Here is a 65,511-nt window from a genome sequence, read left to right as displayed (position 1 = left end):
ACATCGTGGGCTGAAGGGCCTGTTCTGTGCTGTACTGTTCTATGTTCTATGTTCTAAAGAGTTGGATAGAGCTCTCAAGGATAGTGGAATCAAGGGTTATGGAGATAAGGCAGGAACAGGATACTGATTAAGGATGATCAGCCATGATCATATTGAATGGTGGTGCAGGCTCGAAGGGCAGAATGGCCTACTCCTACACCTATTGTCTATTGTCTATTGTCTCAGACAGGAGTTGTGAAGTACAGAAAGGGAGCAATTGTTCCACAGAAACACATATGTGGAAACTGTTTAAGGAGCAGTTGTTGTGAGTGATGCATAAATTTGTTCCTCTGAGAGAGGCAAGAAGGGGTAAGATTAAGAAACCTTGGACGATGGGAACAGAGGAGGTTCTTGTCAAAAAGAAGAGACAGCTTATGTAAGATGGAGGAAGTAAGGATCTAGTACAGCTTTAGAGGATTACAGGCTGACTAGAAAGGAGCTCAAAAATGGACTCAGGAGAGCCAGGAGGAGGCACGAGAAAGGCTTGGCGGAAAGGTCTACGGAGAACCCAAAGGCATTTTACTCATACGTGAGGAATAAGAGAATGATCAGGGAGAAGGTAGGGTCAGTCAGGGATAGCATAGGGAACTTGTGCGTGGAGTCTGAGCAGATAGGGGAAGCCCTAAATGAGTTTTTTGCTTTGGTTTTCACTGTGGAAAGGGACCTTGTTGTGAATGAGAACTTAGAGGAGCCGAGAAACAGGCTTGAACAGATCAAGATTGATGAAGTTGATGTGCTGGAAATTTTGGCAAACATTAAGATTGATAATTCCCAGGGCCAGGCCAGATTTATCCTCGGTTGCTCAGGGAAGTGAGAAAGGAGGTTGCTAAGCCATTGGCGAAGATCTTTGTTTCCTCACTCTCTACAGGAGACGTACCGGAGGATTGGAGGGAGGTGATTGTTGTTCCTCTTTTTAAGAAGGGTAAAAGGGAAATCCCTGGCAATTACAGACCAGTCAGTCTTATGTCTGTGGTCAGCAAGGTTTTGGAAAGAATTCTGAAGGATGGGATTTATGACTATTTTGAAAAGCAGAGCATGATTAAAAGCAGTCAGCATGGCTTTGTGATGAGCAGGTCATGCCTCACAAATCTTATTGAGTGATTTGAGGAGGTGACAAGACAGGTTGACAAAGGTTGAGCAGTGGATGTGGTGTATATGGACTTCAGCAAGGCATTTGATACGGTTCCCCATTGTAGGCTCATTCATAAAGTCAGGAGGTATGGGAAACAGGGAGATTTGGTTCTCTGGATTCAGAATTGGCTGGTTGACAGAAGGCAGAGAGTGGTTATAGATGGAAGGTATTCTGCCTGGATGTCAGTGGTGAGTGGTGTCCCGCAGGGCTTGTTGTGGAAGAATCACTCAATATTCTGTAAAAAATTACCAGAGGATGCAGAAAATCCTTCACAAAATTAAACTTTAATCTTGCAAACTCAAAGCTGTAACAGCCAGAAAATGTCTTCGCTGTCAGCCCATGAGACCTTTGTTTCTCTGCAGTTTATACAGTCTTAGGTTCCCGTGCTTATCTGATAACATTAGCATACCCAATCATATTGGCTTGCTTTGTCTTCCTACCCTAATCATCTTCTGCCCCACTGGTTCACTACATTATATTACACTTATCCTATTACATTACAACACCATCATCTTCAGTATTAGCTCATCTATCAGTGATTTAACTAGCCTATCACAGTGCACTACCATTATCTGTGACTGGAGCTCTGTAATATGATCCTGTGCATGCATTACAACACTAAGTTAGCCACATAACTGCCAAATTAACATGCATAGGCTCTGTTTTTGGGCCTCTGTTTTTTGTAGTTTTTATAAATGACTTGGATGAGAAGGTTGAGAGTGGGTGAGTAAATTTGCCAATGATACAAAAATTGGAGGTGCCGTTGATAGTATTGAGGGCTGTTGCAGGCTGCAGCGTGACATTGACAGGATGCAAAGTTGGGCTGAGAAATGGCAGATGAAGTTCAACTTGGATAAATACAAAGTGATGCATTTTGGAAGGTCGAACTTGAATGCTGAATATAGGATTAAAGACAGGATTCTTGGCAGTGTGGAGGAATGGTGGGATCTTGGTGTTCAAGTGCATAGATCCCTCAAAGTTGCCACTCAAGTGGATAGGGTTGTTAAGAAAGCAGATGGTGTTTTGACTTCCATTAACAGGGGGATCGAGTTGAAGAGCTGTGAGGTTTTGCTGCAGCTCTACAAAACCCTGGTGAGACCACACTTGGAATATTGTGTCCAGTTCTGGTCGCCTTCTTATAGGAAAGATGCGGAGGCTTTGGAGAGGGTGCAAAGAAGGTTTGCCAGGATGCTGCCTGGACTGGAGGGCTTGTCTTATGAAGAGAGGATGACTAAGCTCGGACTTTTCTTTCTGGAGAGAAGGAGGAGAGAGGTGACCTGATCAAGGTATACAAGGTAATGAGATTAAAAATCACACAACACCAGGTTATAGTCCAACAGGTTTAATTGGAAGCACACTAGCTCCACCAACCACCGAAGAGAGAGAAAAAAAAACAAAACCGCAATTCAATAAATAACTAAGGAAAAAAAAATAAATCAAGTTATACCAGAGTAAGGAGAAAGTGAGGTCTGCAGATGCTGGAGATCAGAGATGGAAATGTGTTGCTGGAAAAGCGCAGCAGGTCAGGCAGCATCCAGGGAACAGGAGAATCGACGTTTCGGGCATAAGCCCTTTCCTGAAGAAGGGCTTATGCCCGAAACGTCGATTCTCCTGTTCCCTGGATGCTGCCTGACCTGCTGCGCTTTTCCAGCAACACATTTCCAGCTTATACCAGAGTAACTTAAGTTATATTCAACTAAATTACTACACTCAGCACAATCCCACTGAAGCTCCCCACCACCGGGAGCATTAGTAAGCAAACCCGTATTTGTTCAGGACTTTTACCCCCAGGGCCCCCGGACCACCAGACATAGTCCTCATGACTACACAAAGACCCTGATCAATATAGCCGACAAGTCTGCATCTATATAATTCAGAAAGGGCCGCCATATTCCATAAAACAGTTCTGTTTTCTGGTGCACCATACTCGTAAGGAGGTCCAGGTGCTCCATAACTAATCCACACCAGCCCGAAAGTCCCGGAGGATTCTCCGACACCCAACTCATTTGAATGTTCTTCCTCGCACAGCATGAAAGAATATTAAACAATTTCTTCACATGCACATTCAAAGAGGGGAAATATGGAAGACCCAAGAGGAGGACACCAAATCCAACTTAATCTCAGTTCCCAAAACCTCTTCCAAAACACTTGCAATGATTAAGAGTGCCAACATCTGTTTTACATTTGGGGCACATTGGGGACACTCCTGTCTTAAATTTCGTAAGCATTTCTGGTGTCAAATGAGCCCTGTGGAATACATTCAGTTGTATAGCCTGTGTCCTGTTACAGATCAAAATCTTCCTTATGTTCTCCCAAATATCCTTCCACACCTCTGACAAGATTTCCACCACCAGTTCCCAAGTCCAGGTTCCGTATAGCCGCTCAATGTCCTTCAAAACATTACTTCCTAACCAATGATAGAGAATGCTGACCAAGAGGGCACCCGTAGACCAGAGCACTCTCCTCTCCATCTCCAACTTACAGAACTAACCATCGTTTGTAGACTTTTTTTGTATATAGTTCCTAACCTGAAAGTAATGCAAGAGGTCCTTCCTAGATAGCTCATATTTCTGACTCAGCTTGAAAGACATCATGACCTCCCTTAAATAAATCTCCCAAAGGAGACTCCTGTAGACTCCCAGAACTTAAAGCCAGAGTCCATCAACCCTGGCCGGAATCTTAACATTCCCACTATGGCAGTGAAAGGGGAAGTTTTTTGTAAGTTGCCCTCACCATGCCGCATCATTCTCCATGCTTTAACTGTGCTAAGGACAATCGGGTTTCTGCAATGGTCCATAACATCCTCATCTTGTCCATACGCAACAAATTGATGAGGGGGCATTTTGCCTGGGAGGCCTCGATGTCCAACGAAATTGATCGCAGGTCCAGGTAGGCCTAGTCAGCCACATAGGATAGTAAGGAACTCAATTGATATTTCTTAAAGTCCGAGAATTCCAAGCCTCCCATCCCCTGCAGAAGCTGCAATTTGTCCAGCTTAATAAGAGGCCGCCTATGATGCCAGATGAAAGATCCAAGCCAACTGTAAAGCCTCAGTAGTGCTTGCCTTGGCAGCATCAAAGGGAGCATTCACATGGGTAATAATAAGTGAGGAAGAACATTCATTTTGACCAGAGCTATTCTACCCAACCAAGATATCGGAAGATCCTCCCAGCACTGAATGTCCTGCCTTATTTTCTCGAACAGTCGCACAGAATTAGCTTTATATAATTGATCGAAGGCTGAGGTGATAAAAATGTCTAAATACAAGAAATCTCCCTGTGACCACCTGGAAGGGAAATGAGATCCATCCCCAAAATCGGATATTCTAGTACGGCTCCCCACAGGCATGGCCTCCAACTTCATAAAATTAATTTTGTACCCTGAGAACAAACCAAATAAAATAATCACTTGTATTAAACGGGGCACAGATGTCATCAGATCAGTTATAAAGAGAAGAATGTCATCCACATCGAGGATGATCTTATGCCTGCCTGACCCTACCTCTGGGGCAATTATGTTGGGATCCCTCCAATGGTCTCTACCAGCAGCTCGATCACCAATATTAAATAATACCGGCGAGAGAGGGCACCCTTTTCGGCTGCCTCTGCCGATACTAAAATTATCCGACTGTATACCACTAGTGAGAACCGCTGCTTTTGGATCACTGTATAACTCTGCCAACCAGCTGGCAAAAACCCCTCCAAGACCAAACCATTCCAGAACATAAAAGAGGTACGGCCACTCCACCTGGTTAAATGCTTTCTCTGCATCCAGGGTGACTCCAAGCCCGGAATCGACCCTTGCTAGCATACCCGGACCTTGTTCAATACTCTTCTAATATTATTGGTCAACCTACGACCCTTAATAAAACCTGTCTGGTCCTCCTTTACAATGAAAGGCAAAACCCTCTCCAACCTTAACACCAGCATTTTCGACAGAATTGTAAAATCTACGTTCAGTAATGATATGGGCTTGTGCGAAGTACAATCCTCGGGGGCTTTTCTTTTCTTAAGAATAAAAGCAATATTTGCTTCTCTCAAAGAGGATAGGAGGCAGTCCTGACTGTATGAGTAGTTGTACATATCCAAGAGTGGCCTGGCCAGCATGTCTATAAACTCCTGTAAAACTCACTTTGAAATCTGTCTGGGCCAGGCACTTTACCACTCTGGAGTAGCCTCACTGCCTCCTGTATTTCCTGCATTGTCAGGAGGGCATTCAGAAAGGACGCCTGCTCTGAAGTTACACCCGGAAGGTCTTAAAAAAGATTCCTTCACCAGTCTGTCCTCACAGCTCTCCGACTGGTACAGCTCAGAGCAAAACTTCCTAAATGCTGCATTAATCTTTTTCGTATTGCAAGTAAGAGTACCAGCACTCTCTCTGATGGATGTGATAGATTGAGGGGCATTCTTTTTTCTTGCCAGGTATGCTAGATACTTACCCGATTTATCACTGTACTCAAGTAACCTCGTTTTCGCAAATGAGATTTCCCTCTTTGCTGTCTGGGTAAGTGCAGTATTCAAAGTAGCCCTGAGGGCTGTAATCCACTGCAATTTGGTTACAGACGGTCTGCCAAAGTATGCTGTCTCAGCTGCCGTCAGGCGAGCCTTGAGCAAACGCTGCTGCTGTCCCCTCTGTCGCTTCCGGGTCGCAGAGTAAGAAATAATCAAACTACGTGCATAGCCCTTGGCAGTCTCCCAGATAGATTATTGGCCGTACCCAAATTCATGTCCCAAAAGCTTAAATTTCTGTGAAAAATACTCTACAAACTTGCTATCTTTCAAGAGGAAAGAGTCCATGCGCCAGTGCTGGGAGCCTATCCCGTTACCACCAGCCTTGAATTCCATGTGCACTGCTGTTCCCTATTCTGCAAGACAGCACCAAATTCACAAAGGTCGATGGGACAAAAAATTTGTCATTTATGTGGATTAGAGAAAAAGGTGAAATCCCTATCTTTGGGGTGAAGACATCTGCACACGTTCACCAAGTCCAGCTCCCTGTTCAGGTCCACCAAATGCCTGGATTGCAGGGACATACTTACAAGACCCCTAGGCATCCTGTCCACTTTGGGGTCAATAAGATGATTAAAGTCTCCCCCTATAATTGTATGATGGGGGGCCATCAATCTGGAAAGTGCATCTGTTAAAAGTTTAAGGGGGTTTGCTGGGGTACAATAATATCTTCAAAATCATACTCTTCTTCATATATTAAAGCTTCAAAAATTATGAATCACCCATATTATTCCTTAATTTGGTCGAACATTTGAAATGGGAGATTCTTCCGGATGAGAATAGCAACTCATGTACTTTTCGAATTAAAGGATGAGAAAAACACCAGTCCAAACCCTCCCTGCTGCAACTTCAAATGCTCCTTGTCGGTTAAATGTGTTTCTTGCAGCAAGGCTGTATCGACCCTCTCTTTTCTAAAGCTTGACAGTATCTTTTTTCTCTTAATTGGCGAATGACTCCATTTAACATTTAAACGAATGGCTAGCCATAACCGTCCGAAACAGTCCATGACCACCCCCCCCCCCCCACCTCCTGGGAGGAAGAACCCCACTCATAGTGAGCTGAGTGAAAACAATAAACAGTTCGTATAAATTTAAAAATACAACTTCCAAAACTACCAAATCAAAACTTCCAACAGCTACTTCTGCAACATACCAACATAAAACACAAATGAAAGGAGACTTTCCCCCTTACCTACAGGGGGCGATCATAATACCCAGTAACCCCTCCATGGTTCCTTCTAGCTAAAGCAACGCCCTCGCCCCAGACAACACAAAGTGAGAAAAAAATACATACATCTTATAACAAGGAAGTTAAAAGTGGGCACTGAACCCGTTCCCTCCATATTATAATCCTAGGAATTCCTGGTAGAACAAAAATATATAAGCTCTCCCCGCTTCCCCAAACCACGCCCAGCCCCTCCATCCATTCCAGAAAAGACGAACAAAAGGAAATGATAAGAAAAAAAGGAACAAAGGGTGAAGGGAGGGAAGATAGAAGGGAGAAGAGAGAGAAGAAAATAAACAATCATGACCCTGACATAGATTTTTTAAAAATGCCCCCCTAATAACCAGGTAAACCAGGCAAATAACAGAGAAAAACAAAGTAAACATTATTGTCCATATTATTTAGGCCAGCCAGACTATTTCAAAGCATCCAGGAAGGCTTTTCTGAACACAGATCCTCCATGGCTGAAACATAATATCATCGGGTACTTACGGAATACTGGATATTCAAGTCGCTCAGCCGCCTTTTTACCTCATGAAAGGCCTTCCTCTTGCGAATCACAGCCGGAGAAAAGTCTTGGAAAAGCATAATTTTGTGATCCTTTGTATATCAGAGCCAGTGGATCTTGCCCCACTGTCTAGAGGCTTCCAATTTTGCTTATCTCTATAATGCAGGAGTCACACTAGGACCGGGCGGGGGCACTAGTCCAATCCCGGCCTGTGCATTGCAACCCAGTGGGCCCACTCGACCCACATCCGACCTACCTCGACTTCCAGCTTCAAAAACTGCAGGAGCCATTGCTCCAAGAAGCTGATGAGCCGGCTTTCTTCCTCCCATTCAGGAAGCCCCACCAGACGGATGTTCTTCCAACGACCTTGATTTACGAGGTTGTCAACCTGCTCCTCCAAGGCCTGTACCCGCCATTCCAAGGCCTGGATCAGACCCACCGAGGATTCTGCCGCAGTTTCGGAGACTGCAGCCCATTGCTCCACCTCCTCGATATGCTGCCCAAGGCGCTGGATCTTCTGGGCATGCTTCTGCAGCATGACCGAGAACATTTCAAGCCTGGCCTGGATTCCTCTATCGATGAATCAATCATCTCTCAGAGTTTCCCAAACTCTGAGATCAGGCTCTGTTCCATAGGTAAGTCCCCTGAGGCAATCGTGGAGGCAGATGCTGCGACCACAGATGTGTCTGTTGTTGAACGTGGAGGGTCCCTGCTTGTTGAGATCCTCTTGGTCCCTTCGCTTTGGTCATTTTCCTAATGATTTTAAACTGGCACTGAATAATTCTAGGGTTAAAAAATAACTATTTCTACCACATTGTGTAATAAAGGTGGGGGGAGGGGGGGGAAACCACATTGTCTGGGTTCAGATGCAGAGCTCAGCCAGGCAGACCTACTAGGTCGCCGCCATCTTGAATCCCCCAGTTCATAGTTTTAAGGTGTTAGGAGGAAGGTATAGAGGAGATGTCAGAGGTAGGTTCTTTATGCAGAGAGTTGTGAACACATGGAATGCATTGCCAGTGGTGGTGGTGGAGACAGAGTCATTAGGGATATTTGAGCGATTGCTGGACATGCACATGGACAGCAGTGAATTGAGGGGTACGTAGGCTAGGTTATTTTATTTTAGAGTAGGATTAATCCTTGGTACAGCATGGTGGGTCAAAGGGCCTGTTGTAATGGACTTCTCTATGTTCAATGTTCCAGTCATCTGGCACCTCATCCATTGTTATAGTTGATACAAATGTTTCTGAAAGGAGCCCTGAAATTTCCTCCCTAACATCCCACAGTGTTCTGGGATACACCAGAGCAAGTCCCGGAGATTTATCCACCTATTTTCTAAGACCTCCAGCACATCCTCTTCCGTACTGTGAACTGTTTTCAAAACATCAATATTTGTTTGCTGGAAAAACTCAGCAAGTCTGGCAGCATCTATGAAGAGAAATCAGAGTTAATGTTTCGGGTCCAGTGACCCTTCCTCAGAACAGGAGAAGGGTTGAAGAAGGGTCACCTGAGCTAAAACGGTAACTCTGGTTTCTCTTCACAGATGCTGCCAGACCTGCTGAGTTTTTCCGGCAACTTCTCTTTTTGTTTCTGATTTACAGCATCTGTAGTTCTTTTGGTTTTTAATCAATGTTTATTTCACTGTGGTCTCTAGCCTCCCTTTCTTTCTCCAAGTAAAATCTGATGTGAAATATTAATTTGATATCACTCCTACCTCATGATGTTCAACACCTCTTTGATATTTAAGGGGCACTACTCTCTCTGTAGTTGCTCTCTTAATATCAAGAACAAAGAGCAAAGAACATTACAGCGCAGGAACAGGCCCTTCAGCCCTCCAAGCCTGTGCCAATCCATATCCTCTATTTAAATCTGCTGCCTATTTTCTAAGGATCTATATCCCTTTGCTCCCTGCCCATTCATATATCTGTCTAGATACATCTTAAATGACATTATTGTTCCAGCCCCTACCACCTCCGCTGGCAACATATTCCAGGCATCCACCGCCCTCTGTGTGAAGAATTTTCCCCTTATTCTCCCCTAAACTTTTCCCCTCTCACTTTGAATTCATAGCTCTTAGTAATTGAGTCCTCCATTCTGAGATAAAGTTTCTTGCTATCCACCCTGTCTACACCTCTCATGATTTTGTAGGCTTCAATCAGGTCCCCCCTCAGCCTCCTTCTTTCCAATGAAAATAATCCTAACCTACTCAATCTTTCCTCATAGCTAGCACCCTCCATACCTGGCAAACCTCCTCTGCACCGTCTACAAAGTATCGACATCTTTTTGTAATGTGACGACCAGAACTGTACACAGTATTCCAAATGTGGCCGAACCAAAGTATTATGCAACTGTAACATGACCTGCCAACTCTTGTACTCAATACCCTGTTACATTGATAGACAAGACTATATAAATTGGGATTAATTGCCAAAAAAAAATTATATCCCAAATACTTTAATTGGTATTTGACGCAGTCATTTACGGCAGTTGTTTGTGAACCTAAGACAAATGCCAGTATTTTGGTATTTCAAAGTGACCTGATTGAATGGAATCTCTCATTGTTTCAGAGTTGAACAATGGGCTAATCTTAGCAGTGCACTCAGGTTTTTCCAGAATGTGAGGCGGGAACACAGAGTCATCTGTATCCTGAAGCAAGTTTTCCTGTTCTGAATGCAGCCCTTTGACTATCTTTGCAACGCACATCAACATTAATATTATATCCCACAGAGAAACGGATAAAAATAAATACAATTATAGTTAGTGCTAGGTGATACTCATGCTGAGAAAAGCAGTCCTATCATGTCGTAGCCACAGGCCAAGTGAAGCGTTCAGTGATGAAATTGCACAAGTTCATTACAACTGTAATTCATTTCTAGTCTATGTGCACTGGGAAAGTAAAATAGAGGTGAACGATGATCACTAGCAAGAAATAAAATAAGCTCTGTCTATTTGCAGCATGAGTGGATTGGACCAGTTCTCTGCAATGTGTAATTTGATCCAGTCACTGACAGGCAGGCTTCAGAGTTTAGACATGGCATCCTGTTAACACTATTGCTTTCAGAGAGGAGACAGTGCTCACACCACCACATGTTTAGTGAGTGCTCAGCACTAACGCAACCAATTTCAGGGAACACACAACACTCACAAAGCTAAGGATAAGGTTAAGGGTCATGCAAAGAGATTCTACAAGGGAATAGTGGGAGTAGTGATCACAGTTCCATAAGTTTTAGAATACTCATGTACAAAGATGAAAGTGGTCCTAAAGGAAGAGTGCTAAATTAGGGGAAGGCCAACCATATCAAAATTCAGCACGAGCTGGGAAATGTAGTTTGGGAGCAGCTGTTTGATGGGAAATCCACATTCAATATGTGGTAGGCTTTTAAAGGGAGGTTGATTAGGGTTCAGGAGAGGTATGTTCTTGTGAAAATAAGAGACAGAAATAGCAAAATTGGGGAACCATGGATGACATGTGAAATTGTGTCACAAGCGAAGAGGAAAAAGGATGCGTACATAAGGTCTAGGTGACTGAAGACAGACAAAGCTCTGGAAGAATATTGGAAATGCAGGACCAATCTGAACCCAGGAGTTAAGAGGGCTAAAAGGGGTCATGAGATATCCTTAGCAAACAGGGTTAGGGACTCCATTTGGTGGCACAGGAGCTAAGTGGTTAGCGTTGATGCTTAACAGCACCAGCGACCCAGGTTCAATTCCAGCTTCAGGCATCTGTCTGTGTGAAGTTTGCACATTCTCCCCGTGTCTGAGTGCGTTTCCTCCAGGTGCTCCGATTCGTTCCCACAGTCCAAAAATGTGCAGGTCAGGTAAATTGGCCATGCTAAATTGCCCATAGTGTTAGGTACATTAGTCAATGGGGAGTGGGTCTGGGTGGATTGCGCTTCAGAGGGTTGGTGTGGACTTGTTGGGTCGAAGGGCATGTTTCCACACTGTAGGGAATTTAATCTTAATCTGTCAAAATACTGTTTGGAATCCATCAGATTACATTCACATGGAAAAACAGTATTTACCCGAATGCCAGTATATTGTGTCAATGTGATATATGATTTTTCTATCAGCTATAGCAACAAAAATACATTTCTAAAACATATAATCATTATTATTTTGATAGGACCATATTTCAATTGCACATCAATGCTAGTATATTGGAATAAAAACAGAAAGTGTTGTAGATTAGATTACTTACAGTGTGGAAACAAGCCCTTCGGCCCATCAAGTCCACAGCGACCCTTAACCCACCCTGACCCATTCACCTAACACTACAGGCAATTTAGCATGGCCAATTCACCTAACCAGCACATTTTTTTGGACTGTGGGAAGAAACCAGAGTACCCAGAGGAAACCCACGCAGACACAGGGAGAATGAGCAAACTCCACACAGTCAGTCACCTGAGATGGGAATTGAACCCGGGTCTCTGGCGCTGTGAGGCAGCAGTGCTAACCATTGTGCCACCATGCCGCCCTTGTAACTCTTGTAATTCTGAATGCCCAGCAAAGCATTATGTTTGCATCTATATGGACTTCAGTAAAGCGTTCAACAAGGTTCTTTGTGGTAGATTAGTTAACAAGGTTAGATCACATGGAATACAGGGAGAAATAGCCATTTGGATATAGAACTGGCTCGAAGGTAGAAGACAGAGAGTCGTGGTTGAGGGTTGCTTTTCAGACTGGAGGTCTGTGACCAATTGTGTGCCACAAGAATTTGTGCTGGGTCCACTGTTTTTTGTCATTTATGTAAGCCATTTGGATGTGAACATCGGAGTTTTGGTTAGTACGTTTACAGATGACACCAAAATTGGAAGTGTAATGGACAGTGAAGAAGGTGACCTCAAAGTACAATGGAACCTTGATCTGATGGGCCAATGGTCCAAGGAGTGGCAGATGGAGTTTAATTTCGATAAATATGAGGTGCTACACTTTGGAAAAGCAAATCAGGGCAGGAAATCTACATTTCATGATAAGGTCCTGGGGAGTGTTGCAGAATAGAGACCTTGAAGAGCAAGTTCATAATTCCTTGCAAGTGGAATTGCAGGTAGATAGGATAGTGAAGAAGATGTTTGGTATGTTTATCTTTATTGGTCAGTACATTGAGTATAGGAGTTAGGAGGTCATTTTGTGGCTGTACAGGACATTGGTTAGGCCAGTTTGGAATACTGCATGTAATTCTGGTCTCCCTGCTATAGGACAGGTATTGTGAAACTTGAAAGGGTTCAGAAAAGATTTACAAGGTTGTTGCCAAGGTTGGAGAGTTTTAGTTATGTGGAGAGGCTGAATAGACTGGGGCAGTTTTCCCTGGAGAATCAGATGCTAAGGGGTGACCTTATCGAAGTTTATAAAATCATGAGGGCATGGACTGGGTGAATAGCCAAGGTCTTTTCCCTGGGGAGGCAGTCCAAAACTAGATGTTACAGGTTTAAAGTGAGAGGGGAAAGATTTAAAAGAGATCTAAGGGGCAACTTTTTCATACAGAGGGTGGTATGTGTATGGAATGAGCTACTGGAGAAAGTGATGGAAGCTGGTACAATTACAACATTTAAAAGGCATATGGATGGGTATATGAATAGGAAGGGTTTAGAGGGATATGGGCCAAATGCTGCCAAATGGGACTAGATAAAGTTAGGATATCTGGTTGCCATGAACGAGTTGGACCAAAAAGTCTATTTCCATGCTACGCAGCTCTATGACTCCACGTTTTTCTGACAGTCTTTCTGCTTGCTGGAGGCATGTGGACTACACCTAATAATGTAATTGCACCCTTTTTGTTTCTTAGCTCTAGCTAAATTGATAATGTTTTTGAACTCATTGAGGTTTTTTTTCTGCACTGCAAATAACTCCTTAACCAATACTGCTACCCTCCATTCTTTATTTTCCATCTTTTGTGAACACCTTGTATCCAGGACTACTTAATACCCAGTATTGGCCTTTTTTGATCCAGGTCCTTGTTATCCCCATTACATCATATTTGCCTATGGAAATCTGGGCCTGTAACTCTCAACCTTGTTTACTGTACTCTGCATTCATGTGCAGTAACCTTAATTTGCTATCTTCACTATGAACATGCTGCTCTCTCTCTCAGACAGTCAAATATACCTGCATGAATTTTATGAACCCTGGTATTCTGCTCCGCTATTCTCTCTTGGTTCCCACACACCTGTCAAATTAGTTTAAAGCCTTCCCAACAGCACTAGCAAAAGATCCCATAAGAAATTAAGCTGCAGCTCTGTACAAGTGCAATCATTCACTTTACACAAGTGGCATCTTCCTCAGAGGCAGTCCCAGTTTCTCAGGAAACTATATCCCGGCTGCACTGTCTTTCCAGCCACTTGTTCATCTGCCTTTTCTTCATATTTCTGTACTGGGAGCAATCTGAAGATTACTACATTTGAGGTACTGCAATCTGAATTTCTACCCAACTCCCTAAATTCTGACAATGCTTAGCAAAATCAGGCCAGAATTATAGAGACAAATACCATAGGGCTGGAGAAGACAGTTAATGAAGCAGGTTTGGTGAGATATGGTGTGAAAACTTACTAGACTGTGCCGCAAAATACCTAAAAAGACACAATTCAAAAGAAAAAAACACTCAAGGTTCCGCTTGTTGAGTTATTTTTGTTGGATTGTCAGTGTTTTTCAGATGTCTACTTCTGGTCTGCAAGTGTGATTATCTGTGTTTGATCCTCTTCTTAAAAAGTATAGTGTTCAAGATGACCTTATTGGGAGAATATTCAATATTGATGGCAAATTTTCTTAATCCTGAAAAACGTTGGGGTGAAACTGCAGTAATTTGATCTGTTTCTTCCACAAGAATGGAAATCTGGTGAGAATGCCAACCCATTTTGTCATCGTGCTCCACTTACAATCCAATCACAACTGCTTTATTTTGAGCTTCGGAACAATTACTGCCACCTTCACACTGGGATACTGTCTGGTAGATCTCAAGCTGTGACTCAGAAAAATTCCAAATAATAAACCCTGCACCTGTGGCTAACAGAGATATTATAAAGCTAGTACAAAATTGAAAAGAGAAATAAAGCATAACTGTACAGATACAGGCAACAAGTCAGAAGATTAGACAGATTAGAAATAACAGCAAAGGATTCCCAAAAAACTAGTAAAAAGAGCAGTATGAGAAAAACTAGTCAGAACCACTAAAACAGGTAGAGTTTCTATAAATATTTAAAGAAGAGTTAACAAAGTCTGCATCAATTAGTTGAAGGACTGTTTGAAGAATTAATAATAGAAAATAAGGAAATAGCAGATAAATTTAACAGTATATTCACCATTGATGATACAAGTAATGTCCGAAAAGCAGCAATAAATCAGGAAATGGAAGGTAGCGAAGAACTCAAGATAGATTTCATCCTAGGGTCTTAAAAGTGCAAGTGAGTTCATTCATGCATTGGTTTAAATTTCTTAAACTCCTTGATTTAGGGATGTTCACCTTAGATTAGAAGAAAGCAATATGTCCTTTATATAAAAAGAGACAAAAAGCATGAAACTACAGGCCAATTAATTTAGCAGCTGCTTTAAGGTAAATATCAGAAGATATTCATTAAGACATTGTGGCAGGAAGAATGAAAATGAAGCATATTATCTAAATGGTGACAGATTGCATACCTGAGATGAAGAAGAATCTGCATGTTCTCATACATGAATCATAAGTGGTTACTATGCAGATACAGCAAGTGATGAGGAAAGCTCAGAAAAGATTATTATTTATTGTGAGGTGAATTTAATTCAAAAGCAGCAAGATAATGCTTCAGTAATACAGGGCACTGATAAGATTGCATCTGAAATACCATGCATAGTATTGGTCACCATATTTAAGGAAGAATCTAAATGTATTGAAGGTTTACTAGAGTAACAGAGCAAACTGCCTTACAAGGAAGGCTCGTATCTGCTGGTTTAGCAAAGTAAGAAATGACTTGATAGAAACATATAAAATCCAGAGAGGTCTAGATCAGTTAATGTGGGAAGAATGTGTCCTCTTATGAGAGAATCTAGAACTAGAGTGTATTGTTTAAAAATCACCAATGTAAAACAGAAATTCAGCGAAATTCCATTTCTAATAATGAATCTTTGGAACTCTCTTCGTGAAAAGCTGGTGGATGCAGAATCCTTGAAAATGGTTAAAGCAGTGGGAGCTAGATTCTTGTTAAGGGGTCAAAATGTTATCAGGCATTTGTCTAATTTCATTTTTCTCAATTTCTTCAGGGGTCTTGTCTTGCCTTCGCACCTTTTACTCAGCTGCACATTTTAAATCTTCTGAGGTCCTGTCCTATCTTTGGAGTATTCCCTTTTCCTTTATCTCTCAAAGTCTGTTTCAGGTCCTGGCTCTGGAGGTTTCTTCCCTAGCTATCACCATGCTTTATCTTGCACTTATGTGAAAACTGCTGCCTGCACATTGAGGTACTGGTCTGGAGAAGCTCAGGCTGTGAATAATTGCACAGACAATGTCCCTTAAACTGCTTGCTCCTTTTTGCTTAGCAAAGCTTTTTAGTTGTTGACATGTGTGTGGTGGGTTAGGAAATAGAGCTCTCTAGTGTCAGACGACCTTCTTCACATAGTCATTCAGAATTGTATCTCATAACTTTGACATCAATAAGAGAGTTGTCCAGATACATCATTGTGATTTATGTGGATCTCATTATTTCACAACAATGAGCTTTACTTCTCTGAAGTTTTAAGTAACAATTAGAAACCATCATTCAGCTTATAGGTTTTAGTGACTTTGGCATGAATTCATTTTTCAATCTTAACATTGTAGTCTTTATAAAAATAAAGATGCTTTTTGTCAAAAATTCTGAAAACAGCAATCTTATTAAAATTGTCAGACTTTAGATAGGTTCTGCTGCTTATCAGTAAATGTCTATAAAATTAAAGCATCACAAGCTATTTTTGATCCAGTTCCTTTATTGCCAACATGGAATAGGAAAACAACAAAATGCTTAAAATATGTGGCAAAGATTTTGATTTGAAGACCTGAACAACATTTTATATTCAATAAAAACATACAAGACAGAATTTTGCCAGCTCTATAGAAGCAGTTTCAGAGGCTTGGGAATGTCAAAATTCTGTTAGTAAACAGCAGGGTGGTAATGCAACATGCCCTACTTCCTCCTTACTTATTCCTTTGGTCACAGTCATCTCACCCGTACTGCCAGCAATGCAATCGAGCTTATTAAGAAGATATTTAATTGAACTTATTATAAGCTTAGCAGCATGAGGCTTCCTCCTCTGTTTGTACCCTGACAAGTGAGAGCAGGCAGCAATACACCAGCAGTTCCAGTGTACAGCTTAAAGAGATCTAAACACTTCCAGCAGAAAATTGCAAAGCTGCTGTGTTTTATTCACAGCCTTGTTTTCAGTGACGAAGGGCTGGAGATGGATGTTTCTAAATTATCATAATACTTGAGCCTCAGCAGTCATTCGTAAGGGCTGTTGGCTTCCTTTGGAATGGGGTGAGCTGGTTGCAGCTTCCTCTGCCAGAACCAACTCACCATTCCTAATTAGATGGCATTGAGGTGACTTCTAATTGGCCACTTTGCATCCAATTGTGCCTGAAACTGTACAGCCACCTTGAGTGGGTTCCCAATGCACATGGCAAAATTCCTCCCTACAGACTGGTCTCTCAGAATATTGGAAATGGGGACAACTGCCTTTATAAGAATTTGTTTGTAAAATTGAATGGGTAAAAATTCAAATATTTCAAAACACTTAGATTTGTCCCAATTTAAAATCTACCTCATAATATTAATATCTCTAGATTGTAGTTTTACGGCAAAGCACATAGACCAGCAATAAAATTTATGTAAGTACCTTAAAAACTCAAGTAATTTAATTCTTCATAGTTCCAATAGTTTCTACTCTGATAATTTATTCTTTATATACAATAATATTATAATAATAATAAAATCTAGACATGAAAATGCTGCAGTAATGTAAAGCAATTTAACATCCCGATATAAATAGATAGTAATGACTATTTCAGGTTATTGTTTATAATTGAATTGGTTTGATTATTTAAGGTTATATAACTTGAAGAGTTTTGGTTTTCTCCAACAATCTGGGAAAAGTAAAACATTGTTCAAGACATGCATAAAGTTTCTAGGAATTATACTTTGCCAGCAGCACAATCAGAAAATAAATAATAAAACAATGATCATTGGTGTGCTGCTTGGAACAATTGCTGAGTACAACAGGTCAGAGGTTAGCACTGCTGCCTCACAGCATCAGGGTTCCAGATTCAATTTCAGCCTCGGGCGACTGTGTGGAGTTTGCACATTTTCCCTGTGTCTACGTGGTTTTCCTCTGGGTGCTCCGGTTTCCTCCCACAGTCCAAAGACGTGCAGGTCAGATGAATTGGCCATGCTAAATTGCCCATAGTGTTAGGTGCATTAGTCAGAGGGAAATGGGTCTGGTTCGGAGGGTCGGTGTAGACTGGTTGGACTGAAGGGCCTGTTTCCACACTGTAGGGAATCTAATCTAATCTAATCGAAAAACTATTCTCTTTAATTATACATAGTTCAGTTATAGGTGATATTAAGTTGTTACTCTTAGTAAGATTCAGATAGTTGTTTTGGAACACGGTAATATGACATTAGTGCTTCTCTCAGATTGAAAAAAACAGCATTGCTGGGAGTATGAAGGAAACTTAACATGTGTGATATCAAACTTAAGAGGCTAGATACTGAAAGTAAGGTGGAATAAGGAAGAAAACATTGCAGCACCCAGCACTTACATTACGAAATTACACACCAGAAATAAGCCATTCAGCCCAACTGATTCATCTGCTCTTTATGTTCCCCTGCACAATTTGCCTCGTATTCTGTTCCATCTCCCCAAATAAACATAACTTTCTTTTTCAGACATGCACGTACATAGATTTCCTTTAAATGCATCTAATATTTGCCTCAACTACAGCATGTGACAGCAAACTTCTACGTCCTAAACTGGATGAATTTATTTTTTAGTAGCAACAATCTTATTTGTGACCCTCATTTTGGAATACCCTGAAAGCAGACAGCAAGCAAAACAAACTATACCCTAAATATTGTAGTAAATTGGGAATAAATTCAATTTTGAAGCTTGATTGGCTTGCACAATCATGACAGCTTCATGCATGAAGTTTATCGCTATTACAAAAAAGAATTGCCAGCCATTGACCAACCTTGCGCAGTACTATAAATATTTATTAATAATCTAATAAAGCACTCTTATTTTAGACAATATCCCACACATAGTAGATAGGATAAGAGCTCCTGAGAATTGTACAGAAATTTGGCTGATATTTGTCACTTGAATTTGATATTCCATTTTAATCTCAAAAGGAATATGGACAATTTTTAAATCTAGTATAAGCATCTATAATTGTGTCAAAACTGAATAGTGCAATATAACCTTGAAAAAAGGCACTAGTAAAAATTACAGTAAAATATATAGATGAAGATACACCACTTAGTGATTTATACTTTGTAAAGTCTGTGGATCATCACTTTTGCTGATCATTAATTGGTCTTCATTTAATAGTTCATTCCAAGTGGCTTGTTCTGGTACAGTATATTCTATTCTCTCCTGTGCCAGATGCTTCAGGATCAGGGTAGATAAAAAATGTGAGTCCATTTGTCCTTCCTCTAAGTCATCTGCAATGTAAAATATATAGATATGCGATTTGAAATACATATAAAATGCAATGTTATAAATATCAAAGAACTGTTGATTCAGGGACAATAATAGGAATTGTTTCTTCAATGGAAAACCACCTTCTGTTTAGTGCATTTTACATTGTTGATATCTACTGGTTGCTTCCAAGAGGTTTGCATCCTCACCGTCAAGTCTGTTGTTATCCATTGTGAATGAATTTATTGGCACTCAGTGGTATTATTCACTCCCGAATTAACATTAATATTAACAGTAACATTAATAGTTCCATCAACTATTCCACCCATATTGTCACAGCACTGTTAGACCATTTATTGCCAAATCCTAAACAGGCCCTACTTTTATTTTTGTTCAAATACCTCAAGTTTTTCTGTTCCCCTCAGATAACGGTGGCACAGTGGTTAGCACTGCTGCCTCACAGCGCCAGAGACCCAGGTTCAATTCCCGCCTCAGGCGACTGACTGTGTGGAGTTTGCACATTCTCCCCGTGTCTGCGTGGGTTTCCTCCGGATGCTCCGGTTTCCTCCCACAGTCCAAAGATGTGCAGGTCAGGTGAATTGGCCATGCTAAATTGTCCATAGTGTTAGGTAAGGGGTAAATGTAGGGGTATGGGTGGGTTACGCTTCGGCGGGCCGGTGTGGACTTGTTGGGCCGAAGGGCCTGTTTCCACACTGTAATGTAATCTAATCTAATGTAATCTAATCTAATGTAAGATACAAATGTATGGGATACAGCACAAGTGAGCCAACTGGCCATTTAGCTCACTGCACCATTTAATACAATCATGGCTGATTTAATTGTAACATCAACTCCACATGCCTGCCTACCCTCAAAGCATCTTCCACTTCACTTGCCAAATCTCTACCCATCTCTGCCTTAAAAAAATGAAAGACTGTGCCTCCAACACCTTTCAGGAAGACTGCTGATGCTCTGTGAGAAATAGGTCTTCTCAGCTTTACCTTAAATAGCAAAGCTTTTAATTTAAAACAGACCACTAGTTTAGATTCTCCCACAAGCAGAAGCATCCTTTTCATATCAAGTCACACAATGCCCCTCAAAACCTTTTATGTTTCAACCAATTGCTTCTTCCTAATCTGACTTATCAAACCTTTCCTCAAATGACAACATACCAATACAGGTGTTAGGCTAGTAAACTCTTTCTGAATTCATTCCAATGCATCTACTTTCTTCCTTCAAGAAAGAGAGCAGTAACACTCTACTTTTGTATGCATTTCCCTTTGCAGTAACAATAACATTTGATTAGCTTTCCTATACTTTCCGTTTGCAATTCACTCTCTCCGAAAAACGTTCCTCTCCAGTCTTGAGCAGATGTCCTAAACCCTGGCATCTGGTATGCATTACAGCCTTCTGGACTCTTGTTCTTTGCTGGAGAGAACATTGTCAGTTCCCCTCACTGTATTGTCCCCTACTTCCACTTTGCTGCCCCACTTGCTCATCGACCCTGCAACCCCAACTGTCAGCAAAACAAGCTGAACCTCAAACCTGTTGGACAATTGCAAAGGCTGAGGTTTCTAGTGCATGCATCCTGGATCCCCTTACCTGCCTCACTTGCAGTCATACTCATCTGTCCAAATCAGAAGATCTTATTCTAAAGGGTATGACTGCCTCTTGGTCCAAAGCATCCAGGAAATTCTCTCCCACCCTGATATGTTACAGTGTCTTAAGATCACCTCCAACTCAAACTCTGAGCCCACACTCCTACAAATGCAAGTGCTTCCTATTGGCGTTTTGCCCTGGGTCAGACTGGCATCCATGAGGTCCATATGCTGCAGCTGTGGCACATTGACAGTCCTGCCACCTGTAAGTTTATTTTAATTAACTGCTTAATCATTTTATTCACTTAGGTGTATTTTCTCAAAATAAATTTTATTAACCTTACCACCAATTCCCATACTATCCAGGTCTTAGGAATAGAACAGACTTTAACCAGTCACCAGATATTCAATAAACAGCTAGTTCCTTCCTCAGTACTAGAGTAAGAACCAACCTGTAGAAGGTGAAAAAGGTGCTTTCCATAAGTATGTCATTTCAACTGCTCCTCAGCGGAGAATATGTAAAATCTTAAGCTTTAGAATTTGAGAACTAAAATAGGAGATTTTAGTTAACTGCATACAAAATTAGATTTCTACAAAGAAATTAAAGCTCTTTTACTCACAATTGCCAGCATCTACGGCTGCTCATTTCAAAATCCTACTTGTATCCTATCCTTAAAGATGCAATCTTAAATTTTCACAAAATCTCTCCTTTATTCTCTAATTCCTAATCAGTTGATGATTTCTATTTACACTGAACACTCCTAGTTCTCCTGTTATCCAAGCCACCTATTCTATTAGATTCTATGAGCACTGCCCCACAAGAAATCATCCAGCACCTGAAGACGACCCTGGAGCACCCACCGAACAGCATCCCAGTGCTCCCATCACTGCATCCCATTTCCTGCATCCTCAAAGTCAGGTTTCCACCTGCTCTGCAATACCCTCAACGATGCCTTTTGGGACCATTTCTCTCTCATTCCTGCATGGAATTAAGACCTTCATCCATCTTGAGGTGGACCATGCACATGATGACATTAAATCTCTTTCCTCTGCCAATACATGCTGCCTTCCTTTACATAGGACAGCCTTCTCCAGGCACCCTGCTTCACTTGGCCAGACTCTGTATCACCTTCAACTGGTGCCACCCAATCCCAATAATACCTGTTTTGAAAACACTTCCCTAAGAGTACAAATCAATGGCTACTCACTTTAAATCCAATTGATACACACTTGCTGCCTGTCACTTATATCCAGTCATGAATCTGAAGGCACGCATTTCATATGCACAGAAAATTTAATTGGGAAGGGAAATAATTCTGGTGACATGGCCTTTCATGAGAATACATGACATGCAAATGCATGCAAGAGGGCTTCATGATGTCTGTCATTTTAAAAATTGAAATGCTGATACCAGGAAGCTAATTTTGGGATTCCTACACAATTAAATTCCCTGACCCATCGTGCTACATTTTTCTGGTGGGATCACAAGATTTTACCCTGGATGTATGGCAAGGGACATAGATAGGGTAAGTGAATGAGTAAACATTTAGAATATGGAGTATAATGTGACAAGCTCTGAAGTTGTCCACTTTGGCAGACAAAAAGACAGAAATGCAGAGCGTAGTGATTGTAACAAGGTCAGCTAGGTGGACATCATGGAACATGGTTTCCCGATTGCTGTTAACCTAATCCAAGCAGGGAGCCCTGGCTGACAGATAAGGAGTGTCAGGTAGCTTGTTCACACTAAGAGCTGGCTGTGAGAGCTGGATCAAGGTCAAAGACTCTCCACGTGGGTGACTTGGTGAGAGGATATTGGCCTCTGTGGACGTATTTCACAGAGTATTATTTAAACTGAGTGAGATTGCAGAATGCTGCTGTACAGAATGATTTGGGTGTTCTTTTGCATGAATCACAAAATGTTAGCATCCAGGTACAGCAAGTAATTAGAAGGAAAAATGAACATTGATTTTTCACTGCAAGGGGATGAAAAATGTAAATAAGGAAGTCTTGCTGCAGCTTCCCAGGGCATTGGTGAGGCAATAACCTAGACTACTGTGTACAATGTCATGATAGCAATAAAATACAAGGCCATAAGATTTTGGAGCAGAATCAGGTATTTCGGCCCATCAATTCTGTTTCATCATTCAATGAAATCATGGCTGATCTGCTAATCCTCAACTCCACTTTCCTGCTTTATCCCCATAATCCTTGATTCCTTTACTGGTTAAAAATCTATCTTAGCATTAAAAATACGCAGCCACTCAGCCTCTACAGTAAAGCATTCCACAGATTGATTGAGAGATGGAATTCCTCCTCATCTGTGTTTTAATATGCAATCCCTTCATCTGAAATTATGCCTTCTGCTCCTGTATTCTCCCATAAGGGAAATCAACCTCTCTGCATCAAAATATGGAACATTAGTTTTGAATTCCATCATCAGATTTTAATCTCTCTGACTTTAACGAACTGAGATGGTACAAGATCAGTTGACCACGTCACACATATTAGTTACAAGCTGCAAGAAACTAACATGAAATAACTAAAATCATCTAAACTTGAACTAACATTTTATCAAAAGACTCAAACTAGTCCACCCACTCAGGTATGAAAAGGTCCTCACTTATCTATATTTTACATGTTAGAGATGAAAGGCATCATCAAGTTTGAAACAATGGACTCTGGCATTGAAGTACAGAAACCAGCTTGTATTTCAGGAAACTGCACTATGCAGAACAGGGGAGATGGATTTCTAACATCAGTATTTGAGAAATTTCTCTCACTTGGCATCTCAAGATTGATAAAACCTTATGGCTCAAGCTATCCAATAAACATTCAACTCCATATTCCATTCATCTTCCTTTTGTACCAGGGTCGATTAATAACTGTTTGATTAATAACTGATTAATCACTGATTAATAACTGATAAAGGGAGTGAAGAGATTAGGGTGGTCAGGTAGAAATTGAATTTAAGGCCACATAGTCGAGTCAAACATGATTTTATTGTATCGCAGAGCCAGACTGAGGAACTAAAGCAGCTACTCCTGCTCATTTTCTTACGTTTACATGATTTTTATTTGGACAATATTAGGAGACAGTAAGTAGATCAAACCATCTTATACTGAATATAAAGGAACATAGGAACAGGAGTAGGCCATGCTGCCCCTCAAGCCTGTTCTGCCATTCAATGAGATCATGACTGGAACCTTTGGCCCATATCCCTTCAAAAGTTTACTTAGCAAAAAATTATCTATCTCAGATTGAAGATTAACAAATGATCCAGCATCCACTGCCATTTGTAAAAGACCATTGCAAACCTACCACCCTTCATGTGTAGGAGTACTTCCTCACATCTCTCCTGAACAGTCTAGACCTAATTCTCATACTATGCCCCTTGTTCTAGAATCCCAAACACTACAGACAAATTCTTTTTATCTGCTTTTTATCTATCCTATCTGAATGGCTGTGTTTTATTAATGCTTATACGAGTTAGTAAGAGTGCATCAAATGTTCAGCATTTAATACGAATGTGAAAATTGAACTACAGGATCTCTTACATACTGTAATATCTGATTCTCCATATCGAATGCAGAACCCAGACAATTTTAATACACTGAATAACTTTCATGCTTACACAGTGTTAGTCAATTTAATGGTCTCCGACCTTTAACGGAGAGAACCCCATAATCATTCACAGTATTTATGACATTTCACTTTATATGATAGTTGTAATTAGCAACTGGGATTATACTTACCTTTGAAAAGGTTCCCAAATCTTTGGAGCTCTACCCCAAACACCATGAATTAACTTAGCTGGTGGTGTGCTTCCTACAGTTTTCGGGAATACACCCAGCTTGGTGAATGTAACAACTTAAAGGAAGGTTGTATTTGAACAAGCACTTAAAAGCAACCCTAAAAAAGACTTTAAGTGTATGACTGTTATCTTCCTTACTTTATTTCTACACCATTTTGCAGTGAAAACCAAAATTAAATCTGCCTTCTTAATTACTTGCTGTAACTGCAAGCTGACTTTTTGTGATTCATGTAAAAGAACATTCATATTGTTCTGTACTGCAACATTCTGCACTCTTTCTCTCTGCTAATAATACTCAGCTAAGGATCCAAAAGATTTTCCCAGGTTTGGAAGGTTGTCTGAATAATATTGGAATATTGCATGCAATTCTGATTAACCTGCTACAGGAAGGATATTGTGAAACTTGAAAGGGTTCAGAAAAGATTTACAAGGATGTTGCCACAGTTAGAGGATTTGAGCTACACGGAGAGCCTGAATAGACTGGGGATATTTTCCCTGGAGTGCTGGAAGCTGAGGGGTAACCATCTAGAGGTTTATAATATCATGACGGGCATGGATAGGGGGAATAGCTAATGTTGTTGTTCCAGGGTAAGGGAGTTCAAAACTAGAGGACATAGGTTTAAAGTGAGAGGGGAAAGATTTAAAAGGGACCTAAGGGGTAACTTTTTCATGCAGAGGGTGGTGCGTGTATGGAATGAGCTGCCAGAGATGGTGGTGGAGACTGGTAAAATTACAACATTAAAAAGGTATCTGGATGGGTATATGAATAGGAAGGTTTAGAGGGGTATGGGGCAAATTCTGGAAAATGGGACTGAGTTAATTTGGGACATCTGGTTGGCATGGACAAGTTGGCTTGAAGGGTTGTTTCTCTGCTGTATATCTTTATGACTTTACTTAGTAAACTGCAGCCCCCCCATGCCTCTCATTTGGCTCTCCTGGTGTGTGTTTGCGCAGTGTCAGGAAGAAAAATCCAGCCCAGACTTCACAGGGAAATTATCTGTCAGGTATGATTCAGAATCTGTGCCCTTTGATGGCTTTATTTTGATGTTAAAGGGTATGTCAGAGGTTGACAAATGCATGAATCAGAAATGGAGTGAACACATGAGCATTCTTAAAAAAAGACAACAGAAGAATAGCAATTTATTTGAATCATGAAACTCTGCATACATTATATAGTGAATTTAGAGTAATGTCTCTTTGCCACCTATGGAAATACATTTTGCTCATATGAAGACTGATGAAAAATTGAGTTTTGCATCAATTTACATACTTCAATAGGAATTTGACGTAAATCATTTGATGATTGCTTCGATGGACTAAACTTGAGATTCTGTAAATCATATGAATTAGGACTAAACAAGTGCAGAAATAAATATTCATACATACCGTCATATGGAATTAGTCTAAAGTAACCTGCACATTCTTGAGAGTTGTTCAGGATATTCACTAAGGTGATATAGAACAACTTGGCCTGCTCTAGGCGCTGTTCTTTGCTAAAGGCTGCAGTGGCATCATTCGACATTTCAAACAGTGACCCCAGTGGTGTGGCATATTCAAGGATACAATGATGAGGCTATGACAAGGAGGAAGGCACAATATTAGTGTTATGGTTAATAGCAAATTGAAGAAGCGAGTTAATGAACTTATCTATTTTCATATCAATAGGTCAATATTTATTTATCTGAAGTATAATTTTTAGAATGAATGTCACCAAAAATTTTCAGTTTGTAAACAGCTCTTATGCATTCATATAAAATGTAGACCTTAAATATTCCACAGAATTCAACTCTAGAAGGTATAAGATAATCTTTAATTATTTGTAATGCATTCTGTACCCTGTTATTTTGATCATAAATGGTATAAATACTATTCTTGTAACTTCTTGCTTTTATTCCAGCTCTGTCAATACAGATCTCTGGCAGGTTTTGACAGAATTCAATCTTGCTGTCCATCTTCTCTAATTTGCCATAAATCTTACAGCTGAATGGGATTAGGATGTATAACTTCCAATTTTCTTTGCAATCTAGTACATTTTTAACATAGCATTTCTTTATTCTTTCTTCCAGATCTGATAAATAAAACAAAACATTGTTAACTTAAGCAGCAATACAAAATAAATAATGTGAAGTAATATTTTTAATTTCAAAGCATACAGGGAGGTGAGGTTTCAATTTGACTATTTTACTTCAGTTTTACAACTACTGTTAATAGTTTGAATGTTAATGCTTTCTATGTGATGTAAAATGTTACTGTAGTATTTTAATTAATACATCAATTCATTATTGTTAAAGGTAAAGCAAATTATTTTAATTTTAGAGTAACTCTTAATAAAACAAAATGTAAATGGTCTGAGTGAGTAAACGTACAGTACTCTGTACTGTGAAAGTTAATAAAGTCAGTCCTTATGTAGCTCTGAAGTTAACCGACCTCCAAGTCAGAATTGAATTTGGTGAGGTTTCCTGTATATGATTACTGTGCAGTGCTTTCCAAAAGCATTTTGTGTGGAATTTGGATTAGATATAATGATGGTGACTGTTGTATGTGCTGGAATGTCATGAACATTTCCAGCTAGATTCATAGACTGATACAGTGCAGAAAAGGTTCTTCAGCCCATCAAATCTATACCAATACAATCACCACTAAAAGTGCACTAATGCTAATTTCCTGCAATTGTTCAATATTCTTGAATGTTATGCTATTTGAAATAGTAAAACATTTTTAAAGGTTGTAAGGTTTCCAGTCTTCACTATCTTCCCAGGGATTGCATTTCAGATTCATACCACCTGCTGCGTGAAATGAATCTTCTGCCCCTTACCCTCAAATTATGCCCTCTCATTATTGACCCCTCAACCAAGGGGAACAACTGCTCTCAATTCACTCTGTCCAAGCTCCTTATGTCTCCTCTGCTCTAAAGAAAACAATCCAAGCCTATCTAGTCTCTCCTTATAGCTCAATTTTCTCCAACCTAGGCAACATTGTGATGAACCTTCTCTGTACCCCCTCTAGTCCTATCACATCCTTACTGTAGTGAGGTGACCAATATTCCAGTTGTGGCCTGACCAATGCTCTGTACAACTTCAACATTACCTCCATGCTCTTATGCTCTGTGCCACAACTGATGAAAGCAAGTATCACATATTCCTTCCCAACTATCTTATTCTCGTGCTCTGCCGACGTCAGGGATCTGTGATTAATTACATCAAGATCTTTCTGTTCCTTTAAGCTACCCAGTTTATTGCCATTCATTAAATATTTCCCTCATTTTTTTTCTTCCTCCAAAGTGCATCACCTCACACTTATCAGGGTTAAATGCCATCTGCCACTGGTCTGCCATCTAACTAATCCATGTATATCTTCCTGTAATCTACAACCATCTTCTTCACTATTAATCACTCTACTAATCTTGGTCTTGTCTGAAAATTTGCTTAACATTTTCATCTATATCATTTATGTACATAACAAACAACAATGGTCCCAATTACTGATCCTTGTAGCACACTGGCCTTCAGTCTCTCAAACAGTCTCTACCACTATGCTTTGTGTCCTCTCACTAGGACAGTTTCTAATCCATCTCTCCAGGTTTTCCTCAATTTTCCATGCCTTTTAATCTTCTCACTCAGTCTACCGTGTGGGACTTTCTCAAATGTTTTGATAAAATCAAGATAAACTACATCAACCAAACTTCTCTCATCAGCATGTGTGATCACATTTTCAAAAAATTCGAACAAATTTTAATTTGCATTACCTCCCACTGACAAAATCATGCTGACTATCCCTAATTAACTCACGCCCTTCCAAGTGGGTATTAATCTAGAATACCAAGGGTAACAAATAAACAGGAACAACACCATCTGGAACTTGCCCTCCAAGCCATTCACTATCCTGACTTGGAAATATATCACTATTCCTTCAGTGGCATTGAATCAAAATCCTGGAATTCCCTCCCTAATGATATTATGGGTCAGCCCATAGCACATAGACTGCAACAGTTCAAGAAAATCACTCACGACTACCTTTTCAAGAGCGATTAGAGCTGAGCAATAAATGCCGGTCCAGCAGCAACACCTTCATACCATGAATAAATAAAAACAAATTCCAACTACTACAAGCTTGTGGTTGGGATAATTTGCTATGATTCTCTTTCCTTTAAAAAGTCTAAGGGTCTACTGGATTAACAGTGGTAGAGGAAAATCACTTGTAAATCTTAACCAGAATATTGTTGTAAACAAAATATAATTCATTGCATGACACCAATCAGGTAAAAGTTACATCAGGCAGTTGACCATTATTACAAAGATTATGAGAAGGCCTAGCATAACAGGTCTCTTTGAGATCTGAAAATCTTCTGGCTTTTCCCCACCCAAGACTATATGATGTGAGATTAGGTAGAGCATAATGCAGTCTCCAACATCCTTTCAGGACCATCACCTTTAATAACAGTGACCTTGGAAAAGGTTCAGAGGAAAGCTACAATAAATTTTGTTGCAAAGGAACACCAGTTAATCAGAGATAGGTTGTCCTATGGATAATTGTTTACATTTTTGCAGCTTGGGGTGAACCAGATGAGACACGGTTAAACAATAGGAACCAGAGTAGATCAGAAATTAGAGATTATTTTAAGTATTTGGAAATCATTGCCCAATGCTGTTCTGATTCTTTATAAATCTCAAGAAGGAGCTGGATCAGGTTCTAGACAGGCAGAGATTACATCCTTTCGAAGGTTTGGCTCAGATGATTTTGTGAAATGATTTTAACTGCCTGAGGGAGCTGTGAATCATTTTACACTTTTATTTGATTCTTTAATGACTCTGGGTATTCTGTTTCTTTTGCCTCTTCCAGGAAACTACAGACCTTAGGTTGTAGGAATGCCTGTGGTGTGAAAGACTGTTGGAATGTAATGGTCAAACCATTGTGACGTGGGGTCACTTGAGGGACCAGCTAATCTTTTCCTGCTACTAGTCTGTAACTAGGAATTGCTAATAAATCCTGGTCTTGCTAATGGAACTCATATTCCAAGAATGAATAGTAATAATAGTGAGTGAAAAAAAATCAAAAGAAAATGCAGATGTCAGAAATCAATCAAACCGTGGAAGGGTACATTGGATACTAAAAGTTAGTGGTGTGCAAAAAAATATAAAAGGGAAGTACCATATAAAGACTTCAGGGAGAATGTATTAACAAAGGGAGTATGGGGAAATGAGAGAAAAACACAACAATAAACTCTTAAGGAAACAAAGTAACTGAGAATCTAAGCAACCAAGGAAATCAAGACATTATGCAGTATAGCTTTTTTACAAGACTGGAAAGTCTATATCTCAATTTGAGCCACTTGGTCCTTCTCCACCATTTATGTTGATCTGATTGTTACCTCATCTATGCTCCAATCAAGTCATGTCTTAATCCTCAAAATTCCAGTGGATAAAGCCTAACCTATCCAATCTTTCCTCAAAAGGAAAAACACTCATTCAGGGAACTGTGCTGCTAAACCGGTCTCTATTTTGGTCTCCTTATTTGAGGAAGGGGGCTTTGGCTATGGAGGAAGTGCAATCATGGTTTATTAGATAACTCCAGTGATGAAGACAGTCTTCAGAAAGACTGGATCAGCGAGGACTATATTCACAGGAACTTCAGAGAATGAGGAGAAATCTCATGGAAACTGTTACAATTCTAACAGGACTAGGGTAAATGGGGGAAAGATGGTCATAATCACCAGTGAGTCCAGATCTAGGGATTACAGTCTAAGGATACTGGATAGGCCATTTAGGACTGAGATGAGAACTTACTTCACCCAGAGAGTGGAATTCTCTTCTATAGAAAGCAGTTAAGGTCAAAGCATTGAATGTTTTCAACAAGGGAATTGATGTAGTTCTTAGGACTAAAGGGGAGCAGGGTACTACTTTGGGTGCTGAAAATGTGTTGCTGGAAAAGCGCAGCAGGTCAGGCAGCATCCAGGGAACAGGAGAATCAACGTTTCGGGCATAAGCCCTTGATCAGCCATGATCATATTGAATGGTAGCGCAGGTTTGTAGGGCCAAATGGCCTACTCCTGCTTCTCTTTTCTGTGTTGCTTTATTTCCCTTACCCCTATCCACTCCCTGTTCATCCAATTAAACCATCTCTGAACTATTTCATATGCAGTTACATCCTTTCTTAAATAAGGTGACTAATACTGTGCCCAGTGGTCCAAATGAAGCAAAAACTCACTAATTTTATAATGAATTCACTTACAATAAGCAATAACATTCTATTAGTATTCATATCTAATCACTGTTTCTTTTGCAACTAATGCACTAGATCACTGCAACACAGTGCTCTGCTACTCCATACCATTTAGATAATATGCTTTTTACAAAATTCTTCCTGCCAAAATGGTCAAAATGCATTCCTTTCCCAAATTTCCCAAATTGCATTCCTTTTGGCATATCTTTGCCCACTCATTAAGCCTATCTATTTTCTTTTGTAGTCACCTTACTTTTACTTCACAATGTATTTTGTGACCTAACTTGGTATCTACAGCAAATTTGATAATTATAACTTCAATTCCTGCATCCAAGTCATTTATATAAATTGTCTGATTTTCTATAGAATCAGTGCTCACTTTGTATTTTGTGCCACCTGTGATATACATTGTTCATCATTTTGCTGGTGAGACTGGGAATGGGGAACTTTGGCTGTTGTTGAGGCATGGTGGCATAAGGGAAATAAGACGCTGAGGAGACTTAATATTAATCATCTCAAGAAATGAGAGCAGAAGAAAGCAAACTTGCAATCTTCCAGCTTGCCTGCTCTCCCAAAGTGCTTGTTCCACCTTGTGGCTGACGGCAGGAGAACAGTGGAGCTACACGTGAAACAAGAATCTCAATCTACCAGAGGAAGAGATTTTGGACAGTTGCCTATATTGCTGCAGCAGAAACAGATGAAAAATGGCATCCTGTGCAGATAAAAAAAATGGGACAAATAGCTACCTGGTGATCAGTGTGATCACACATCAATCTGGTAGCTGACCATTATTCTGTATTTACACCTGCTGTTTGGAATAGTGAATGCTGTGAGTCAGGCATCTTCCACCCTCCCTCTCTCAAATGTTCTGATGTGATAAACTGCTGCTCTAATACTTTTAGTGGATTATAAATTGATAGTTTGTGCTGTCATTATGCTTATTTCCTTAATCTCTCAATATTGCTTTGTAATCATATGGTTCCAATTACACTACTTATGCTTAATACCATGTCATGGACAAATTTGTTCATTTGGCTTTCTATTCCATGGTCTAAGTAATTCATTAATACAGTGAAAAAGCACAGCTCCTTCACAAGATGCCACTTGTCATATTCTGCCAATTACAGGGCCTGATTATTGTAGTTTTTCCTGGCTTTCAATCCATTTCTTAATCAGGGCAATAATTTGCCTTCATGTCTATTGCATCAACTTTAGCTATTTGTGACTTATGAGAGCTTTCACCATGTACTTTCTGCAGTCCTTATAAGTTACATCCATAAATATTAATTTATCTACAAATTATTGGAGGTTAATGTATCATAAATGTCGAGTTTAGTTACATTCATTGCCAATGACATTTGGAATGCACTATCTGATGTTGAAAAGTTAGGATTCATTAACTTAGAACATATCTGTGAAGTCCTCATTCAATTCTCCTCTACCATGTCCTTAGTGTTATCATTGATTGAGATATGAAGTCACAGACTGAGGTTTGCATAACACCTGCTGTTTGGGATAATATACGTCAGGAATTGAGCAATTCTTATGCCGTCAAGCTTCTTGGATCCCCTTACCCCTCCCTGTTCTGTTGGGATAAACAGCTCAATAGTTTTTGGACTGTACCAAGTAATTGTCTAATCATTATTGTTCTGCTGGTCTTTTTTTGTTGTTAAGGTCATATTGGCCAAGAATGAATTGATTACTTTGTACACATCTCAAACATCTTTTCCTTTTGCTTTGATGTTTCATTAAAATGGTCAATTCCTCCCTTAAAACATCAGAGAAAGGATTTTGATAAGAGCTACCAAATCCTTGCACAAGTTCAGTGCCAGCAATAATGTTTTTAAACAATAATGAATAACAATTCCCAAGGAATCAGTCTGTTCATCATGAATGTTGCACATCTGCAAGAAGAACAAAGAATGTGGAATATTTTGTTGACGTCTGGTATCGATAGACTTATTCTATCAAGTCCATCAACTAAATAGTGACTCATATGTATCATAATCACACTATACAAATTAGGAGCACAAGTAGACCTCTCAGCCTCTTCAACCTTCTCTGTCATTCAATAAGGCCACAGTTGATCTAGTTACTTCACATTCCTGAGTATTCCTGGTAACTTTTCATGACCTTGCTCATCGAGAATCTATCTAACTCTGTCTTAAAAATACTTAATACCTCTGTTATCTCTGCCCTAAAGACTGATAATGCTGTTGAGAGAATTTTTCTTGCCTGATTTGTTTTAAATGGATGACTCTTGATTTTTTAAAACAGTAATCTTTCATTCTAGACTATTTCCAAAGAAGAAATATCCTCTCAATACCTGCCTTGTCAAGATCCCATGGTATCTTACATGATTCAATGAAGTTACGCTCTAAATCTTCTAAACTATGGTGAATGCAAATCTAGTTTGTCCAACCTTTCCTCATAAGACAACCTGTCCATTTCAGGTATTAGTCCAGTAAACCACTGAACTGCTTCCAGACAGACTTACATCTTGTCTTAAGTACACAGTACTTCAGATATTATCTTAACAATGCATAATACAAAAGCCATAACCTCCCTACCTTTGTATTCAATTCTCCTCGCAATAAACAATAACATTCTATTAACTTTCCTAATTACGTTCTATGAACATTGTATGAATTATATCAGGACTTGTTATGGAATTAATTGATGAATCTAATTAGTTTTTAACATTTATGTATAAAACATACAAGCAAATAGGGTACATTTAAATAGTTCATAATGCAATATGGCCAGTGGACATTGACTGGTATTATAATGGCATCAGTAGAAAACTTACAAAAGAAATGTTATTAATACTCACTTGGCAAAATTAATTTCAGGTAACCAACGTAATAGGACCAAGCCAATCCATGAGCAACATTAAATTTACTCTTCTCACAGATTTCTGAAATTTCAGCTGGAGTGAGATCCTGCAGAATAATGTCAAAATATATTACTCAGGTAAATAAACATATGTGTACTAAAAACAGAAAATATGTATTTCATAGGCACAGGCACATTTATTAGATTTAACACAACAGTGTTGCAATGTCTAAATTGAAATAAAACATTGACAAAAGTATTCTCTCCAAAACTTTAAACATACCACATGTATTTTTGAGAATGTGAATTTTTTTTCATTCCTATTGAAAATCTACTGATCAGCATCTATACCTTTCTGAAACTCACAATATGTCAGCCCAAGTACAGTACTCATAGGGCTGAAGTTCTCATATGAAGGTAGGAACGGTGGAGAATGTGTTGGATGGCATCATGTGTGCCATGGCTCAGAGTGAGATATAATGCATGTGCTTCTCAGCTTTTTATCAACACAAGCAAGATGCTACACAATTCATTCAATACAGTGCAAGTTGAATATGTTATGGATTGGACTGGGCCCCCTCAAAGTATATTAAGAAGGTAGCCTACACCCTAACTGTGTTTTACTTTAAAGGTAAATATCACATGCAATTTGATTGGTCAAACTACCTGACATTAAGCAAAACACTATTTATTCAAACACTATAGTTAAAATGCAACAAAAGAAAGATGATGTTGGAATAACTGTCAGAAAACTTCACAGAATATGGGAAGCGTGTAAAGCCTACAGGGCATAGGCACCTCAAGAACTAGGAGCCCCAGGGATTGCAGTACATTGTGGGATATGAAGATTGGGGTTAAGGTGTGGATCACAGGCAGAGCTTTACCCCGGAGCCCATAGCTCTTGAGGTGCCTATACCCTGTCAGCTTTACATGCTTTCCATATTGGAATTCTTCCCATTGTGAATATGACTTGCCTTGAGGTCCCCCTACTTCAAAGACTACACAGTCCCCAACTATACACTACCAGATCCCATCCATTCTAAGACCAACTGCCTCCCATAACTGTGATCATTCCCTCTGCAATCAAATATAATGAGGCCAATCCCCAGTTTTGAGTTGCCTGCAGCATTGACAACATCATGGATTATCCCTGAAATGCCCCAGATTATGTACACTCCACCCCGCCTTACTGACTGTGGCCTCTGAACTAAATTTAAACCTCAGAACCAGAGACTACTGACTACGCTTCCCAACAAAGCTGCCACAGCCTAACTGATATCATGTTGCCTGATGTTCTGAAGCTGCTGCATTGTCCATTGGCCAGTTGTGTAGATGTAGGATAAGGAGACACCATGTCTGGTGATCACAGAGATATGAGCCACAATTGTAGAAGTTCCATCTAAAGTAAAGAATAGATACCAAAGCAATCGTGAAGTAACATGGACTTGAGCCAGGGGAACTAACCCAACACTTACCTCATTTTTACCGTCGAGTTTTGAAGCATCAAATTTCTCAACTGGGGGGAAGGAATTTATTTGGGAAGGGGAAGTTAATAGGGTGCATTATTTAAGAAATGAGATACAAATTCATACAAATGGACTTCCTGTCACCCTATAGTGGGAATTTGATCGCACCATCTGAGAAGACAGGACTTATGTCTTCCCAACACACAAATCTGACTTTTGGACTCATTTGATTACATCATCCTGTTTGCCATTATTTTTATCACCTTAGGAAGGTGAAAATGACACCTTGTATTTCTACAGGGTCACAAATATTAACTTTATTTTTAATTAGATTCCTGACTGCAGGGTTTCACAAACTCCCATGTGGGTTGAGAGAACAATTTGGGTTTGAATGCTCTGAGGCAGCAATAGCTACTGTAGAGCTCAGATTGACCCCAATAAGAACTAAAGCCTACTCTAACACACTCAATGACTGAAATCTCTCCCTCCACCATACAATGACTGTCATTCTTTCAGTCCCATCAAATGTTCATATTGGACAAGAACTCCAAGACATTAACATATCGTATGGAGTAACATTGGATAAAAACTTTGGAAACACTTTCCTACTGTTTCTTAATTAAATAGTTGGGTATTTTAGGAATTTTGTTACCCTTTAAATAAATCTAACTTTCTGCCTATATGTAAAAGCTGATATAAAATAAAACTAACTCACAAAATAACTGTATTACGAACTGTATGTCAAGCTGTTATTAGGGAAATTTTTTTATTCACTCATTGGACGTGTGATTTGCTGGTCAGGTCTGGATTATTGCCCATCTTTAATTGCCCTTGTATTGTGTGGCTTGCTGGGCCATTTCAGAGTAGACAAGCAGGAGCTGGAGGAACACCGCCATTTCAGAGGGCAGTTCAGCTTCAACAACATTGCTGTAGGTCTGGAGACGCATGTAGACCAGTCCAGATTTTCTTTCAAAAGGACATTAGTGAATCAGATGGGTTACCTCAACAATCATCAATGGTGGCATGGTCATCATAACTTTTAATTCCAAAGTTTTCACTGAAATCAAATTTCACCCTCTGCCATGGTGAGATTCAAACCCACATCCCAGCATATTAGACTAGGATTCTGGATTACCAGCCCAGTCACACCATCACTTCTCCACCATTCATACACCTCTTCTTAGATTCTACTTCAGCCTTAACTAAACATGCCATAGAATTCACCAGCCAAATAGTGTCAAAGAAAAAAAAACCTGAAACAGACAAGGATTCCTGAAAATATCTGGGCATTAAATATTACAAAATGTAGTTTTAGTAAAGAAATACTTACAAGGAATCCAAAAACCTTGAGGAAAGCACAGCAGAAACAGTAACTGCTTACATTGCATGCCAAAGAACTTGTAAAATGAACATCATCAATCCTACAGTGCTGAACAATGCAGTAGAATAGTATAAATACTACTAATCGATAGCCATATCCATTTTGATTAAATGATGCACTTAAAGCCTTCCAGCTATTCTTGTATCTGCAAAATAAGAGTATGATTGAAAGTTCATTATAAATATTAGTAAGAAAAATTAAACTACTTTACTCATACAAGAAATAATTAACCCAGTTTTTATAGTGTCATACATTTAAATAGATTCTTAGCCAATTAGAAATTGTGCAATCTTCAATTTCGATCTGTATACAGCTGTACAAATTAACCATCATCATATGGAAGGAATTAAGAGGCTTGAAAGTAAAATATTTCTTAGGTCTGGGTTCAATTCCTACCTGCTCCAGAGGTGTGAAATAGCACCTCTGAGTAGGTTGATTAGAAAATATTTTAAAATATCTTTTGCTAACCCTTTAGCAGTTTTTCCATAGATACTGTTATAAGCCAAGGCTTCATGCTCATTTTTTTGAGTATGACAAAACTATTGAACATGGTTAGAGAGTCATTGGTCAGAGAATAAGATGTTTCTTAATACTGAGAATTATTGTAGGTTAAAATACTTTATCATGAGTATTGAGTGAGACAGAGACTGTTGCATGTTTTGAAGGGGGTTCTAGATAAGTATTTACGGGAGTGGAAATTACAGGTATACAGAAAGAAAGCTGTTTATTGGGATTGGTTTTAATTTCTGGGAGATAGACAGCACAGAGAGGATGATCTAATTGACCTCATTCTGTACAGAAAGGATCTCTTAGCATGGAATTGTAAATGACTGCCTAAACAATGTAATTGTCACAAAAGCTTTTGGTATACTTAAGTTTAATACGTTTGTTTGCATGTTACCACAGTGCAATATTGTATACCTAATATAATATCTATATGCATTTTGTGACCAATCATTTAATTATGAATGGTATAGCAGTCATTTCATGTCAATATCAAACTTGCAGCATTGAAATAGGATTACAGGATTTCTTTTTTAGTTATAGCCCTGTATTATGGCTTATATAATTGCTTTAGAACAGTTATTAGTGATCTCAAGTGGTGTTATTACAAGAACAGATAATTCTTTATCATTTGTAAAATCCAGATTCAATATTTCACAGAATTTGTGTAAAAATATGAGCAATGTCTTAGTAATATTTTTCAGGCAACAATACTTGAATTAAAGAACAAAATATATTTATATTTGATAACAATTCAAAATCAAGGACCTACCACCAAAGCCTTTATGGTTGGCAACAGAAACATGGACTTTATCTAAAGACCTAATGAAAATTTAACATTTTTTATACATTTGTATCATTAATTTTACATTAGGAAACATCAAAAGTCAACAACATGATCCAGCAAATCAAACAGGGCACTATGAATTATAAAACTGCTTTGGAATGTTTGGTGCTTACCTAACTGCTGATAATTACATTCTTTCTTTAACAACCGAATGTACATACCTGGAAGGAACGTGCCTGCGTTCTTCAAGAAAATCACACAGCTTTAACAAACTTTGAGCTAATAATGATATAAAAAGCTGAAGCATGATTTGCTGTGCAACGATGTTTATTTCAGTGCAAATAAACATATAGCTGAAAGATGCAAGCATCACAAAGATGGATGACCATTTGGCTGCATTACCACGAGGCAGTGGTATGTCATCTGCGAACAGTTGTGATAAGACTACCATCTGTGAGAGTGAAAGAAATCACAAACCAGGAGTTATTGATGCAAATGGTCAAAATAGCCCATTTTACTTACACCATCCAGGAACGTCCTATAGATTCAATTTGTTCTTAAATGATACCAGGGTTTCCACTAGCTCTTAACTCTATCTGAAACAGTTCTATGCATTGATCATTATTTCTTACAAAATCTTTGATAGAAAATTTGCCGCTCATTTTACAGCTATTACAATGTGTATAAAAATATGGGTGAGATAAGATGTTGTGAAACTTGAAAGGGTTCAGAAAAGATTTACAAGGATGTTACCAGGGTTGGAGGATCTGACCTACAGGGAGAGGCTGAACAGGCTGGGGCTGTTTTCCCTGGAGCGTTGGAGGCTGAGGGGAGATCTTATAGAAGTTTATAAAATTATGAGGAGCATGGATAGGATAAATAAACAATGTCTTTTCCCTGGGGTCGGGGAGTCCAGAACTAGAGGGCATAGGTTTAGGGTGAGAGGGGAAAGATATAAAAGAGACCTAAGGGGCAACTTTTTCACGCAGAGGGTGGCACATGTATGGAATGAGCTGCCAGAGGATGTGGTGGAGGCTGGTGCAACTGCAACATTTAAGAGGCATTTGGATGCGTATATGAATAGGAAGGGTTTGGAGGGATATGTGACGGGTGCTGGCAGGTGGGACTAGATTGTGTTGGGATATCTGGTCGGCGTGGACGGGTTGGACCGAAGGGTCTGTTTTCATGCTGTACATCTCTATGACACTATGTTGAGAACCTATTACTCATTTTACATTGTTGCACAAAGTCAAGATCAAACTCTCTACGTGAAGATAAATTTCTTGACCTCATTCTGAAACCTGCATTTTGCTTGTGAACCTGTGTCCCCACCTCCTAATTACACAGATTAGTTTGAAGTGATTCCTTGCATTTTTTTCATTCCATTAATTATCTGATATAATTATCCAAAATTATCACTTAGACATGGGTATCTTTTTATTGTAAAATTCTAATGGAGCTGAACTACCTCAGGAATACAAAACTGAAACTAAGGTTAAGGAGCTGACGTATTACTGATGAGAAATTACTATACATCACTGAATCAATCAAGTCTGAAAGAGCAATCAAGAGCACCTAACAATAAAAGGAATGAAGTGAATCATTCAAAACGTTTTTGTATTAGAAATAAATCCTATACCATTTTCTCAGAAATTCAAACTTGTCAGAGGGAAACATTAATTAAATATTTGATCGGTTGTGAGCAGATGGACAAGGTAAAAACAAGGGCTGCAGATGCTGGAAACCAGAGTCTAGATTAGAGTGGTGCTGGAGAAGCACAGCAGGTCAGGCAGCATCCAAGGAGCAGGAAAATTGACGTTTCAGGCAAAAGCCCTTCACCAGGAATCTGAAAGGCTTTTGCCCGAAACGTCGATTTTCCTGCTCCTCAGATGCTGCCTGACCTGCTGTGCTTCTCCAGCACCACTCTAATCTAGCAGATGGACAAGGGTGAGGTACAGTGGGAGAAGCCTAATTGTTGTGTATTCCCTTACCTTGCCCAGAAGCCAACCTAAGATGATAGGCTTGGCTTCCTATTGAAGACGGGGGTCATAGGACTAGGCAGGACCAATACCTAACCCAGTAAGAAGGGGTGGTTGAAGATCTGGAGGGTAGAAGTCCAAGGGGATTAGCAGCTTCTGGGGCAATGGAAAGGGCAAGGGTTGTATTAGGTGTCTAAATGTAGAAGTTGGTGAAATTGGCAGGCTGAACCCACTGGGTGAGTGAAAAGGTACCTACTGGTTGCAGAAGTTCTCCTAATCCTGTAACTGTTAGATGTCGCAAAGTTTGAGAAATCCAGTTCCCCAGTTAAACTTGAAATACTGTCTAAAAATAAAACATGTAATCTCACTTTCATATTGAAATTACCAAAGTGCCTCCAGTGAGAGGAACCAAAGGTCTGTCAAGTTAGGATTCAGCTGTTTAGATCTTTCATCTCTGATTGGGCCCAACCTCACCCAATTGCTGGAGTTAAAATTTTCTTTGTAAGATTGTATTTAAAATAGGATGTATTTCTTGATGACATTATTAAAAATAACCATCAGGTATGCACAACAAATTGTCTCAGGTTCAATGGTATTAGTTTCTCCCTTAGAACTTATCCAATTAATGGTAGGGCCCTGGGGAGGGTTGCCAAACAAAGAGACCTAGGGGTGCAAGTACATAGTTCCTTGAAAGTGGAGGCACAGTTTGATAGGATGCCAAAGAAGGCGTTTGGCACGCTTGCCTTTATTGGTCATAACATTCAGTATAGGAGTTGGGATGTCATGTTGCAGCTGTACACAGCATTGGTGAGGCCACTTTTAAAATACTGTATAGAATTCTGATTGCTCTTCTATAGGAAGGATGTTGTTAAACTTGAGAGGGTGCAGAAAAGATTTACAAGGATATTGTTGGGACTGGAGGGTTTGAGTTACGGGAAGAGGCTGAATAGACTGGTGCTTTTTTCCCTGGAGCATCGAGACTGAGGACTGACCTTATAAACATTTATAAAATTGTGAGGATCTTGGATAGGGTGAAGACCCAAGGTCTTTTCCTAGGATGTGGAGTCCAAAACGAGAGGGCATAGGTTTAAGGTGAGACGGGAAAGATTTTAAAAATACCTATTGGGTAATTTTTTCACACAGTGGGTGGTGCTTCTTTGGAATAAGCTGCTAGAGGAAGTGGTGGAGACAAGTACAATTACAATATTTAAAAGGCATCTGGATGGTTACGTGAATAGTTTAAAGAGATATGGGCCACATACTGGCAAATGAGACTAGGTCAGATGGGAATTCTGGTTGGCATGGACAAATTGGACCAAAGGGTTTGTTTCCATACTGTGTGACTCTATGACTCTATCTATGACTCTACATAATAGTCTGATTCACTTCTGTCCAATAACAACATTTAGAATAGTCTCTCCCAGGAATGTTACAATAGCATCCCCTAGTGGTGCAGAATGGATATTTGAGTATTTCTGTCTTCAAAAGGTTGAAACATGAGCAGACTGACACGAGACAAGATTTTGGGAAAGGTTTTCATAGAATCCCACAAACATGCAGTACAGAAGAGGACCTTTAGTCCACCAAGTCTGTAATGCCGAAAATATACCACTATCTACACTAGTTCCGTTTCACCGCACTATGCCTACAGCCTTGAATTTTATGACATGTCACATCCTCATTCAAATACTTTTTAAAGATTAGTGAGATTTCCCATTTCAACTACTCCTCCAGCAATGCATTCTGGACCCAACTCGACCCTCTGAGAGAAAGGTTTTCCTCAAATCCCCTCTAAACCTCCTCCCTTCCTCTTTAAAATTATGCCTCTTTATAGGTGAACAACTGCTTTCTATTTTCAAGGTTGGCATTTAGAGTCATAGAGATGTACAGCATGGAAACAGACACTTCAGTCCAACTCGTCCATGCCAACCAGATATCCCAACCCAATCGAGTCCCGCCTGCCAACACCTGGCCCATATCCCTCCAAACCCTTCCTATTCATATACCCATCCAGATGCCTTTTAAATGCTGCAATTGTACCAGCCTCCACCACATCCCCTGGCAGCTTATTGCATACATGTACCACCATCTGCGTGAAAAAGTTGCCCCTTAGGTCTCTTTATTATCTTTCCCCTCTCACTCTAAACCTATGCCCTCTAGTTCTGGACTCCACCACCCCAGGGAAAAGAGTTTGTCTATTTATTCTACCCATGCCCCTCATGATTTTATAAACCTTTATCAGGTCACCCCTCAGCCTCCAATGCTCTCGGGAAAATGGCCCGAGCCTATTCAACCTCTCCCTATAGCTCGAAATCTCCAACCCTGGCAACATTCTTGTAAATCTTTTCTGAACCTTTCAAGTTTCACAACATCTTTCCAATAGGAAGGAGAACAGAATTGCATGCAATATTCCAACAGTGGCCTAACCAATGTCCTGTACAGCCGCAACATGACCTCCCAACTCCTATACTCAATACTCTGACCAATAAAGGAAAGCATACCAAACGCCTTCTTCACTATCCTATCTACCTATGACTCCACTTTCAAGGAGCTATGAACCTGCATTCCAAGGTCTCTTTGTTCAGCGACACTCACTAGGACCTTACCATTAAGTGTATAAGTCCTGCTAAGATTGCTTTCCTAAAGTGCAGCACCTCGCATTTGTCTAAATTAAATTCCATCTGCCACTTCTCAGCCCATTGGCCCATCTGATCAAAATCCCATTGGAATCTGAGGTAACCTTCTTCGCTGTCCTCTACACCTCCAATTTTGGTGTCATCTGCAAACTTACTAACTGTACCTCTTATGCTCGCATCTAAATCATTTATATAAATGATAAAAAGTAGTGGACCCAGCACCGATTCTTGTGACACTCCACTGGTCACAAGCCTTCAGTCTGAAAAACAACCCTCCAGCACCACCCTCTGTCTTCTACCTTTGAACCAGTTCTGTGTCCAAATGGCTAGTTCTCCCTGTATTCCATGAGATCTAACCTTGCTAACCACTCTCTCATGGGGAACCTTGTCGAACGCCTTACTGATGTCCATATAGATCACATCTACCACTCTGCCCTCATCAATCCTCTTTGCTACTTCTTCAAAAAAACTCAATCAAGTTTGTGAGGCATGATTCCCACACACAATGTCACGTTGACTATCCATAATCAGTCCTTGCCTTTCCAAATACATGTACATCCTGTCCCTCAGGATTCTCTCCAACAACTTGCTAACCACCGACATCAGTTTAATTGGTCTATAGTTCCCTGGCTTGTGTTCCGGCACCTCACCTGTGACTATCGATGATACAAATATCTCAGGAAGAGGCCAAGCAGTCGTGTCCCTAGCTTCCCACAGAGCTCTAGGATACACCTGATCAGGTTCTGGGGATTTATCCACTTTTATGCAGTTCAAGACATCCAGCACTTCCTCCTCCGTAACATGGACATTTTTCAAGATGTCACCATGTATTCACCTACATTCTATATCTTCCATGACCTTTTCCACCATAAATACTGAGCAAAATACTCATTTAGTATCTCCCCTATCTCCTGTGGTTCCACACAAAGGCTGCCTTGCTGATCATTGAGGGGCCCTATTCTCTCCCTAGTTACCCTTTTGTTTTTAATGTATTTGTAAAAACCCTTTGGATTCTCCTTAATTCTATTTGCCAACGCTATCTCATGTCCCCTTTTTGCGCTCCTGATTTCTCTCTTAAGTACACTCCTACTGCCTTTATATTCTTCTCAGGATTCACTTCCTATGGCTAAGACTAATCTACCATGTTTGAAGAGTTAAAAATGTGCAGATGAATACGTATAGAAATGATTTCCAGCAAATAAAAATATTAATTATATAACATATGTTAACTACTGCACAATTCAAGGATTGTCAGAACAAACCTAACATTTGGAAAAAAGCTGCATAGGTTTATTCTAATTAAACTAAGGTTAAGAACATATACTTATGAAAGAAGATTGCATAACCACCTCAGAGTTTACAGTACTAGAAGTTCAATTTCCATTTATCCACCCTATCAGCAATCTTGCTTATTCTGTTTGTGTTTGGCACACTGTCTTGCACCTTAAACGTTCACTTCGCCCATTACTGTTCAACAATGGCAGCAATGCACACTAACTGCAGCATGCACTGCATCAATTTTTCAAGGCTACATTAAACACACCTTCCACACCCATGGCCCCTACCACCTACAAGATCAAGATCTGCAAGCACATAGGAGCACCACCAGCTACAAGTTATTCTCCAAGTCACATACCATTCTGACTTGGAAATAAATCACCATTCCTTCATTTTCACTGAGGCAAAAATCCTAGAAGTCCCCAATGGCACTATTGGTGTACTTACCCTACATGGACTGCAGTAATTCGCAATGTCAAATCATCATTACCTTCTCAAGTAAGCAATGTTTGCTTTGTCAGCGATACTCACATCCCATGAATAAAATTCAAAAGATGTCTTTCTCCAAGTATACTGCCATGCAGCTAAGGGAGACATTTATAGATAAAGGATGGCAAATTAGCTAACACTTCATTGCTTGAATATCTGCTACCTTTACTTTCATTACAACAGTGGATTGAATACACTTCAAAGTCATTGTAGTCTTTGGCATTTCATTGATTCCAAGGAGATGAAAGTGTCAAGGTACAGATTTGAGAGGCCAAGGAAATCCCTTGTGGACTCAGACCTGTAAGCCTCTCTTGGTTCATCCTGGAGATTGTACTCTTTGGTAGTCTGGAATAAAAATCTCTAACAGACAGTTTAATGTAATCTTAGTCTTTCCCTTTATTTACCAATAGCATCACTGTTAGAATATAACACTGATACCTATAAGCCAGGCTAACTAGGTCCTAAAACCTAGTAGGGTAGGGTACCAGCTCTTCAAGAGCCCTCACAGGCTACTCTCTCTTTCTGTCACAAGCAGGCTTCCTTTATAAAAAACATTTACAAAAACACTGCATGACCTTAATTAGACAGATAACAGTGGAAAGGCAATAACTTGTAAGGTAGGGAATTAATTGACAGGTTAACTTCTTAGCCATTCATCAGGTGGAAAAACCAAATCCAGCCAAGTCAGGCACTTGTTGGCAAGATAAGTTCCTATCATAAAGCGGCACTAGTCTAAACTAAGTGGAAGAGGTCATAAGGTAACCTTGCACAGCTCACATATCCGATACCATTGTTTTACAAAATGGCTTCTTAGCAAGGACAGCAAACTTTGACCATAAAATGGCTTCCTGACAAATTGTGTCAGAATCTCTTTAATATTAGGTTTAGAATAATGTTTAAGCCAGGAGCAGACTCCTCCTTTTTATCTTAAGCAGAGAATCATTCTGTACCCAAGACTGAAATGTTACCAGAAGGTGGTATGTAAAATGATTTATTAGTCTCGAATTAAACATGCTTTCTTTTCAGGGTTGTGATTCAAATTCAAATAAGACATAAGATCTGACTAGTTAGAATTGAAAGTGAGGCAGTCAATCATCTGTAAGAATAGCAAGTAAGTTAAAATTTCATCAATATTACCTTTTACAGAGTTTGCATTTCATAACCAGCAAAGGCTACTCAAAATCATCGTAAAGTCCCAAAAGGCAATTAAATTCAATCCATAACAAGTAAGCAAGAAAAGTTAATTTTCTACTGGTTTCTGCCATATCAGCTCTAAAATAGTCTCTCTCTCTCTCTCTCTCTCTCTCTGTCTCTAGTGTCTTTTTGAACTCTCAAGTCAGGGACTTGTAACAGAAAAGATGTTTTTTCCGTCTGCATCTGCCCAGCTTGCAAGGGTGATAAAGAATCCATTATAATTGATGGGACCTGACCGTTAATTACAAGGCTTTTGATGATACCGAGTTTTGTTTCGAGGTCAGAATCAAACAGTCATTAATTTCACAGGGGAATAGCCGTGAATGTTATCACTCGGTGTCTTGTTTACACAGATTCATTGATGTTAAAGTAAATGTTCTTAATTGCCTTAGAGCATCCTGTTGTCACTTAATGAGGACAGATGTTTTTATCTTCTGCATATCCTGGGTTCCCCCTTTTTTGTGGCTTGATGCCTCCCTGTCTGTCCTATTTATTTTCTAGTGCGCTACAAATGTGTTCTATATTCAGTTTAACATTTGGTCTAAATGTTTAAGAACAGGTTTTAAGGCTGTAGACTTGCTCAAAAGAAGCTACACAAGTGCAAGTTATTTATTTAAATAATGTGACAAATGCTTATTGCTGTGGTGATTTGGAGATGCCGGTGTTGGACTGGGGTGTACAAAGTTAAAAATCACACAACACCAGGTTATAGTCCAACAGGTTTAATTGGAAGCACACTAGCTTTCGGAGCGACGCTCCTTCATCAGGTGATAGTGGAGCGCTCAATCCTCACACAGAATTTATAGCAAAAATTTACTGTGTGATGTAACTGAAATTATACATTGAAAAATTGATTGTCTGTTAAGTCTTTCATCTGTTAGAATACAGTGATAGTTTCACTTCTTTCATGTGTAAATCACAAAACCTTTTTTAATTTTTTTTTAAAAATGCATGCAGTTTTTGAGCAAAGTACAATGTAACTCTGCAAGTACAAACTCACCCCACAAAATATATGTGCGCATGTGGGTCTTTGTCTGTCTCTGTGTGTCTGTCTGCTTTGGGGGTTGTGATTGTGAGAAAGTGTATGTATGTGTGTAGTGAGTGCAGAGTGTCTTAGGTCTGTGAGGGGGTGCATGTGTGAATGTGGGAGTGTGTGAGTCTGTAAGGGTGTGTGTGGGTGTCTGTGTGCGCATCTGTGTGTATGTGTGTCCGTGTGTATGTGTGTATAGGAGTGCCTGTGTGTGCGTGAGAGTGTGCGCGTGTAGGAGTATCTGTGTGTGTGTATGTACCATGCCTCCGGGCATCCTTGCCTGCAAAGTATAAGATAGACTACGTTGGCTGAGACACATGAGTACCTGCCATGTACAAGGTGGGAGGTGTCCCCACACGTAATGGTGGTATCTATGTCCACACTTTGACACGTCTTGCAGTGTCTACCGTGACAGGATTGTATGGAGTTGTCCTGAGAGCCGGGCAGCTTGCTATGAACAATGATCTGTTTGAGGTTTGGCGGTTGTTTAAAGGCAAGTAGTGGAGGTGTGGGGAAGGTCTTGGTGAGGTGCTCATCTTCATTGATAATGTGTTGCAGGTCACGAAGAACATGGCGTAATTTTTCAGCTCCTGGGAAATACTGAACAACGAAGGGTACCCTGTCGGTTGCAGCACATGTCTGTCTCCTGAGGAGGTCATTATGGTTCCTTGCTGTGGCACATCAGAACTGGCGGTCGATGAGGTTTAGTAATATAACCTGGAGACTAGATAGAACAATAGCCACTGAACTCATCTGCCTATAATATTCTGTAGTGCATTGTAACTGTGTCGCACAACAGTGATAGGATGACATCTATTTCTAGCATCCCAGATATAACAATTAAAACTTAAAAATAATAGTTAAGAATTGGAGCTGTGTTTTTTGAATTTTGAAAATGGTACCAAGTTGGAGGCTATAACTGATAGTCTGAAACATTGCAGGAAGACATACAAAAGCAAAATGAATGGCTAATGACAAATGAAATTCAATCATAGATACAAGAGTCCATACTGTAATACACAGAGAGGTCACCAAAGCAGACATATGGCAATGGCCAGATAATTTAGTTTATTTGTTGAATGATAGATAGCCATTGGCCAGAACATCAGAATTTCTACTCCCTTGACCTTCTTCAAATAGTAGCATGGGACTTTTAACATTCACCAGCAAGAGTCTCTCACTTCTTGTCAGAACTTGATTCCATTCTGTCTCCATTACATTCATTCTGATTATCAAAGAAGTCTTACGAAACATCAAGAGGCCATGCAGCCCATTGTGTCTGTACCAGCTCTTCAAATGGATGTCATTTCCTAATGCCAATTTCCTGTTTTCTTCCTCATCTCCTTGCATGTTACTCAATCTTCAGCACAAGTGCTTACTATCTGTCATCATTTGCCCTTAAACAAGCACACCCCCCTCTGCCACATGCCATTGTAGACAGAGCCTTCAATGTCTATTCCATTTCATGCACTCCTTTACCCACCCTTTCACCCCGCTTCCAGAACCACAATAGAGTTCACTTTGTTCTCAACTTCCACTATATCAGTCTCTGTATTAAAAAGATCATTCTCCAATATTTGCATCACCAACTGTGGTATGCTACTTTTAAACACATCTTCCTACCCCTTACCCATTTGGCATTCCAGCATGCTATTCCCTCTGTAATACATGCCATACATAGGTGCCTCCTTTCGTCCCTTTAATTTCCCTGGCACCTTTCTATGCAAGTGCACCAGTCTTTATAACTTCACCCTTCTCACCATCCAATACTTTGAACACTACTTCCAGGTGAAGAAGTGATTTGCTCATATATCTTGCAATTTAACATATGTATTTGTTGCTTTTCTTTACACTGAGGAGGCCTCATGGCCGCTGGATGATTGTTGTGGAGCACAGTCATGGACAGTTTGCAAGTACGACCATGAGCTTTCAGGCATCTGCCCTTCACTTTGCTCTGTTCTGATCTGCTGCGGTCTCCCAATTAAATTCAAAGCATGCTCAAGGAACATCATATCTATGGACCTTTGGAGCCTTCTGGACTCAGTTTATCATTGATAGTTTGCAATTTCTGATGCCCACCATTTCTGTTTCCTTCACCTCTGCTGATTTGTTTCTTTATTTCTTTGTTCTATCATTTATTGGCTTTCCCATGGCAACTATTCATGCCATTCACGCCACCTCAAGAACATGAACTGAAGAACATTGAAAGAGTTAATGAATAAAGGGCACAATTCTAAAGGGATGCAAGATTAGAACATCCTAGAATGTATGAGAACAGATCAGTGAAGGTGGCAGGACAAATAGAGAGCACAGTTAGTAAAGCATTTAGTGTCCTTGGCTTTATTAATAGAGGCATAGTTCAAGAGCAAGGTGGTGATATTGAACTTATACAAGACACTTGACAGACCTCAGCTGAAATATTATGTACAGTTATGGGTGCTACATTATAGGAAATATGGGAATGCATTGAAGAGAGTGCAGAAGCATTTCACAGTTTTACAGAAATGAGAAACTTCAGTTCTGAGGATAGACTAAAGAAGTTGGGACTGTTCTGCTTGCAGCCAAGAAGGCTGAATTAAATTTGATAGAGGTTTTCAAAATTATGAGTGGGCCAGAACAAAAAAATCAGGAGAAACCTTTTCATACAGGGAGTGGTTGATGCACTGCCTCGAGATGTTGTGGAGGCAGGTTCCATTGTGTCATTTAAGAGGGCATTGGATTATTATTTGGATAGAAATGGTGTGCAGGGATTTAGGGGGAAGGCAGGAGTTTAGCTTTGGAAAACAGAATCAGAAAATGTACAATTGGCCAAATGACTTCCTTCTGTGTGTGAATAATTCCAGACCCATCTTTTGGTGCTTTATCTGTCCCATTACTGCTGCCTATGACCATGCATCATGAAATTTTTCAAATTTAATCCCTCTTGCCCTCCATCCAGTAACAGATTTCCCTTTTATAAAAGCAAATTACTGCGAATGCTGGAATCTGAAACCAAAAGAGAAAATACTGGAAAATCTCAGCAGGTCTGGCAGCATCTGTAAGGAGAGAAAAGAGCTGACGTTTGGAGTCTAATTGACCCATTGTCAGCTTTGACAAAGGGTCAGTTAGATTCGAAACGTCAGCTTTTTACTCTCCTTACAGCTGCTGCCAGACCTGCTGAGATTTTCCAGCATTTTCTCTTTTGGTTTCAGATTTCCCTTTTACTTTTTCTTCACCACCCATTTCGTTTGCTCAAAACCCTTCACATCTCGGTGACTTTTACCAGTTCTGATGAAAGACCTGAAACATGAACTTTGGTTCTCTTTTCACCTGTCGCTGCCAATTTTTACCGCGTTTTGACCATTTCCTACTTTTATTGCAGACTTGCAACATCAGCAGCAATGATTTTCACGGTGGTACTACTGGCGATGCAGCAAAGAGATTTGCTTTGCTATAAAACACTGAAGTCATATCTTAAAGTTACTTCGCATGCACGAATGTAATCGAAAAGAAACCACCACAGACACTCCCTTAGTGCTCGATACAAACACACTGGCACTGGAGTGAGAGACCAGCATAGCAAGCAATTTTTCTGAAGCCAGGATAACCGAGCCGCAGTTGGGGGGTCTACAATTCGCACACTCCCCCGATTTAATCGTTTAAAAAGAAACATAGAATAATTACTTGGAAGTCTCTTACTTTCTACTGAAGGAAACTTCCCAATGAACAGGATATCGGTATCTAGCAGGCAGCTCTCTGCTGTCCCTGGCCGGTTGAATGAGTTCACTCACTTCGCTGTCCGTGTTGGTACCAGGTTATAGTCCGAAAGCACACTAGCTTTCGGAGCGACGCTCCTTCATCAGGTGATAATCTCCAAATCGTGTTGGTACACAACTCCCTAAAGACCGGCAAGATCTTCCAGCCGCTCGCACCCCTAAACCACTTCTCAAACTGTCTTCAATTTCCGAGTAAGAGAAACAGGCTGGATTTCCGCAAACCATTGAGAACGCCACGGAAACATAGGGCAACACCTTAATCCCAACCGGCGGAATTAAATAAATTAAGATCTAAATTTCACTGTAGACGTTTCTCAGGTGGCGCAAGTGCAGGCAGGAATTCAGTTCTGTTTCTTGCCTGACCGCGCCTCTTTTACCTGTGATGTGAAGAAGCTTCCTCTTTGCGGAGATAAAGTGTCTGAATTCTGCACACAAAAGAACACAGCTTCTACTGAGGTGGACATGGATGTGGAGGCGGGTTCTTAAACTGCACGTTCAGCAAGATAGTCTGGGGATTTCTGTTTTGGGATTTTTTTCTTTGCCTTTATCTGCATATTTCAGTTTTGAAAATCTAAATATGTCCCTGCATTTATGTACCTCGAATTCAAGACGGAAAAATATGGTTGAAATCTGTAGAAAAAGCAAATGTGCCTGCCTGCTGTCTAACTGGAACAACTAGAACAGCCAGTAAAGCTCTCCTGATATAATTTTGAATACAGCAACAGATCTCAGTTGTCATTTACCAGTTGAAAACGAAATACTGTGGGTGTAGGAAATCTGAAATAAAAATCAGAAAGTTCTGCAGAAGCTCAGCCGGCCTTGTTTTGCGTGCAGTACGAACAGATCATACCGTACAAAGTGCATAAAGGTAATAGAACAGAGTGAGGAATAGTGTTGTGCTGCAGAGAAGGTGTACAAACGCCAAGGTCAACGTTAAATTTAAAATTTGAGGGACATTCAGAAGTCTAATAATAGCGGGCAATAAGCTGTTGAATCTGTTGGTACGTGTGTTTAAGCTTTTATACCATCTGCTCAATGGAAGAGGTTAGAAGAGATCATAACTGGGTTGGGAGGTGTCTTTGATTATGTTGACTGCTTTCCTCAGAGAGCAAGAAGTACTGATGGAGTCAGTGCATGGGAGGTTGGCTTACATGATGGATTACAACTCTCTGTAGTTTCTTAAGAACCTGGGCAGAGTAATTGCCATACCAAGTCATGCTGACTGTATAAAAATTGATAAGAGTCTTTATGGACAGGTCGAATTTCCTTAGCCTCCTGAGGAAATAGAGGCATTGTTGTGCTTTCTTGACTATAGCATCAGCGTGTGTGGACCAGGACAGATTGTTAGTGATCGTCACTCCTAGGAACTTGAGTTCTCAACCATCTCCACCTCAATACCATTGATGTAGACAGGGGCACGCCCTACACTATGCTTCCTGAAGTCAATGACTAGCTCTTCGGTTTTGTTGAGGGCCTGGTAGCAACTGTGTAGAGAGAGAAACAGAAAAGCCCATGGGATCCAAAGAAACTTGATTAATTGGATCCAAATTGGCTGAGTGGCAGGAAGAAGTGGGTGATGGTTGAGAGGTGTATTTGTGACTGAAAGCTTGTTGCCAGTGGGGTTGCACAGGGATTACTGTTGGGACCCTAGCCATTTGTCATATAAGTAAATGAATCGGACTTGAATGCGAGAGGATTGATTAGTAAATTCACAGATAATATTAAAATGGACTTCAGTAAGGTGTTTGACAAGATTTTCCATTGGAGACTGGTTAGTAAGGTTAGATCTCATGGAATACAGGGAAAACTAGCTCAAAGGTAGAAGATCGAGGGTGGTGGTGGTGGAGGGTTGTTTTTCAGACTGGAGGCCTGTGACCAGTGGAGTGCCACAAGGATTGGCGCTGAGTCCACTACGTTTGTCATTTATATAAATGATTTGGATGTGAACATAGGGGGTATAGTTAGTAAGTTTGCAGATGACACCAAAATTGGAGGTGCAGTGGACAGTGAAGAAGGTTACCTCAGATTACAACAGGATCTTGATCAGATGGGCCAGTGGGCTGAGAAGTGGCAGATGGAGTTTAATTTAGATAAATATGAGGTGTTATATTTTGGGAAAGCAAATCTTAGCAGGACTTATACACTTAATGGTAAGATCTTAGCGCGTGTTGCTGAACAAAGAGACTTTGGAGTGCAAGTTCATAGCTCCTTGAAAGTAGAGTCGCAGGTAGTGAAGAAGGCATTTGGTATGCTTTCCTTTATTGGTCAGAGTATTGAGTAAAGGAGCTGGGAGGTCATATTGTGGCTATACAGGACATTGGTTAGGCCACCTTTGAAAAAATGCGTGCAATTCTGGTCTCCCTCCTATCGGAAGGGTGTTGTGAAACTTGAAAAATTTCGGAAAAGATTTACAAGGATATTGCCAGGGTTGGAGGATTTGAACTATAGGGAGAGGCTGAATAGGCTGGGGCTGTTTTCCCTGGAGCTTCGGAGGCTGGGGGGTGACCTTATAGAGGTTTATAAAGTCATGAAGGACATGGATAGGATAAATAGACAAAGTCTTTTCCCTGGGGTGAGGGAGTCCAGAAGTAGAGGGCATAGTTTAGGGTGAGAGGGGCAAGATATAAAAGAGACCTAACCAACAACATTTTCACCCAGAGGGTGGTGCGTGTATGGAATAAGCGGTGAGAGAAAGTGGTGGAGGCTGGTACAATTGCAACATTTAAAAGGCATCTGGATGGGTATATGAATAGGAAGGGTTTGGAGGGATATGGGCCAGGTGTTGGCAGGTGGGACTAGATTGGGTTGGGATATCTGATTGGAATGGACGGGTTGGACCAAAGGGTCTGTTTCTGTGCTGTACATCTCTATGACTCTAAAATTGATGAGATTATAAATAGTGAGGAGAATGGCATTAAAAATATAGGACAAGAAAGATAGTCTGATCAGTAGCAAATGGAATTCAATCAGAGAGTTGGTCCAATTGGGCAGCACAAACAAGGCATGGAATACATGATGAATGGTAGAACCCTGGGATACATTGAGGATCAGAAGGACCTTGGTGTGCATGTCCACTAGTCCCTTAAACTTGCTGGACAGATGGTTAAGTTGGTTAAGAAGGCATAAGGTATACTTGCTTTTAGTAGCCAAGGAACAGAGTTTAGGGGCAAGGAGCTTATGCAGAAACTGTATAAAATATTGATTAAGTTATTGCTAGAGTATTGTATGTAATTCTGGAATCCACATTATAAGAGGGATGTGAGAGGGTGCTAAGGAGAATTTTAGTTAAAGAGAAAAACTGGATAGACTGAAACTGTTTATGTTGGAGCAAAGGAGACCAAGGTGGGACATGAGTGAGATGCGTTAAATTATGAGGGGCATAGACAGGGTAGACAGGAAGGTATTTTTCCCCTTGATAAAGGGATCAATGATCAAGGTGCATAGATTTAAGGGAAGGGGCAGGGGGTTTAGAGGGATTGTGAGGAAAAGAAATTCTGCCAGCTTGGTAGGAGTGGTACGAGTTTGGAACTCACTGCCTGTAAGGGATTGAGGCAGAAACCCTCATTAAGAAGTATTTAGATCTACAATTGCTGTGCCAAGGCAGACACTACAATGGGCTAAATACTGGAAAATGGTACTTGTTTTTGACTGGTACAAACTCAGTGGGCCAAAGGAGACTTAGGGCAGGCACACACCTATTTAGAAGTTCATTTACATTTTATTTGAGACATCGTCCATTGCTGGTAAACACAAAAGGTGCCAACTTAAGCACCCCTATCTTGGTTTCTGATCTGGACACCTGCATTGGCTAGCTACGAGTTTAGTGCCCATTGATGCAAATACCCTCACAACATGGAATCAGATTGCACCTCTGCTGTGTCCTATTTGGTTCATGCTCAGTGAAACTGTGAGCTGATTGGTCTGTGTGAAGTGAATAGTTTGAATCAAAGCTTATAAGAAACCGGTCACATGTAATGAAACTGCAAAACAGGGAAAGAGGTTTCAACCTAGAATTAATACTGAAGGTCTGCAGGCAAGACTCTGTTTAATTGCATTTCCTTTGCAAATAGTTGTAGAGAAATATAGAGTGAGGGAAATGCAACATGGTTGCTGGAGAAAAGTAAGTAAGAGACTTCAGCATACAATTACCATTCAGGTTTCAGGCTGGTTTGGATTTAATGTTTTATTTTCTATTATTTTATTTGAAGAAATTTGTGGAGAAAACATTTGAGAATATTGACATTAGTTAAGATAGATTCGCTGCTGTTATTTTGCTGAATTGAGATTGTTCTATCTTCTTTGGAACATACCTTGCTTGATAAATTCAGGGGAACCTTGCACAACTATTTTCTTCTTACCTACCAGAATGTTTCATATACCAGACACAAGATCTAAATACAGAGAAGATGGAAAAACAGGTAAAAGACTTATGTTTCCAATGTAAACATGAAAACTCAATAAGAAGCAATGCTTCCTTGAGATGAATTGTTTTTGAATTTGATGAATAAAGTTCGTTCGATTTGTTTGTGCATTTATTATTTAATTTGTGTATTCACACTTCGAGGTGATTATTCATGCATTAATTTTGCTTTTGCCCGCTTAATTTTTTTAAACTCTTAATATACAGAATTCCTTCTGGTTTTTGACAATTATACTTGATGCATATGTAGACCTGCACCTTTCAGCACCCATCTGATGATGTATTGCACTTCTTATGAGTTGACTTTGTCAACATCATGCAAAGCTTAACCTTATTGGGGAAGTAATTAAATTAAACCATAAGCATACCAGCATGGTGCTCCCACATTATCTCCTCATGAAACTAATTTGAGCAATTGGCAACTGCCAAACAACCAGTGTCAACAAGAACCAGAAAGCTCCCAGTCTCAATTGCTCCCAGTCTATGAAGAAAACTACTGGTGTTAATCAGAATCAAGAATTTCTGACTGATTCTAACAATTGGATAGCAAATATTTCAACCCTTCTGGTAAAAGTGGTCTTTTTTCTTCTTTAAAACTCACAATGAATCCTCTGGCAAATCTTGAAAGTCCAAAATCTGAAATCTTCTTTTGGAACTAATTAGTGGAGTGGAGGGGTGACATTTCCTGGCACTATTTCAGATTCTCAGCAGATGTAATTTTGCTCTGCCCGAGGTACCAACCGGAAGCGTTGTGGACATGAATATCAAATTACAAAGTAAACAGAAGGATGTTGTGAAACTTGAAATGGTTCAGAGAATATTTACAAAGATTTTGACAGGGTTGGAGGCTGGGGGTGTTTTCCCTGGAGGATTGGAGGCTGAGGGGTGACCTTATAGAGGTGAATAAAATCATGAGGGGCATGGATAGGATAAATAGACAAAGTCTTTTCCCTGGGGTGGGGAGTCTAGAACTAGCGGGCATAGGTTTAGGGTGAGAGGTAAAAAATATAAAAGAGACCTAAAGGGCAACATTTTCACACAGAGGGTGGTACGTGTACGAAAGGGGCTGCCAGAGGAAGTGGTGGAGGCTGGTACAATTGCAACATTTAAAAGGCATCTGGATGGGTGCATGAATATGATGTAGAGGGATAAGGGCTGGGTGCTGGCAGGTGGGACTAGATTGGGATATTTGGTTGGCATGGACAAGTTGGACCGAAGGGTCTGTTTCCATGTTGTAGTTCTCTATGACTCTGTGATTCTATAACTATAATTAAGTTATTCTTAAATAGTTGGGAAGAATAACAAGCCTGTTTTGCTTCCTTTTTTCATGACACTGTCATTAGTTGATCTACAACATTTTGCGAAAACTCTCATCTCATGGGACTTCCTTGATCTGGCACCAGCGGAATGCTGAACAAGTTAGCAATGGGGAAAAGAAGTCCAGTTCCCTCACTTCGATGACTTGAAGTGATTGTGTCACTGGTGATGTTTGAACTAGCAGTGAAATGGGAGGATTTTTCTTTGCCAGTAGAACTGGTGTGGTTTCAGCAAATTGAATAGAATTTGCTAAGAACTTTCTTTGCAAGTTGAACTCATTCCAAGAAAGATCATTTTGATGGGTGCTTGTATGGACATGAGTCAATTGGATTCAATTGAGTCAAATGTAAATGAAAACTAAACTAACAGATGCATGTCACCTGATAGTTTGATGCATGATTCATTTGTGGGAGAGGAAATATAACCACTTCCTTAAACTGAGTTTTTTCTTCATTCATGGGTATTAATATGAAATGTAAGTGAAAAAAAAAACTTTACTGGAAACCAGTGATGTTTTAAAACAGAATTTGAGTGATACAAATGCATATTTGCTCAGACAAATCAATGAGAACAAGGCAACTTGACTACATAGAGTCATAGAGATGTACAGCATGGAAATAGACCCTTCCATCCAACTCAATTCATACCGACCAGATATCCAAACCTAATCAAGTCCCATTTGCCAGCGCTTGGCCAATATGCCTCTAAACCATGCTAATTTATGTATCCATCCAGATGCCTCTTAAATGTTATAATTGTACCAGCCTCCACCACTTTCTCGGGTAGCTCATTCCATACAAACACCACCCTTTGCATGAAAAAGGTTACCCTGAATGTCCATTTTAAATCTTTCTCCTCTCACTTAAAATATATGCCCTCCAATTTTGGACTCCTCCACCCCAGGGAAAACACCCTGTCGATTTACCCTATCCATGCCCATCATGATTTTATAAACGTCTATAAGGTCACCCCTCAGCCTCCAGCACTTCAGGGAAAACAATGCCAGTCTATTAAGCCTCTGTCTCTAGCTCAAAAACACCAATCCTGGCAACATCCTTGCAAATATTTTCTGAATCCTTTCAAGCTTCACAACATCCTTCCTATAGTAGGGAGACCAGAATTGCACGCAATATTCCAATAGTGGCCTAACCAATGTCCTGTATAGCTGTAATATGACCTCCCAACTACTATACTCAATGCACTGACAAATAAAGGCAAGTATACCAAATATCTTCTTCACTATCCTATCTACCTGCGATTCCACTTTCAAGGAACTATGAACCTGTACTCCAATGTCTCTTTGTTCACCAACACCCCCCCAGGACCTTACTATTAAGTGTTTTAAGTTGGAAAGCTAGCCATTTGGGTATAGAGCTGGCTTGAAGGTAGAAGACAAGGGGTGGTGGAAAAGGGTAGCTTTTCAGACTGAAGGCCTATGACCAGTTGTTTGCCACATGGATTGGTGCTGGGGTCCACTGCTTCTTGTTATTTATACAAATGATTTGGATGTGAGTATAGGAGGTATGGTTACTAAGTTTGCAGATGACACCAAAATTGGAGGTGTAGTAGACAGCGAATAAAGTTACCTCAGATTACAACAGGATCTTAATCAGATGGGCCAATGGACCAAGGAGTGGCAGATGGAGTTTAATTTAGATAAACGTGAGGTGCTGCATTTTGGAAAGGCAAATCAGACTACAACTTCAGGAAATGCATTGTAGAAAAACACAAGCAATAATGAAAAGTGGTAAAAAGCAAATTACAGACACATCACCACAATTTAATGCTTAATTTATTGCTGGGCATATTTTGTGTGGATTTTAATTCAAATCTTGTTTTGTTTTTGATGTAATTGTAGACTTTAGAAATTTTTTTGGTCCAGAATCCTCACTCAGCCCCTTTCTACAGCAGCAAGGACTTACTGAAACTTGTAAAATCACAATAGAAAGGGGACATCTAAAAACAGGTGAACGAACGTATTTAAAAAGCCAGATCAGAAACCTTGGCATGTCTAATGGAGAAATTGAATGCAATTTAAAATAAAAAAGTACTTGTCAATTGTTAGCTTTGGCAACACTTATCTTCCTTGGTCATTTTTGCACACAGAGGACAACTCTTTGTATTTATTAACTATCTGCACACTCCAATAGGTAGGAGTGTCCCTGAGCACAATAGAACCTTTGATGGGAATAGCTTAACTGGTTACTTAAAACTCTGTTGTTACTCAGGCGTTTCGATGTCACTCAGTGATTGCACCTCCAAGTAAATTCAGTGATGTATTCAGTATCTTACATGGTTTGGGGATTGACTGGATTAGGGGAGGTGATATTTCAGAGTCTCTTAATGGTTTGACAGTGGAAGCAAGTATAAGATTCCGAAAGTCACGAGAGCCAATATAGAATAAATAGTATAATGCTAAAGGGCAAGCAGGGACAGAGTTACCTGAAATAAAAGTTTTATAAACCATAGTTTTTTGAATTGTAAGCTTGGTCAGGGAAGTGTGTAATGAGGCATAAGGCATCCTAAGCTTTATAAGTAAAGACATAAAGAAAAGCAAGGAAGTCACATACTCTTAACAAACATGATCAAGTTTTCTCTTAGTCTTCTAAACTCCAACAAATACAAGCCTGTCCAATCTTTCCTCATAAGAAAACACACCATGCCAGATATTAGTCTGTGAATCATCTCAGAATTGCTTGCAATGTTTTTACATCCTTCCTTAAATAAGATGAATAATACTGTAGATGCAAGGTTTCCAAATCGTGGATTGTGAGCCTCTGACAATCACCCTCACTGCACACTTGTGTTCACACTATCTGCATCTGGCAGTTGATCTCACGGCCCATCTGCATTCCCTCGCTATGCACATGTCAATCATTTTGCTGCTGCATGACTTCCATTTCTGGATGCTGCATGGCCAGAGAAACGTGCATGCTCTTAACTGGCTTTGCCAGCTTGCAGCATTGTGCTGTCATTAAATATAAAGTAGTTTTTATGGTGGCAGTACAACCAAGTAAATAAGAAATATTTTAGGAGCTGATGTGTGAAGTCAGAATATCACAGTACTTGAAATATAGGAAGCTTGTGAACTCCCTGCAAAAGCAACTCAGCAAGTTCCATTCCTCCTCACTGTTCACTATAGACCAGCAGATTTTTTTCCTTCAACTACTTATCTAATAGATCAATATGGGACAATGAAAAGTTTTAGGAACTCTGCGTACCCCAGCCAATATCCAAGCAACGCAAAACGACCAGAGGTCCAGGAATCTGAACATTCTGAAAGTTCCAGAAGCAGGAATTCAGAGGCTAACTGCAGTGTAGGGTAAGCGATGGCCTAGTAGTATTATTGCTAGACCATTAATACAGAGACCATTGGAATGATCTGGGGACCTGGGTTTAAATCCTGCCATGCAGATAATTGAACTTGAATTCAATAATAATCCGGGAAAAAAAAGAGTCTAATGAAGATCCTGAAACTATTGCCGACTGTCAGGAAGAACCCATTTGGTTCATTAATGTCCTTTAGGGAAGGAAATCTGTCCTTCTTACTTGGTGTGTGGCCTACATGTAATTCCAGATTCACAGTAATGTGATTGATCCCTCTCAGCAGTTAGGGATGTGCTATAAATGTTGCCCGACTAATGACTTCCATATCCCACAAATTAATTTTAAAAATGTGACCAGTGGCCAAGTGACATCACAAACTACAAGTTGATAGCAATGAGGGATGAACCTGGACCATTTAAAAAGGAAACTGAAAAATGACAACTTCCATGCAGAATGGGAAAATAAATTTCTGTTCACAACTGTGAAAGGTGAGAACATTTGCCATGAAGTTACCAAAGGTAAAAGGAGAATTTGAAACGACACCACAAAACGATGCACAAGAAATTCAAGGATAGTTTTCTTGTGAACAGTGTTTCGGACAAAGAAAGTTAATGGATTGTAGGCCCTTTTGAAAACTTAATAGCCATATTTTTCTAAACCAGCAGTGAAAGGTAAGGCATGCACTGAAGCATAATTTCATGATTGCCATCTTCTGACAAAACACAAGAAATTGTTCGAAGGTAATGTGGTAATTAAAGAAGCAATGATTATAGCTGCAGACATTTTATTCAAGAAGAAAATAATAACAATGATCCAGAACCTGCCACAGGTTTCCACAGAAGCAACACAAATGGAAACTTTGTCCAAAGATGATTTTATTTGTAAAGAATACAGTAAGAGGAATTTCTCACCTTTTTGCTGCTCAAAACAAGAGGTGAAAATATTGATAACAAATTCAAAAGGTACCTGTTTGAGAAAAACATTCCCATCAAGAAATAATCCAGGAAAAAAAAGAGTCTAATGAAGATTCTGAAACTATTGCCGACTGTCAGGAAAAACCCATTTGGTTCATTAATGTCCTTTAGGGAAGGACAACTGATGGTACACGAGCCATGCGTGGCATAGCGACAAGCTTTGTTGCAATTTTGAAGAATGATCCTGATTTCTCCCCTTTTGTCAATTTTCGCTGTATAATCCACCAGCAAGCATTAGTGAGTAGAGCTATGGAATTTCTAATGCAATGTAAGTTATTAAGATTATAAAATTAATTTAAGCAAGAGCCCTTCATCACTACTTGTTAATTCCTTACTCAACAAACTGCATGCTGTCTAGGGTGAAGGAATCCTCCACGTTGATGTGAGGTGATTAAGTTGAGGAAAGGGCATCAAACAATCACTTTTCTTAAATACGAACAAGGAACAAGAACAAGCCACTGGCCATTCAAACCCAGTGATTTGAATGATTCAAAAGATCATTGATGTAATTTTAACACTAACTTAAAATTCTTGCTTTCTGATTCCCACCCAAAGGGACGGCTGGAAAATGGGAAGCCTTCAGAAATGAGATAACGAGAGTCCCGAGAAACTATATTCCTGTTAGGGTGAAAGGAAAGGCTGGTAGGTATAGGGAATGCTGGATGACTAAAGAAATTGAGGGTTTGGTTGTGAAAAAGAAGGAAGCATATGTAAGGTATAGACAGGATAGATCGAGTGAATCCTTAAAAGAGTATAAAGGCAGTAGGAGTATACTTAAGAGAGAAATCAGGAAGGCAAGAAGGGGACAAGAAATGGCTTTGGAGAATCCAAAGGGTTTTTACAAATACATTAAGGACAAAAGAGTAACTAGGGAGAGAACAGGGTCCCTCAAAGATCAGAAGGCACCCTTTGTATGGAGCTGCAGGAGATGGGGGAGATACTAAATGACTATTTTGCATCAGTTTTTCCTGTGGAAAAGGACATGGGAGAGATAGAATGTAGGGAAACAGATGGTGACATCTTAAAAAAATATCCATATTACAGAGGAGGAATTGCTGGATGTCTTGAAATGCGTAAAAGAGGATAAATCTCCAGGACCTGATTAGGTGTACCCTCGAACTCTATGGGAAGCTAGAGAAGTGATTGCTGGGCTTCTTGCTGAGATATTTGTATTATCGATAGTCACAGGTGAGGTGCCAGAAGACTGGAGGTTGGCTAACATGGTGCCACTGTTTAAGAAAGGTGGTAAGGACAGGCCAGGGAACTATAGACCAGTGAGCCTGATGTCGGTGGTGGGCAAGTCGTTAGGGGGAATTCTGAGGGCCAGGATGTACATGTATTTGGAAAGGCAAGGACTGATTAGGGATAGTCAACATACCTTTGTGTATGGGAAATCATGTCTCACAAACTTGATTGAGTTTTTTGAAGAAGTAACAAAGAAGATTGATGAGGACATAGTGATAGCTGTGATCTACATGGATTTTAGTTAGGCATTCAACAAGGTTCGCCATGGGAGACTCTTTAGTAAGGTTAGATCTCATGGAATATAGGGGGAACTAGTCATTTGGCGACCGAACTGGCTCAAAAGTAGAACACAGGGGGTGGTGGTGGAGGGTTTTTCAGACTGGAGGCCTGTGACCATTGGAGTGCCACAAGGATCAGTGCTGGGTCCACTACTTTTCATCATTTATATAAATGATTTGGATGTGAGCATAAGAGGTACAGTTAGTAAGTTTGCTGATGACACCAAAATTGGAGGTGTAGTGGACAGTGAAGAATGTTATCTCAGGTTACAACAGGATCTTGATCAGATGGGCCAATGGGCTGAGAAGTGGCAGATGGAGTTTAATTTAGATAAGTTCAAGGTGTTACATTTAGGGAAGGCAAATCTTAGCAGGACTTAAACACTTAATGGTAAGGTCCTAAGGAGTGTTGCTGAACAAAGAGACCTTGGCATGCAGGTTCATAGCTCCTTGAAAGTGGAGTAACAGGTAAATAGGATCGTGAGGAAGATGTTTGGTATGCTTTCGTTTATTGGTCAGCGTATTGAATACAGGCATTGGGAGGTCATGTTGTGGCTGTACAGGACATTGGTTAGGCCACTGTTGGAATATCACATGCAATTCTGGTCTCCTTCCTATTGGAAAGATGTTGTGAAACTTGAAAGGGTTCAGAAAAGATGTACAAGGTTGCCAAGGTTTGAGGATTTGAGCTATAGGGAGAGGTTGAATACGCTTGGGCTATTTTCCCTGGAGCGAAGGAGGCTGAGGGGTGACCTTATAGAGGTTTATAAAATCATGAGGGGCATGGGTAGGATAAATAGACACAGTCTTTTTCTTGGAGTGGGGGAGTCCACAACTAGAGGGCACAGGTTTAGCATGAGAGGGGAAAGATATAAAAGACACCTAAGGGGCAACTTTTTCATGCAGAGGGTGGTACATGCATGGCATGAGGGGCATGGGTAGGATAAATAGACACAGTCTTTTTCTTGGAGTGGGGGAGTCCACAACTAGAGGGCACAGGTTTAGCGTGAGAGGGGAAAGATATAAAAGACACCTAAGGGGGCAACTTTTTCATGCAGAGGGTGGTACATGTATGGAATGAGCCGCCAGAGGAAGTGTGGAAGGTAGTACAATTGCAACATTTAAAAGGCATCTGGATGGGTATATGAATAGGAAGAGTTTGGAGAGATTTGCGCTGGGTGCTGGCAGGTGGGACTAGATTGGGTTGGAATATCTGGTCAGCATGGACGAGTTGGACCGCAGAGTCTGTTTCTGTGCTGTACATCTCTATGACTCTGTTTATTGAGACTGCACTAACACTGTTGGTGTAGAGCAGTCGGATCCAGTCGCGAATGTCTTCCCCAAAGCCAATTTTGAACTCCATGTCCCACATGTAGGTGTGTGATTTCCTGCCAAAGGTCTTTCCTGATCCTGGCTGATCAGGCAGGTGTCCTCCCCATCCTGTTCTGCACGTAGGGGTGATCATATCGCTGAGGAGCATGAGGCTCTCAGAGATCATTCTGCACAGTACAGGTCACAGTGAATTACTGATCCCACAGCAGAACTGACCTAGTTGACGATGACCTTTGGCATGATTTTGCAGTCTGCATTCAGCAGTGAGATTGGTTGCCAATTTCTAATTCCCTTCCTCTCTCCCTTCCGCTTGTAGCTGAGGGTGATGATGCCTTTCCTCATGGATTCACATGTGCTACCTGCCAGAAGCATACTGTTATTCATTGCCAGCAGATCAGAGAACAGAATGGAATCCCTACAGTCTTGAAGCAGTCCAGTTAGCCCATCGAGTCCACACCAACCGTCTGAAGACCATCAGAGCCACCCCTATGCTATCCCTGCACTCTATGGGAAATTTAGCATGGCCAATCCACCTAATCCACACGTTTCTGAACTGTGGGAGGAAGCCAGGGCACCAAGGGTGGTGCCCCCAGAGAGAGAGAGAGAGAGAGAGAATGTGCAAACTCTACACAGTCACCCAAGCTGGAATCGAACCTGGATCCCTGGCGCTGTGAGGCAGCAGTGCTAAACACTGAGCTACCATTCCACATATAGAAGTCCTGACCAATTAAGTCCCATAAAGCTGAATGCAACTCAGCCAGTAATCCATCATTTCTGAGAATTTTATTTTTTTCTAAGGACTCAAGGGCCTTGGTCAGCTCATTTGGAGATAATGATTGGTTCAGCCTCTCCTGTGCGCTGTTGTCTAAGATGTCCATTACAGAAGACAGGAACAACTGGGTGGCTGCGCTGTCCGCGGGCTTCATGTTGTACAGATTGGTATAAAAGGATATGCTGATCCAGTGTGTGTCAGACTGAGATGCTTCCCTTGTGCATCTTCTGCAAGTCTCATCCTGCTCTACAGTGCGGACTCTGGACTGGAAGATTAACTTGGCTTGCTGGCTCTTTACCTCCTGGATCCTCCGTCAAATCGACCACCAGTAGGTTCTGCATGGTTTCCTGGAGTTTAGATAGTTTTCTCCATCTCAGTTTCCTTCTGAACACCTTTGAGGATAAAGAGCATTTTGATGTTCCATTTGAATGTTTCTCAGCAGTCTGCTGGAGACTCAAAGAGGGGTTTCACCGTTCTCTAACCTGTGAAAGCCCTGTTAGGCTCCGCAGTGTTTTCTGGGGTCAACAGTTTCACGTTCAACCTCCATGTTCCTTTGCCAGTCTGCTGTCATCTTGACAGTTCACCAGCAGCACACAGTGGTCAGAAAAGAACACCAGCTTGACGTTGGTGGACCTAACTGCGAACAGGCGGCACGCAAACAGGAAACCTATCCTTGAGGAGATAGACCCATTTGGCTGCGACCAAGTGTATCAATGCTGTCCTCAATCTGCAGGGGTGCTGATGATGTTGGGGACTTTAATTGTTTACATCAGAAATCTGGACATGGCTTTTTGTGCACTGTCAGCCCTTCTGCACCATTGATCCGCATTGATGATGCAGTTGAATTCTAGGGCTGGAATGACCAGCCTGGACGTCGTCAGCAGAAGTGGGAGCTACTTCAGGACGGGCAGCTGCTCACTCATTACCAATGGGACGTACCCATTAATTAGTCTCAGGGGAGCATTTCTGTATGTAACATTGCTATGAGGAGGTGCCAGTGTAATACCTCCTTAACATCAGAAATGGTGAAGTTGCCTCCTCACAGCAGAATACCCAGGCTGCAGGAACAGCAATCGGCTTCCCCCCAGCCAAATTGAAGGCCCCTGTGTCCATTAGCTTGACCATTTCCTGTAGCTGCTGAGGTGGACTTCACCAGTTTCCTCATTTCCCTCCCGACTTATCCCAGTTCCAACCTTCCAACTCAACACCATTCCCATGACCTGTCCCACTTGTCAATCTCCGACCTATCACCTTCACCCCCCCATTTCCATCCACCTATTGCACTCTCAGCTACCTTCTCCCCAGCCGCACCCCACTCCCACTTATCTCTCCACTCCCGAGGCTCCCACCCACATTCCTGATGAAGGGCTCCTGCCCGAAACATTGATTCTCCTGCTCCTCGGATGCTGCCTGACCTGCTGTGCTTTTCCAGCACATCTCTTGGCTCTGATCTCCAGCATCTGCAGTCCTCACTTTCTTCCAGGCAGATGACTGGTAGTGAGTTTAACTTGAGGATCACCACCTCAGGTGAGGGGAGAAGTTGAGAAAGTGGGACCTTTGTGGAGATTTCAGCCAGTGCTGTTGGCACCACTTTCATTCAATCAACTGAGCTAATGGAGCCCCATATGCACTGCTTAACAAAGCTCTCTTTTTCTTAGCTGTCATTCTGGTTTTGAAGTAGTCCTGATATCTTGGATAACATCAAGTGCAAGATTTATTTCTTTTTAAAGTTTGTGCGAAGATTTGTAGCTCGGGTGCTCGTTGTTGTGGTTCTGTTCGCCGAGCTGGAAGTTTTTGTTGCAAACGTTTCGTCCCCTGGCTTCACAGGAGGCTCCCAAGCACTGA

General features: G+C 40.4%; 1 protein-coding gene across 2 annotated transcripts; it reads right to left on the bottom strand.

Moving 5' to 3' along the window:
- Nucleotides 1-17,847: 17,847 nt before the first annotated feature.
- sting1 (stimulator of interferon response cGAMP interactor 1) lies at nucleotides 17,848-50,537 on the bottom strand. Of its 2 annotated transcripts, none has more exons than XM_043703694.1 (7): nucleotides 50,379-50,537; nucleotides 37,862-38,091; nucleotides 36,299-36,494; nucleotides 33,501-33,609; nucleotides 26,284-26,516; nucleotides 25,835-26,021; nucleotides 17,848-19,062 (listed from the first exon to the last, which is right to left on the bottom strand). In XM_043703694.1, exons 1-7 carry the CDS (start codon nucleotides 50,463-50,465, stop codon nucleotides 18,878-18,880), a joined length of 1,227 nt encoding a protein of 408 aa, XP_043559629.1. In that variant the 5' UTR covers nucleotides 50,466-50,537; the 3' UTR covers nucleotides 17,848-18,877. The 2 variants fall into 2 exon arrangements, with proteins under 2 accessions (XP_043559629.1, XP_043559630.1); XM_043703695.1 differs by having other exon boundaries at nucleotides 49,925-50,449.
- Between the last annotated feature and the right edge of the window lie 14,974 nt (nucleotides 50,538-65,511).

The sequence above is a fragment of the Chiloscyllium plagiosum genome, chromosome 14, assembly GCF_004010195.1.
Source record: "Chiloscyllium plagiosum isolate BGI_BamShark_2017 chromosome 14, ASM401019v2, whole genome shotgun sequence".
Classification (NCBI taxonomy): domain Eukaryota; kingdom Metazoa; phylum Chordata; class Chondrichthyes; order Orectolobiformes; family Hemiscylliidae; genus Chiloscyllium; species Chiloscyllium plagiosum.
Note: the sequence above shows the minus strand (reverse complement) of the source record. Positions and strands in the feature narration are given on the sequence as shown.

Excerpts from the sequence above, each read along its gene's own strand:
- sting1 (XM_043703694.1), bottom strand. The coding sequence starts at position 50,465 with ATGTCCACCTCAGTAGAAGCTGTGTTCTTTTGTGTGCAGAATTCAGAC. Across the intron at positions 38,092-50,378 it reads GAAGCTTCTTCACATCACAG|ATGGTAGTCTTATCACAACT; the intron begins GTAAAAGAGGCG and ends TCACTCTCACAG. Across the intron at positions 19,063-25,834 it reads TAGACTAATTCCATATGACG|ATGACTTAGAGGAAGGACAA; the intron begins GTATGTATGAAT and ends TTTACATTGCAG.